At 36.8% G+C, this 72,089-nt stretch overlaps 2 protein-coding genes across 6 annotated transcripts; one reads left to right on the forward strand and one right to left on the reverse strand.

Moving 5' to 3' along the window:
- The first annotated feature begins 15,870 nt into the window (after nucleotides 1–15,870).
- LOC131168021 (uncharacterized) lies at nucleotides 15,871–22,827 on the forward strand. 2 transcript variants are annotated; one of them, XM_058127169.1, is made up of 4 exons: nucleotides 15,871–16,548; nucleotides 21,335–21,934; nucleotides 22,030–22,318; nucleotides 22,460–22,827. In XM_058127169.1, the coding sequence occupies exons 1-4, from the start codon at nucleotides 15,946–15,948 to the stop codon at nucleotides 22,501–22,503; spliced, it is 1,536 nt and encodes a 511-aa protein (XP_057983152.1). In that variant the 5' UTR covers nucleotides 15,871–15,945; the 3' UTR covers nucleotides 22,504–22,827. The 2 variants fall into 2 exon arrangements, with proteins under 2 accessions (XP_057983152.1, XP_057983151.1); XM_058127168.1 differs by having other exon boundaries at nucleotides 22,030–22,827.
- LOC131168020 (uncharacterized) lies at nucleotides 20,848–46,091 on the reverse strand. Of its 4 annotated transcripts, none has more exons than XM_058127167.1 (14): nucleotides 42,976–46,091; nucleotides 42,053–42,181; nucleotides 41,752–41,943; nucleotides 41,600–41,652; nucleotides 40,795–41,471; nucleotides 40,489–40,695; nucleotides 36,347–36,543; nucleotides 36,010–36,225; nucleotides 35,548–35,823; nucleotides 35,271–35,418; nucleotides 35,042–35,175; nucleotides 31,555–31,641; nucleotides 31,362–31,470; nucleotides 20,848–21,179 (listed from the first exon to the last, which is right to left on the reverse strand). In XM_058127167.1, exons 1-13 carry the CDS (start codon nucleotides 45,601–45,603, stop codon nucleotides 31,384–31,386), a joined length of 5,031 nt encoding a protein of 1,676 aa, XP_057983150.1. In that variant the 5' UTR covers nucleotides 45,604–46,091; the 3' UTR covers nucleotides 20,848–21,179; nucleotides 31,362–31,383. The 4 variants fall into 4 exon arrangements, with proteins under 4 accessions (XP_057983150.1, XP_057983149.1, XP_057983148.1 ...); XM_058127166.1 differs by lacking the exon at nucleotides 20,848–21,179 and adding an exon at nucleotides 30,814–31,269; XM_058127165.1 differs by lacking the exon at nucleotides 20,848–21,179 and adding an exon at nucleotides 30,814–31,283.
- Between the last annotated feature and the right edge of the window lie 25,998 nt (nucleotides 46,092–72,089).

Consider the following 72,089-nt stretch of genomic DNA (forward strand, 5'->3'; position numbering starts at 1 on the left):
ATTGTGTGCCGACCCAAGAAGTGTTGCGAAGAGTAGGATGGGCAGACCAGGTTGGGTGGGCAATTGTGCGTAGTTATGTCATGTTTGACTTAGCCTGGTAGGCCAACTAGAGTTAAGTCCAGCCTACGAGCCACACAACCCGAATCATGGGGGGTTAATTCATGATATATAGTTATCCATCCAGGGGAAAATATCAGTGATATATAGATATAACAGATGATATATGTAACGACCTACTTATTCTACCATTTTTTTTCATGATAATAAAGACCGATATAATAAACCTAGAAGATCATAATCAACCTGAACCCGTGGGTACCAGAGATACATCAGAAATACAACACTGAAGCCTAAGCAGCAGGAATCATAAAATCATATGCATCTCACAGTACCATTCAACACAATACCAGAGTTTACTATATACATCATAAAATACACATAACCCAAAAATGTCCCAAAAGTGGCCAAGGGTCGCCGCCCACAAATCCGTTAGACCCTAGCAAAAGACTTACCCTTCAGACAGGGTAAAACGGTTGAACTCTAATGTTGCGGAGCTTTATCCGCTCTCCTACCTGGGGCTCCTGAAATGTTTATAAAATTTTGGGGTGAGACACCTCTCAGTAAGGGAAATAAACTAATACCAGTGAGTGGCTAACATGAGTTTTTCCGTGTTATATATGAAAACCATCCATAAACATATTTGGTGAAACTGTCTGTATTATATCTGGGAAAACATATATAATCATATCATGATAGAACATACTAGATTTCCATAAACATAATTCATCTCATATGATAATAGTACAAAAACAACCCTGGAAGGTTAGCTGGCTGGTGTCATGTCTTACCCCCACATGACTGGGTTGTGTGGCCCGAAGGTAGGACCCAACAATGGCTGGCCGACCACTTCCGAATCAAAAGCAAAAGTATGTAAGTACAATGGGTCTGCCACAACTGGTATGTACACCAGGGGCACCAACACTTTAATAAACCACATCAACTATCCATCCTCACGCTGCCTCGTACGACACCGATAACACTAACATCATAATGATCATGATCACGTAGCTATGGTACTGTGCTCGTGAAAGCCTAAACCAAGTCAACCAGGTTTTGATAACATATAACATATATTCAAACAATGATACTGTAACGACCTCAAAATATTAATATAACATGAAACATAATAAATAGAAAGGTCAACCCGAACCCGTGGGTAACGGGGACACCTGTCATTCACAGCGGAAACCTACGCAGCAGTAAATATAAATCACATTCTCAAAATCGTAATATACATAATACCAGAGTTTACTACATCACCAAAATACTGTATTTATATACAACCTCCAAAACATTAAAATAGACCTAGGATCATACAACTAAAATCTCCTGATCCTAGATCAATGCTTACCCTGCAACTAGGGAAGCTCAACTCACTCAACGGCGGCCTTGACCCGCCGGTCTCTCTGGGTTTCCTGAAAATCATTTAATGTTCGGGGGTGAGACACTTCTCAGTAAGGGAAAATAAACTAAATACAGCTGTGTGGCAAAATGTATATATAATGCAGTTATACATATACAATACATTTCATATATCTGTAAACATTCGTCATAACATACTGAATCATCATATACTTTCATATTTGCTAGTAAATCATATCGTACATAAAACGTATGTTATATCTGATAATACTGAAAACATACCCAGGATGAAAAGTTAGCTGATGTCATGTATCACCCCCCATGACGGGTTGTGCAACTCAAAGGCGGGACTCGACAATGGTTGGCCGACCACTGCTGAGTCAAAAATGTCTGTAAGTACGATGGGCCCGCCATACCCTGGTCCTGACTGCTAAGTGGACGTCCACACTCTACTGAAAGCCACATCGACTATCCATCTCCCACCCCCTTGTGGGGTGGTTAGCACCAACCTGATCATAGATATCTAATCTATAAGCTACGGTACCGTGCTCCTAAACTGAACTAAATTAACATCCGGATTCTGATAACATATAATACATGATAATATAGCATCTTTCATAATTTCATAAATACGACCTCGCGCTGAACATTTCATAAATACGGCCTCGTCCCGATCGTTTCATAAATACGGCCTCGCGCCAAAATCATACATAAATACGGCCTCGCGCCAAAATCATTTCATATATGTATATCATTCTGAAAATAATCAATTTATCATGTATTTTCAACATCTTAATATACTGTATTCTTTCATAATTTCTCAAAACATATTTCATTCATATCATTGTCATATTATGATATTTTTCCACGTAAAATAATATTCATGCCACACATTTACTGTATAAAACCATATATTATATTCTAAAATCATAGTTTTTGACATCTCATACATACATATGCATTTCAACATATTAGCAGTATTTTTCCCAAATGTACAATTTCCTTCGTAATATAAAGATATAATACGTGCTTTTCTGAAAGTAAATTTACTCATACATAATAATAATTTGTATGGAAAATAACTATTTTAGTTTAGTCTCTTACCTGACTACTGAGAAAAGCCCCTTAAACTTTGGTCTCACACCTGTAGGATTTCCTAATCAATACCCTGAAAATGAAAACTCTCAGTACTAAAATTCAGTATTTTCACATGTATATCATTTCCTATAACTACTGTAAGACCAAATTTGTCTTAAAAAGCTTTACCTCAACTCAAGGATGATTTTCAACGGAATTCCACTGATAATCCGCTCTGGCGGATTTGGAGAGAACCTCTTCAGGAGTGTCGTGGTGGCTTCAGATCCATGAACTGGCGAAAATTCGGCCTGAAATCAAAGGGAGAAAAGGAGGGAGGCGAAGGGAGGGAGAGAGAGAGAGTGAAATTTTCCTAATTTTTGACGTTTAAATCTGGGTTTTTGATATTTATAGGACTGGATTCGTCGACAGGCCACGTCATCTCGTCAACGAGTCCTTTAATAATTTCGTCGACGAAACCCACTCCTCGATGGCGAAATTTAGACTGCTCAAAACCTCTCTCGGTATCTCCTCGTCGACGAATCCTGTCTTCATCAACGAAGTCCTCTTATACCCTCATCGACGAATCCCCTGTATTCGTCGACGAGGCCCTGATAATTTCCCTCGGTTATTCCTTCCAAAATGCAATGTAGTCGACGAACGCGAAGTCGACTTCCTCCTTCTGTTACTGTTTCCATTTTCCACCCTCTTAATCATTATTTAAATACTATTATTCTTCAGGTCATCACAGATACATGGCTATTTCATACTAATAATTTCCAAATTAATATCATTATATCATTTTGCATATATAACGTGAAAATCATCGGCCCGTACACCAACATTTCATATTTTACCATTCACAGCCCGTACACCGTATTACATATTTAAATTAAATTCTCGGCCCATATGCCATCATATCATATATAAAGCTCGGACCGCACACCGGCATATCACATAAAACCCTCAGCCCGTACGCCGGTATATCATTTAAAAACACTCGGCCCATATGCCGATATATATCATTTAAAAACACTCTATATCATTTCCACATTTTCCAAAAACCATATCATGCTCATATTTTGTAAACATAGTATTCCCATAGTAACTTTTACTCATGGCACACAAGATAAGTATTATTCATATTTAAATCATAACATTTTTTACAGTAGTATTTCCCAAACACAATAATAATATACATTTATTCTCCTAAAAATAATTGCAGTAAAATTAAACATATACTTTCATGAAAACAATTGACTTAGTTTATCCCCTTACCTAATTCCAAAAAAGCCCCTAAGATAATTAGTCCTGCACCCGTAGGGTTTCCCGTTCAACACCCTGAAAATGATATCCCCTAGAACGAAACTTCAATATTTTCTTGACCTCTACAATTCCTATAACTGCAGGAAAGTCAAATACTGAATAAAAACCCTTACCCTAAACTTGGGAAGAAATCTAAACTAGCCCCACCATCGATCCACTTCGACAGATTTGTAGAGAACTTCCCGAAGAGTGTCGTGGTGGCTTTGGATCATTAATCCGGCCAAGAATAGACCCAGAAATTAAGAGATAAGGGTAGGGAACCGAAGAGGAGAGAGAAAGGAAAGTCTACATGTGAATTTTCAACGAAAAATGAAGTTTAGGCATATTTATACACTGACCTTCAATGACAAGCCACGTCACCTCGTTGACGAGGTCACAAAGGAAATTCATCAACGAACGTTTGTTTCTTTTCTACAAAATTTAGAACCGCGACTTATCCTTTCGGTATCTTCTCGTAGCCGAGACACATCCCCGTCGACGAGCCCCTCATGTGTTCTCGTCGACGAATCCCCTATGTTTGTCGACGAGACCCTGTTTAAATATTAAGATACAATTTCCTTTTTCCCCCTTCTATCATTATTTAATACTATAATTTATCTAGGTCACTACAATAGACATGTTATGGAAATTTATTATGATATAGTATGCTTATGTTTAAAAGCACAGATTTTCATCAATTATCAGTTACAGCTTAATATGTTACAGTTATATACTTGCAATATATGTTTATAACACGAAAATACTCATGTTGCCACACACTGATATTAGCCTATCTCCCTTACTGAGAAGTGTCTCACTCTAGCAATACAAACATTTCAGGAAACCCAGGCAGACGAGCGGAGCAAGCTTCAAGATAGAGGGGACTGATAGTGCTTTCCTAGCTGAAGGGTAAGTAGTTAGGTTGAGTACAGGGTGGATTTTTGGGGTATGACTCTGGGAGTTATGGTCCTTTTTAGGATGTATATGTGTATATATGGAAACATTAAAACTCTGGTATTGTATATAAGGTGAAGGATATTTTGGTTTCCGCTGCATAGTTGTCATGTATGTAGAAACAGGTGTCTCCCCGGTTCCCTTAGGGTCCCGGTTGATTTTGTATACGCTTTACGGTATCAAAGTTATTATTATTATTATTATTATTATTATTATTATTATTATTATTATTATGTGAAAAAAAATATAGCAGAATTTTGAGGTCGTTTCAATTAGTGACGATTTTTTTCCATCGCTAATACTCCACTATTAGTGATGGCTTGAATATTTCGTCATTAATAAGTATTAGTATCCGCAGATATGGTGACAAAGTTAGAACCGTCACTAATATTGACAAAATCATGACTAATACTATTAGTGACGATTTTTTGATTATTAGTGATGGTTTAAAATCGTCACTAATAACATTTTTTCTTGTAATGTTTTCACATTAGCAAAAAGGAGTACAACAGAAAAATTCAGCGTGCAAGTCGCAATAGGACCATGATGCAGCAAACATTTCACAATGAATAGGTCCAAGAGTCAGCATGCAATTCTCAAACAATATATCTATCAACATGTCCATCATGAAAATTATAGTCAATAAGATCCATTTCCAGCATGCATTACACAGTGGTTAGAATATCATAATCAGGAAAGCATAACATTAGTATTAAGCATTCATAACAATAAAATAAATAAGAGTACAAAGAGCAAATGAAAGATAAAGTATCAATATATTACAACACAAATTGTTCTAAGCAAGTGATGTCAGAAAAATAACTAATTTGCATCAATGTCATCACCACCAAACGAAGTCTCCTCCTCCTCAGCATCATCATTGTCCTCCTTGCCCGAACTCACCTCCATGAGAGCTTTTCCTTTGGAAAAGGAAGCACTGCCCGTATTGCTCTCAATGTGTGCAATATGGTAACATATGCTCATCAAACATACCCTTTTGAAGACCATCAGTCTAGTAAGATCCACAAATACGACTCCCTTCTTAGTACATAATAGCAAGTAACTCATTAGGGGTCAATTCGTCAATCACTCCCCCCCCCCCCCAAATTGAAAAATAAAAACTCATTCTCTATTGAATTAAAATAAATCCTATAGCATTTTTTTAATTTAAAGCGCTATTTTTTTAACACATCAATTTTTAAAATAAAGTTTCATTCTTATCAAATAATTTTAATTAAAATGAAATTAAAATTAGAAAAAACTTGGGGGAATGAACTGATCAAATAATCTTTCACATCAAATTGTTGCATCATTAAAGATTTGCAGACATGCAAGAAAGTATATTTTTCGCCCTACACCTTTACATTACCTGCATCATAAAATTTGAATCACTGATCGGAATGTCCTTCACAAATATCTATTAATTTAAGATTTGGTTCCACTAGTCACAGCTTCTATTGCTAACAATAGATGGATCTAGAGAGGCTCGGTGTGGAGTTGGTAGAAGGCAATCACCAGATGTTTATTACTAACTTGGTTTTGCAGCCAACTCTACAGGAATGATGCAGAACTAGTAGAGCTTATGGGGAAGGTATAGGATGGTCAGGAAATAGAGTTCAGCATCTCAGATGACGGAGCCTTGAGGTTCCATACCAGGCTATGCATTCCTGTCGACCCTGAACTTAAAAAGGTTATTCTGGAGGAAGCACATCGGTTCCTGTATACTGTAGATCCAGGTAGCACTAAAATGTACAGGGATTTTTGAGTGTCCTTCCGGTGGAGCAACATGAAGAGGGAGATAGCCCAGTGTGTGGATCAGTGTTTGACGTGCTAGTAAGTGAAAGCTGAGCATCAGAGACCGGTGGGATCATTGCAGCCACTCCACATTCCTGAGTGGATGTGGGAGCATATAGCGATGGATTTCGTCACAAGATTATCGTCGGCGTTGCATAAACAAGACGTTATCTAGGTAGTGGTGGATCGATTGACAAAGACTGGCCACTTTTCGCTGATCAGAGTTAGCTACTTCATGGATAGATTAGCTGAAGTATATATCTAGGAGATAGTTAGGCTCCACGACATCCCAGTATCCATAGTTTCAGATAAAAACCCACAGTTCACATCTCATTTTTGGACGAGTCTACAAGGGGCCATAGGTTCTTAGTTGTCATTCAGCACAACTTTTCATCCTCAAACAGATGGGCAGACAGAGAGAACAATACAGATTCTAGAGGATATGCTATGAGCATGTGTGCTGAACTTTGGAGGTCATTGGATGTAGTAGTTGCCACTGGTCAAGTTTGCGTATAACAACAGCTACCAAGCCAGCATTGGGATGACACTGTATGAAACGTTGTATGGTAGAAGGTGTCGATCCCCATTGTACTGGGATGAGATTGGGGAGAGACAGATATTAGGGCCAGAGTTGATACAGCAGACTTAGGATAAAGTGAGACTCATCAGAGACAAGATCAGAACAGCACAGAGCTGGCAGAAGAGTTATGCAGATACTCGTCGGCGAGAATTGGAGTTTGACGCAGGAGATCACATATTCCTAAAGGTGGCACCGATGAAGGGAGTTATGAGGTTTGGGAGGAAGGGTAAGCCTTACCCTAGGTATATTGGACCATTCGAGATTCTTGAAAGAGTGGGTCCAGTTGTCTATCAATTGGCATTACCATCGGTCCTCTCTAGGATCCATGACGTATTCCCCGTTTCTATGCTGAGGAAATACATCTCAGACTCCTCCCATGTGGTCAGCTATGAAGCACTAGAGTTGGGTGATACTTTAGCTTATGAGGAAGTGTCAGTGTAGATTTTTAACTAGAACGAACAGGAGCTACGCACGAAGAAGATTCCACTGGTAAAAGTTTTATGGCACAATCATGCTGTTGAGGAGGCTTCTGGGAATTAGGGGATTAGATGCACCAGAGATATCCACACTTATTCAATGGAATTTAGTATTGAACCATTCAGAATAAAGTGAATAATACTATGTATTTTGATTTGTATAGTGTAACGTAGGATAGATAGAGTTTTTAGTTTTGGAACGTGAATGATTTTGGGAGAATTTTGAATAGTTGTAATCTCCCAGAACCCTCTTTGTAACCACAGTGTTCTTCCGCCATAAGTGAAGGTAATTAATAAAATTGGAAGTATTTTCTCTAAGGATGGGAAGCAAATGAATAGCAAATTTCGATGACAAAATTTTTATAAGGAGAGGAGAATGTAATAACCCCAAAAATGGCTATACAAGATTAGTGAGGTGATTCTCCAAAAAATAATAATAATAATAATAATAATAATAATAATAATAATAATAATATAATTAATTAATTAAATTTATTAAAAAATAATAATTAAATTTCTTTTTATTTTTATTAATAAAATATATTATTATTATTATTATTATTATTATTATTATTATTATTATTATTATTATTATTATTATTATTATTATTATATCTTCACCTGAAGCTTCTTTGAAGCTCCTGGCGAATTGCAGGAGCCCCCCCTCTCCCTCTGAATTTTTTTCTCTCTCTTCTCATTCTCTCTCCCTCTCTCTTCATTTTCCTGATGGATGCTCGTCCGATCGAAAATCGGAAGATATAGCTGGACTCCATTTTTTATTGCCGTCATACCGAAGCGGATTGGTGGTAGGAGCGGCGTAGGTGTATCTCTTGGGATAAGCTAAATCTTCCATTTTACCTCAATTTCTTGTGAATTTTAAGTTCAATCGACGATTAGACACCACCACGAAAATCTAGAGATAATTCTCTACAAGTCTAGCAGAACTAAGGCATAACCCCAAATTTGGGATAATGGGGTTATTAAGGGACTTATTATTATTTAATTAGTATTGATTTAGAAATGCTAGAATGTTGAGCATTTGAGATTGATGTAGGATTTTTGAAATTTAGGGCTTAGGTGAGCGCCGCGGGTGTAATTTCGAGACCCCACAAGTATAGTTTAGAAAATCAAGTGAGGGTGTTAAATATTAGTTTTAATGTTGATTTAGGGTGTATGGAGCCTAGGGAATGTTAGATGGGTATTATTTTGGGGAAATGAATTAATTAATTTGGGGAAAATGCGAATTACAAGATTTGAGTTTCGGGCGCCAAGGGCGTAGGATTTGAGTTTTAACGAGACTCTCAATAAGTCAGGTAAGGGATATAAATTATAACAGTATTTTTAGAGCTACTATTTGAATTAATAGGTGAAAATGAGCATATGGTATTTTGTCTGGAAATTATTATGATATAAATATCAGATAAGTTGTGTGGCATTTGAGTAATATTAAATTGTGATATTTTGAAGTGTGAAATTAATATATTTTGACAAGATTACCGTCGGCGTTGCATGGACAGGACATTATCTGGGTAATGGTGGATCAATTAACAAAGACTAGCCACTTTTTGTCGATTAGAGTTAGCTACTCCATGGACAGAATGGCTGAGGTATATATCCAGGAGATAATTAGGCCCCACGACATCCCAATGTCCATAGTTTTAGACAGAGGCCCACGGTTCACATCTCTTTTTGGAAGAGTCTACAAGGGGCCATAGGTTCTTAGTTGTCGTTCTGCACAGATTTTCATCCTCAGACAGATGGGCAGACAGAGAGAACAATACAGATTCTAAAGGATATGCTGCGAGCACGTGTGCTGGACTTTAAAGGTCATTGGATGCAGTAGTTGCCACTGGTCAAGTTTGCATATAACAACAGCGGCTAAGCCAACCTTGGGATGACACCGTATGAAACGTTGTATGGTAGAAGGTGCCGATCCCCATTGTACTAGGATGAGATTGGGTCATTGGATGCAGTAGTTGCCACTGGTCAAGTTTGCGTATAACAACAGCTGCTAAGCCAACCTTGGGATGACACCGTATGAAACGTTGTATGGCAGAAGGTGCCGATCCCCATTGTACTGGGATGAGATTGGGGAGAGACAGATATTAGGGCTAGAGCTGATACAGCAGACTCAGGATAAAGTGAAACTCATTAGAGACAGGATCAGAACAACACAGAACCGATAGAAAAGTTATGCAGATACTTGCCGACAAGAATTGGAGTTTGACGTAGGAGATCACGTATTCTTGAAGGTGGCACCGATGAAGGGATTTATGAGGTTTGGAGGAAGGGTAAGCTAAGCCCTAGGTATATTGGACCATTCGAGATTCTTGAAAGAGTGGGTCCAGTTGTCTATCGATTGGCATTACCATCGGTCCTGTCTAGGATCCATGACGTATTCCACGTTTCTATGATGAGGAAATACATCCCAGACCCCTCCCATGTGGTGAGCTATGAAGCACTGGAGTTGGGTGATACTTAAGCTTATAAGGAAGTGTCAGTGCAGATTTTTGACTAGAACGAACAGGAGTTACGCATGAAGAAAATTTCACTGGTAAAAGTTTTATGGCGCAATCATGCTGTTGAGAAGGCTTCCTGGGAATTAGAGGATCAGATGCACCAGAAATATCCACACTTATTCAATGGAATTTAGTATTGAACCAGTCAGAATAAAGTGAATAATACTATGTATTTTGATCTGTATAGTGTAACGTAAGATAAATAGAGTTTTTAGTTTTGGAACGTGAATGACTTTGGGAGAATTTTGAATAGTTGTAATCTCCCAGAACCCTCTTTGTAACCACGGTATTCCTCCGCCATAAGTGAGGATAATTAATAAAATTGGAAGTATTTTCTCTAAGGATGGGAAGCAGATGAATAGCAAATTTCGAGGACGAAATTTTTATAAGGAGAAGAGAATGTAATAACCTCAAAAATGGCTATAAAAGATTAGTGGGGTGATTCTCAAAAAAAAAATAAATAATAATAATAATAATAATAGTAATTTAATTAATTAATTAATTAAATTTATTAAAAAATAATAATTAAATTAATTTTTATTTTTATTAATAAAATATATTATTATTATTATTATTATTATTATTATTATTATTATTATTATTATATCTTCACGCGAATTGCAGGAGCCCCCCTCTCCCTCTGAATTTCTTTCTCTCTCTTCTCGTTCTCTCTCTCTCTCTCTCTCTCTTCATTTTCCTGACGAATGCTCACCCGATCAAAAATCGGAAGATAACGCTGGACTCCATTTTTCGCTGCCGTCATTTCTACCAGAGTGGATTGGTAGTAGGAGCGGCATAGGTGTATCTCCTGGGGTAAGCTAAATCTTTCCTTTTACCTCAATTTCTTGTGAATTTTAAGCTCAATCAACGATTGGACACCACCACGAGAATCTAGGAATAATTCTCTACAAGTCTAGCGAAACGGATTTCTCATAGGGTCATTGTAGGCATAACCCCAAATTTGGGATAAAGGGATTATTAAGGGACTTATTATTATTTAATTAGTATTGATTTAGAAATGCTAGAATGTTGAGCATCTGAGATTGAAATAGGATTTTTAAAATTTAGGGCTCGGGTGAGCGCCGCGGGTGTAATTTCGAGAACCCACAGGTATAGTTTACAAAATTAAGTGAGGGTGTTAAATATTAGTTTTAGTGTTGATTTGGGGTGTATGGAGCCTAGGAAAGATTAGATGGGTATTATTTTGGGGAAATGAGTTAATTAATTTAGGAAAAATGCGAATTGCAGGATTTGAGTTTCGGGCGCCAAGGGCGTAGGATCTGAGTTTTAACGAGACTCTCAATAAGTCAGGTAAGAGAAATAAATTATAACAGTATTTTTAGAGCTACTCTTTGAATTTATATGTGAAAATGAGCATATGATATTTTGTCTGAAAATTATTATGATATAAATATCAAATAAATTGTGTGGCATTTGAGTAATATTAAATTTTGATATTTTGGAGTGTGAAATTAATATATTATGAATATTAGATGAAAACTGTGTGGCATATGACGTATATTGAAAAATGTGAAATATAACAATAAGTACTTTCTGAGAAAATATTGAAATGAGAATTATTGATGTGATTAGTGGAAAATAATGAAATATGGTATTTATATGTGAGTAGAAATGATTTGCATGAAAAATGAGATTTTGCAAATTACTGATATGGGTATTTTAAGAAATGTTGAAATACGTGAAATACGATATATACTATTATGAGATGATGAAATGTGCACAGAAAATAATGAGAACGTTTATATTGAGATGAATTGAGATATACTGATATGAGATTAATGATGTATATTGATATAGAAATATTGAAACCTGAAAATGAGAAATTGAATTATGAAACGTATATATTGAAATATGATTGAAAATGCTAATACTGCATAATGATTGCGGGTATGTGGTAGTGAACCCTGATGGATGGTTGTGGAAACCCTAATGATGGGTTGTGATATTGAGCACGATACCGTTGCTGGTGGTGTAGTGCAACCACACGAACTCTTGGAGCGTATGGTGTGACAATCGACTGAGCTATTTAATAGAGTTGTTGTGCCCCCTGATTCCGGATCAGGGCTATAGGTCGACCAGTAGTACTACAGACGCGAGATATGTGATATGATATTTTGATCTAACGGGGTCCAGCCTTTGGGCCGCACAACCTTGACCATAGGGGGGAAGTATGGTGTGGAAAGAAAGATTCTCAGGGTAGCCATGAGTTACAAACGCGATGTTGGTACTAGATACCAAGGATACTCATGAGCCGGATAGTAAAATGGGAACGAAAAGTGAAAGAATGGTAAAATGGGTTAAAATGAGAAATGAAAGAAATAATGGAAATTGAGAGATAGAGAATGATAAAATTGAGAAATGGATCCATGTGAGTTAATAATATAAATAATTGAGGCGAAGTGAAACTCTCCGTCTGAGGGCTTACTAAGTAAGGTGAGTGCTCTGATAGGTATCAGATGTGGTTATACATGGCTGCATAACGTGTTAAGGCAGAGGGAAGCTACCTGTATGGGCGAGTAATCTTCCCTATTCTCAGGAACTTCGCAGGTAAATATGTGTTGGAAATGATTGAATTTGAGGAATGATTTTTAATCTTATAAAAGCTTGTGTTGTATATCTATATGATTATAAGAATACGTTTATCAATGTATTTTTCTCAGATGAAATGTTGATTTGAAAAGTAAAGTGTGTTATAACTGAACTCATATGGCCACACACTGTAAATAATTTATTCCTTCTTACTGATATATGTCTCACCCAAATTATCTAAATTTTTCAAGGAACAGAGATAGGCCAGGCGATAGAGCTCTGAGACCTTAGGGAGTTAAGATCCTGACACACAGGGTAAGTTTTTGGACTAAAGGAGGTGTAATTCCCCTAGAGTTGAATTTTTTTTGAGTATGAGATGGTAATGTGTGTATATATATATATGTTGATACTCTGGGTATTGTATTCTGGTCGTTAAGTATGTACTATCTTCCGCTGTTAGGTTATATAAATAAAATGACTTTTTTACCCGGTATCCAATGCGGGTCGGGTCGTATGAATGGTAATAGGGTTGTTGACGTGGCCAATTTGTGAATGTTGTTAATGATGAGTGAATATTTATTTATTATTATTTTTAAAAAATTGTATGAAAATCGGGGCGTCACAATACAGACATGGTATTATATGGTATCAAACCCTGATGGACTAAGTATGTTATGAGTATAGTACCGTAGCTAGCTAGCCAGATCAAACAGTGTAAACCCTCTATGCCGACCCGAGAAGTGTTGCAGAGAGTAGGATGGGCGGACCAGGTTGGTAATAGCCAACAGTGCAACCACACTATTTAGAAAGTGTTGGGTTGGAGGCCGATTAGCCCCGAAGTGTTGCAGAGAGTAGGATACCCACTATGTGCCAACCCGAGAAGTGTTGCGGAGAGTAGGATGGGCGGACCAGGTTGGGTGGGCAATCGTGCATAGTTATATCATGTTTGACTAAGTCTGGTAGGCCAACCAGAGTTAAGTCCAGCCTACAAGCCACACAACTCGAATCATGGGGAGTTAATTTATGATATACAGTTATCCATCCAGGGGAAAATCTCAGTGATATAAAGATATAACAGATGATATACATGATATGAAAATTTATTATGATATAGTATGCTTACGTTTAAAAGCAAAGATTTTCATGAGTTATCAGTTACAACTTAATATGTTACAGTTATATATTTGCAGTATATGTTTATAACACGAAATTACTCATGTTGCCACACATTGATATTGGTCTATCTCCCTTACTAATATTAGTTTATCTCCTTTACTGAGAGGTGTCTCACCCCAACAATACAAATATTTCAGGAAACTCAGGCAGACGAGCAGAGCGAGCTCCAAGATAAAGGGGATTGATAGTGCTACCCTGATTGAAGGGTAAGTAGTTGGGTTGAGTACAGGGTGGATTTTTGGGGTATGACTATGGGAATTATGGCCCTTTTTAGGATGTATATGTGTATATATGGAAATAGTAAAACTCTGGTATTGTATATAAGGTGAAGGATATTTTGGTTTCTGTTGCATAGTTGTCATGTATGTAGAACAGGTGTATCCCAGATTCCCTTAGGGTCCGGGTTGATTTTGTATATGCTTTACGGTATCAGAGTTATTATTATTATTATTATTATTATTATTATTATTATTATTATTATTATTATGTGGAAAAATATATAGTAGAATTTTGGGGTCGTGGCACTTAGTGACGGTTTTTTTCCGTCACTAATACTCCACTATTAGTGACGACTTGAATATTTCGTCATTAATAAGTATTAGTATCCGCAAATATGGTGACAAAGCTGGAAGCGTCACTAATACTAACAAAACCGTGACTAATACTATTAGTGACGATTTTTTTGTTATTAGTAATGGTTTAAAACCGTCTCTAATAACATTTTTCCTTGTAATGTTTTGACATCAGTAAAAAGGAGTACAATAGAAAAATTCAGCATGCAAGTCACAATAGGACCATGAAGCAGCAAACATTCCACAATGAATAGGTCCAAAAGTCAACATGCAAATTTCAAACAAAATATCTATCGACAGGTCCATCATGAAAATTATAATCAATAAGATCCATTTTCAGCATGCATTACACAGTGGTTAGAATGTCGTAATCAGGAAAGCATAACATTAGTATTAAGCATTCATAATAATAAAATAAATAAGAGTACAAAGAGCAAATGAAAGATAAAGTATCAATATATTACAACACAAATTGTTCTAAGCAAGTGATGTCAGAGAAATATCTAATCCGCGTCAATGTCGTCACCACCAAACGAAGTCTCCTCCTCTTCAGCGTCATCATCGTCCTCCTTGCCCGAACTTGCCTCCATAGGAGCTTTTCCTTTGGAAGAGGAAGCACTGCCCATATTGCTCTCAATGCGTCCAATATGGTAACATATGCTCATCGAACATACCCTTCTGAAGACCATCGGTCTAGTAAGATCCACAAAAATAACTCCCTTCTTAACACATAATAGCATGTAACTCATTAGGGGTCAAACCGACAATCACCCCCCCCCCCCAATTGAAAAATAAAAACTCATTCTCTATTGAATTAAAATAAATCCAATAGTATTTTTTCAATTAAAAGCGCTATTTTTTAAACGTATCAATTTTGAAAATAAAGTTTCATTCGAACTATTGTCAAATAATTTTAATTAAAATGAAATTAAAATCAAATAATCTTTCACATCAAATTGTTGCGTCATTAAAGATTTACAGACATGCAAGAGAGAGTATTTTTCACCCTACTCCTTTACATTACCTGCATCATAAAATTTGAATCACTGGTCGTCACAGCTTGGCAAACATATACCTTGAATTTAATATAGTAATTTAAAAAAATGGAATGCAAATATCATTCAAGCCTAACTGAAAAACCTAAAAAACCGTCACTTAAGTATCTAGATATGTTTGTAATGTCGTCGAAAGGGGAGCATTTTCCTTGAAGATTTTGATTTGGTCTTCTTAAATTGTGGCTATTGTTTTTCAAAATACATATATTTGAAGGACTCTCCGAAGAATTGGCAACCATACCGTGTCCGCTTGAGCGCCCGCGTAACCAGACACAGATCTAAGATTTCAACTCGACTTATCAACACATCAATCCATTTCGCCATAATTAATTCGTCAACCACGAAAAATAAACGCGGTTATAAACAAACCACCCCTCGCTACTCGTTCCCACTCTGATTTCCATTCCATCCCAACTGACATTTCATCGAACACTTAGCGCATTTCACTGTTTCTCAGCCCATAACGCCATGGAGTTCTTCAACAAAGCTAAAGCCGTCAGGCTGAAAAGCCACCTCGGCAAGTACCTGGTCGCCGGTGACGATGAAGAAGCGGTGCGGCAGAGCCGCGACGGGTCCTCCAGCAGGGCTCGGTGGGCGGTGGAGTTCGTGGAGGGGAGGAGCCACGTGGTGCGCCTCAAGAGCTGCCACGGGCAGTACCTCACCGCCGCGGACGAGCCCTTCCTCCTGGGCATGACGGGAAAGAAGGTGGTCCAGACGCAGGTGACGGTGGCGACGGCGAGAGCGATGGAGTGGGAGCCCATAAAAGAAGGGTTCCAGGTGAAGATGAGGGCGCGGAGAGGGAAGTTTTTGCGGGCGAACGGGGGGACGCCGCCGTGGAGGAATTCGGTGACGCACGACGTGCCCCACAGGAGTGCGACGCAGGATTGGGTGCTGTGGGAGGTGGAGGTGGTGGACATTAAGGAGTTTGATTTGGAGTTGTCGGCGTCGAATCATATGTCGCCGGCTTGGAGCTTTTCTTCTGTGTTTTCTGAGGATTTGGAGGCTTTGGACACTGCGTCGTCGCCGACACTCTCCTCCATTAGTAGCTCTCGACATGCTTCGGGCAGACAGGTAAATCTATTATCTCCCATAATTTAAAACATTAGGGTCGAATGCATGTCTCATAAGATTGATTGATGGTTTAAAATTCTTTAATATGAAAATTTTAACAGGTATTTTAAAAAATGATCATTACACCTGTAATTAATATATAAAGAATAAATACTTTTCAATCCAAAAATCCTACTAAAAAATATATATTTTGATAAATTTATACCTTAAAATTTTTAATAATTATAAATTTTGAAAATATTTAACAATTAATCATTAATTAACCAAAAGTAATATAGTGTCAAAGTATTAACTATTAAATTACTTTTTTATAAAACAATAATAATATACTTTTATTTAATAGATTATACTTTGACAATATATTGCTTTCAATTATTTTGGTTAATTAATTTGTAATTGTAAAATATTTTCAAAGTTTATAATTATTGAAAATTTTAAGATATAAATTCAGGAAAATACATTTAGTAGAATTTTTGGATTAAAAAAAATATAATTATTTTTTGTATAATGATCATTTTTTAAAATAATTGTCAAAATTCTCATGTTAAATTAAATGTCGATTAAAATGTTAATTAATATAAATATTTACAACTTTAATAGGCATTTTAAAAATAATTTATATATTTATTAAAATTTATATATTTTTTAATTAATAATAATTATTTTTATACTATTTGATTTTTTTACTTTTATCTTTATTAATAATTTATTATTTTAAATATAATAATAATATGTCATTATATTATATTACAAAGGTATTATTGTCTAAAAAGGGTAATTTGATTCAAAAAGTAAGATTTCCATAAGAATAAGATTTGTATAAAATCTACCATAGAGAAAAACAGGAATAAAATGTCCACACATAAAAATTCTTTTATTTTCAAAAATATAAATACTCTCACAAATAATATTTTTATATTCAAATAATAATTTTTGAAATGACTTAAAACTCATTAATATTTTACTTTTGATTGTCTTGGTGCCGTTTGCGTTTTGCTTATTTTGGGCGTCCTTACGTTTTGCTCTAGGCTAAGGGTGGCAAAACAGGTCGGAACTCGGTAGATACCCGTGATCCATCCATTTAAATCGGGTTAGGCATTAGCATAAATTGTCCCATTTATTAAACAGGTCACCCATTTATAAACAGGTCAACTTGAACCCGACTCGTTTAATAAATGGATTAGTTAATTTGGGTTAGGTGCCCGTCTAGTGACCAGTTTAATTTGATAATATATGTGTGTGTGTGTGTCTATATATATATATATATATATATATAGTATATTAAAAATATATATTAATTAAAGAGACATATTATTTTCTACGTTTTATATTTTTTTGTTAAGATATTAATAAATAAAATAAAAGAGTGATGTTTTAAAAAAAAAAAATTATGTCACTTTATATAAAATATTTTTAAAAAATAAATAAATTATATTTTTTAAAAAATTCTTAATGGGTACTCATTTATGACTCATTTATTAAACAAACGGTTTTAGGTTTATACATTAGTTATCCATTAATAAACGGGTCAATTCGAATTTAAACCCATTTAATATCTACCTGTTTACAATCTGTCAAAACCTAACCCATTTTGCTACCCTCTTCTCTGGCCATTTTGGGTCTAATAATTGCAGCTGGATTTTTACTCCCTTCACAAGCTACCATGTGGCACTTTATATTCACTTGATCAACAAGTTTTGGGTTGAGCAAATTAGTTCGATGGGCGAAGACTTTTTCTTATTTGATTAATCAAATTTTCCATAGTTTTAAGTTGAATTTGGTCAAGCTTGGCTTGCGCAAGCAAGTTTAAATCAAGATTTTTTTTTTTTATCTTATAGGTTAGAGTGCATGTATTTTTTTTTAATTTAAATTGATCAAACACAAAATATGGTCACTTTTCTAGTCATTAATTACAATTCACTTACCAACGTTTAGTTTCTTATAATAGATTTGAATAAACTAGTACTGATTACATGCTTAATTAATATGAATAAGGTATATCTGCTATATAAGTCACAATAGAGAAATTATGTAAGTGGAACTTCTTTAGTTATTTGTACTAAGGGTGTGCAAACGGTCGGTTCGGCTAAATTCAATTAATTAATTGAATTAACCAAATTTTTCAGATAATACTAATTCCTAACCGAATCAACTGAATTAGTTGTAACTGAACCGAACCGTACCCAACCGAACCAACTTTTTGAGTAATTCGGTTAACCAAATTTGACCGAATAAATTTAAAATTAATTATAAAAATAAAATATGATTGCAAATTTTGTTTCTAGTTTATCAATTCCAGTTTAATTAATAAAAGGGTTTTTTGATAAAAGGAACATTTTAAGATTAAACATTAAAGGTTTAACATATATCATATATCAATATTATTAATTTATATTTAATTATTAATTAATTAGCAATTCGAATAATTTGGTTAACCGAATTACAGATTCCTCATACCCAAACCAAAAATTAAATACCCGAAATTATCCGAATCTAGAATCAAACCGAACCGAACCTATATATTAACCGAACCGGATCAACCGAACTCGATCGGTTAATTCGGGTTAAATGCGAATTCTACTCACCCCTAATTTGTACACCCGGTCTACAACTATGGAATATGGAATAGATGGGTCCTCTCCCTACCACTAAGTGTTCATTTACTCACCATATAATTTCACCATCCTCTCCCTATCACTAGGTGTTCATGTACTCACCATATAATTTCACTTGAAGTTATTTTATGACTTGGCTTGTAAGGGATGCAAAGTACCAATTTGATATAATTTCTACTTTCTATTTTCTATTTTTATTTTAATATAATGAAACAAATAAATTATGATAATTATTTGTATAAATTGCTAATTTTCTATTTTTATTATTAATATCGATGAGTATTTTTAAAAAAATAAATAAATAATTTTATGCTTTTTTAATTATTATGACAGCCTATCATCAAGATATTTTTATATCTAGAGTTATTTTTTTTTGGATTTAGACCCTTCATTTTATATATAAAATTATGCTAAAACTTAAAAATAAAATGACCTAGTTAATTTAATAATGTAATTAAATAAAGACATTTAAAATTTTCTAAAATTTTTTAACAATATATTAAATGTCTGTTAAAAAATATTTTGCTATTTTTCAATTGTTATGAACAACAAGATTATTCCTATAGTAGTAAAAAGTGAGTTTCGTATTATAATAAGTAACATAGTTATAATATTTCTATTTTTTAAAAATTTTTAATTGATATTCTTTTTTGCATTGGTACTGTTTTAATTATCTCTGCTATTAGAGAGGGGATTCCCCCTTTTGTTAATAGGATTTTTAAGATTCTCGTAATGCCCCTGTAACTATAGCTACCCATAACTATTCCAAAAATATTCTAATAACGATACATAAGTATTTCCAAAATAACCATAACTATCCCAAAATAATATTTTTTTTTTTTAAATATTTAATAGTCTTATATTAATTTCATATATTGATATATAAATTTATTTATTTATTTATTTATTATTCTTTTAAATGCTATTTATTTATTAATTTATTTTGTTCTATAGTATTTATAGATAATATACAATTATCACTCAAAATTTGCGGAACATGTGTATTGTGTGTCCTTGCTAGTAGTATTTTTCAATTATTATTCGATTCGAGGAGAAAAATGGGTATTTGTTCAAAATATGTTTTAATGTTAGAAATATTAACAGAACAGTCGATGTCATTCATTTTCTAGTTATATTTTTGTTATGTAATTTTTGACAATGAATGCAGACCCAAACCCTAAAATTTAAGACCCCATTTGAAACTCAAAAAATATTGGGGAAAGAAAATGAGACTATCAAGAAATCCATATTTTCATGTTTGATAATCGAAAAAAATAAGAAAGAAAATAAAAAATATACCAAATTTATGAACAAAAATTTAATTTTACATGTCATTAATATTTAATTTTTTAAATTTTTTAATCATATAAAAACAAACTTATATTTTAAATTGAATTTAAGCTCCATTTGGAACTCAAAAAATATTGAAAAAGTAAAAGAAAATATAAGGAATTAATATTTCTATATTTGGCTATCGAGAAAAGTAAGAAAAAATTTAAAAATATATATATCAAATTCATAAATAAAATTTTGATTTTAAAATAAATTTTTATTTTTGATTGTATTTAATAGAGAAGAAAGAGATAAGCGAAAATAAATTTCTTCCTAATTTTCTTTTTTCTTTTGAAATCCATAGTCCAAACGGACCAGGTCTCGACATACTCCAAAGTAAAAGCCTTAAAAGAAGCAAACCTGGAAATCCGTTTCCATGCACTTAAAAACAGGGGAACACAGGTTTTGCCGGCGCATAAGCCATCCTATATTTAGCATTTAAACCTTTTATTTGTTAAACTGTACAAACAATGTGTGAGGATTTCAGTTTACGCCCAACCATCATTTAATCTGTCTTCATCTCGTAACCGCCCATCAAGATCCAAACCTCCCTATATGAAGACACCACACCAGCATCTTCTTTCCATGCAATTCCTCTTCCCCCGGAGATAATACATTATCTTTGATTCTGGTTTTTCCCTCCTCCTCCGTAAATTTCACAATTTAATTGAAGCTGAGGAAGGCCTGCAAATTTTGATTGAGGTGAGAATCAAAACGAACACAAAAAATTAACAGAATTAGGCTCTTATCTTGTGGTCATTCTTGTTTTATTTTCAATTTGGTTTTTTGGGATTCCATTCATTTTTGTTCCGGTTGTCTGTGGATGAAATTAATTTCAGAGTGAAACAATGGAGCTCTTCAACAATGCAAGATGCATAAGGCTTAGAGGCCGCCACGACAAGTACCTCCTCGCCGACGAAGACCAGGAGGGCCTCTGCCACGACCGCAACGCTTCGTCCCGAAGGTCTAAATGGACCGTTGAGTTCGTCGAAGGCGGCAGCTTCATCCGCCTCAGATCCTGTTATGGGAAATACCTCACGGCCACTGATATCCCATTTCTTCTAGGTGTGACTGGAAAGAAGGTTCTCCAAACCACTCCCAGAAGGCTAGATTCCTCTGTTGAATGGGAGCCCATCAGAGAAGGCTTCCAGGTTCGCCTCAAGACCCGCTACGGCAATTTCCTGCGCGCAAACGGGGGCGTCCCGCCGTGGCGTAATTCGATAACTCATGACATTCCCCACAGGACTGTAACACAAGATTGGATTTTGTGGGATGTTGAAGTCGTAGACTTAGTGCAACTCAGATCAAAAGAGCCCGTACCCGTATCGCAACCCACCAGTCGAACCAATTCCTCGCTTACGGAATCGAGTTCGCCGGCCGTGATATCTTTGAAGTCCCCTAGATTGTCCTTCAAGTCCCCTAAACTGACCAAACAGGAGGTTTGACCCATTTCCATTTCATCTCTATGAGTTTTGTTTCGTGCATGCTAATGTTGAATTTAATTAAGTGGGAATTTTGGTTTGATCGCGTGCAGTCTAGCGATTCATTTGTCGGTTCTCCAGTGAAGGATCGAGGGCGGGATATTTATTACAGTGTTGCTGATGATTATGGGGACGTAGATGAAGGGATTGAAGAGGCCAATTTGAGTTACAAGGGAAATGAAGTAGAAGAATTGAAACAGAAGTTGGAGGAAGAGACAGGGCTGGATGATGTCATCGTGTGTTCTCGAAATCCACTGAATGGGAAGCTTTTTCCCCTTCGGCTGGCTCTGCCTCCCAACAACACAACCATGCATGTTGTTGTGGTTCCATCATCATCACAAGGTTGGTTTTACAGTTTATCCCTTCTTCTAATGCCTGCAAAATGGTACAGGCTTAAAGACACAAGCCAAAACTCAATTTTTGCCTTCAGCACTTGTCCCCCTTTTGCTTGGCCTAATGAAGTTTATGTGCATGTTTTATCAGCTGCAAGATACCTTGAGACACCAGAGAGTCCCACTCCAACATAACCAGGCAGTACGTACAGCAACCAAATGTGGGCAATGAAAATTTGCGGAAGCAGTGTTGATCAATTGGCTTCAAAACTGCTATTGCATGCTTGCTTGATCGAAAATTCGAAACCAGAGTTAGGCTAGAACGATTTTGTTGCATTGTTTGAGCTAGGATGCGAAAGGAGTACCATATCATGCAAATAGTTATGCTACTGCAGATAGTGGGAGAGCAGCTTGTATGCTGGGTGGCTTGTCATGTGAATATAATTGCAAGTGTGGTCATGGAGGATGAAGGTCTACTGAATTCTTTCATGGTTAAAATAAATCATCTGTTTTGCCTTCTATATTCGAATCATGAATTTTATTACTGTGAAAATCATAGAACTAAAAGAAATCCAGTGTCCTGCTGAATACTACGCTCAGATGCTTAACACCTTCATGTGACTCGCTAAATAGCATGCCCTATTAAAAAGGACTGTCCAGAGAGTACAGTGGCCTTTATTTGATGGATGCTAGGCAGAGTTGCTCATGATTAATATATGTGATGCTAAAGGGCATGCTGAGTTTGTTTGCTGAACTTATCAGCTGATTTTGCCAATTACACGCAGAAACCATATATGACAAGCCAATAACACCAGAAATTTCGCCGCCATTCTTTCAACGAGATGGTACTTAAAAAAAACGAAAAGCAATACCATTCCATTACTTTTTCCTCAGACAGTCGTAGCTAAGAAATCCAAAAACGAATTGCGTCACATTGGCCAAACGACGAATGACTTCACCTGTCAACGCCCTCTTCAAATTAGAAATCAAGCAAGCATAGGCTAAGTAGAAGAAAATTTTCCAGGTACCTTCAGCTAGGTGTGGATAAAAGACTCAACAAACTCCTACATTCTCTACCTTAAACTAACTTGGATATTGTAGGATCATAATCAAAGCATCTTTGAGTAGATTTTGTGTCGTTGGTCAATTCGGAGACATAGGTCATCTTGTGAGATGACCATCTTAACCTATCAAAATTTTGTATTTCCAATTGATATTGTTTAAATGTCAATTTTATTTTAAAAAAACAAAGTCCAAGAAGGGAACAAAATCAAGTCAACTCAAATTCAAATTGAAATTCAAATTCAAAGGCGTTTGTTGGTCCATCCTTGTGGTGAAACCCCCAAATTATTAGATGAAAACATAAAATAAAATAAAAGGACATTTGAAAGTTGGGCCTTGCATGCGTCACGAGCCGAGCTTCTTCAGGGCATTATGCTTCCCTATGATCGCTTGTCTCGTGCGTTTGAGATGAGTTTCCATCATGTAAATACTAGTGTAGAATTATTTTTCAAAAATAATTTTTCCCTAGGCTAAAAAGGAGAGCATGACTTTTCGATCATATTGATGTTTCCTAGTGCCAGTGTGAGAATAACATAGAAAGCTCTTTAGGGGAAGGTGGGTGTTCATCAATTTGTAAAACTTACTAGCTATTGTTAACGTGTTTAGCCTATTTTCCTCCCTCGCTAAACACACATTGTTAACGGATGTGTTGATAATGAATTACGCTGTCTCAATGTTTACTGCTTAAGTGTAATTACTTTCATAAGTTGCTTATTACTTCTACTTATATTTACTTGAATAACAATGTAAGTGTTCCATTGGTGAATTGTAGTAAACGTTAGGCTAACTAGTTAAACAAGAGGGCTTTAGCTAGCACCGAACGGTCCACTCACAAAGGTGTTAAATATTTGGCCCGTGACACTTAGTATCAGAGCTCGGTTAGTTACTACGTGAAGTCAATTGCCTTTGTTGTAGGATTGGTAAAGCTTTGATAAATGACCATGTCGACCAATGCCAAGAAAATTAATATTCTGGAAGCAAAGGCTGAGATGACAACCAACAATGTGACAGTAGAGATGGCCCAACCAATGGAATGTGTTGATGAATTGGAAGGACCACAAAAGCATCAACAAAGTTCAATGGTCGAAATGTCAAAGGACTTTCACCACACTGTGGAGATCTTGTAAGTTCAGATAGTTGATCTGACTGCAAAGATGAATGTTATGGTTCTTGCTATGGGAAACTCTAATACTCCAAGGTTTTACAAGACCAAGGTAATGGAATCTAGGACGTATGGGGGTGCGCATGATGCAAGGAGCTAGAGAATTTCTTGTTTGATATGGAGCAGTACTTCCGTGTTTTGAGGACGTACTCAGAATAAGTGAAAGTGGATATACGACTATGTACTTGGTTGGTGACGCCAAATTGTGGTGGTATACTAAGTACAGTGAAATTGAGGATGGATGTTGTCTAGTTGATTTTTAGGGGGACTTGAAGAGAGAGCTCAAGGCTCAATTATTTCCTGAGAATGTTGAGTACAAAACTAGGAGGAAGCTGAGAGCCCTTAAGTATACTGGATCAATCGTGGAATACGCGAAATAATTTTCTTCTTTGATGTTGGATAACAAGGACATGTTAGAAAATGACAAGTTGTTCTATTTTCTTGATTGGTTGAAACTATTGGCTAGGACAAAACTTCATAAGCGAAGAGTTTAATACTTGTATACTGCACAAGCTGCCACGAAACGCTTGACTAACTACTCTAGTGATAATACCGCCTCATCCAAAGAGAGTGGTGTAAGGGGGAAATAGTGGAAATTCATTCAAGAAAGACAAACCCAAAAGTTAGGGAGTCAAAAGTAAGGAATCAACTTCAAAAGAAGCTTCATCATTTCTAGAATTCAACACACCCAATAAAAAGGGTAAAATTTCATGCTACTGATGTCAAGGCCCTCACAAAGTTGTTGAGTGTCCTCATAAGTCATCACTTAATGCCTTGCAAGCTTCTGTTGTGGAGCAGGCATTGGAAAGTTATAAGGAAGAGGAAAATACCTCAATGATGGGTGCAATGCGGCTGGTGAACGCATTAAAAAAGCAAGTGAAAGCATCGAAAGTTACACAAGCGAAAGGATTGATGTTTTTGGACTTGAGGATAAATGGGAAGGGTACCCATGCTATGGTGAATATCGTGGATACTCATAATTTTGTTTCACATACAGAAGCAAAGAGAGTCAACTTATCCTTGGAGAAGGATTTAGGATGCATGGAAGCAATGAATTATGCAGCCCAACCTACTTTAGGAGTAGCCAAGCAAGTGACTATAAAGCTTGGGCAATGGGTAGGTCATGCAAATTTCACTACGATGGCATTGGATAACTTCCAAGTAATTCTAGGAATGGAATCCCTGAGGGATACTAAGCCAGTGTCAATGCCTTTTGCTGGTTCCCTATGTCTTATGGGAGACCACCCTACATGGTGCAAGTCATTACAAAGAAAGGAGACGATAAGAAGTTCCTTTCAGCCATGTAACTTAAAAGGGGATTGACAAAGGATGAGCAGACATATCTAGCCACAGTGGTGGTAGAATAAGAAGTAGGCTAAGATCTAGTGCTTACGACTATCCAAGCCGTATTGGATGAGTACAAGGAGGTGATGTCAGATAAGCTTCCTCACAACTTGTCTCTACGACAGGGTGTGGAGCATAAGATTGAGTTTTTTCCAGGAGTAAAACCACCTACTAAGGGGTCATATCAGATGGCACCTCCATAGCTAGCAAAGTTGAGAAAACAACTTGATTTGTTGGAAGTGAGATATATTTGCCCTTCCAAAGCATTGTTCGAAGCACTGGTGTTGTTTCAGAGGAAACACGATAGGAGCATAAGGATGTGTGTAGGCTACCGCGCACTCAACAAGGTGACAATGTGCAACATGTATCCTATTCCATTGATTGTCGATATGTTTGATCAGGTGAGTCATGCCAAGTACTTCACTAAAATCGATTTGAGGTCGGGCTCCTATCAGGATGAGAATTGCTTATAGGGATGACCCGAAGACAACTTGTGTGACACGGTATGGGGCATATGAATTCTTGGTGATGTCATTCGGGTTGATGAATGCGCCTACGACATTCTGTACTTTGAGTACCAGGTAATTCGTGAGTACCTTGAAAAGTTTTTCGTGGTGTACCTGGATGATATTATTGTCTACAATTCAACTTAGGAGGAACATAAAAATCATGTACAGAAGGTGTTCTGCGGGCTGAAGGAGCTACGTTTATTTCTTGATCTTACCAACTATTACAGGAAGTTCATATAGGGGTATTCAAGGAGAACTACTCCTTTAACAGAACTACTGAAGAAGGGTCAGAAGTGGAACTGGACAGAGAAGTGTCAGGGATCCTTTGTTGACTTGAAGGATGTCATGATAAGAGATCTGGTACTTGTTCTTCCGAACATTATGAAACCCTTTAAGGTACAAACAAATGCATTTGACTGCGCCCTTGGAGAAGTCTTATTATAGGATGGGCATCCTGTTGTGTACGAAAGTTGTAAGCTTTGTGAATCGGAAGGAAAGTACACAACTCAGGAGAAGGAGATGCTAGCAATGATACATTGTCTCCGCGTGTGGCAAAATTACTTGGGTCAAGGTTTGTGGTGAAAACGAATAACTTAACTGTTAGCCACTTCTTCACACAGCCAAAGTTGACACCCAAGTAGGGCTAGTGATAAGAATTCTTAGCATAATTTGAGTTCTCATTTGAGCACAAGGCGCCGCCTAAACCAAGTTGCTGATGCACTAAGTAGGAAGACCGAGTTAGCGGCCTTACAGATGGCAGCACAATTGATAATGAGTATTGTTACCACGATGATGTGGGAGTGCATCAAGGAGAATGTAGCCAAAGATCCAATTGCGTATAACCTCATGAAGTTTGTAACACCCCAACCTGGGTCTACTAGGGAGAACTGCATCTCTCCTCCCCCACCTGGACCAGACAACATAGGAGCGACCTTATCGGACTAACGACTAGCCCCACAGACCAACATGTGTCATTTTCAGTGTGTTTTGTTTTCACTCACACACTTACTGAGAAAACTTCTCAGAAGATCACACATCCCAAGATTACTCCAAGCCAAGCACGCTAACCATGGAGTCTTTATGGGAAGGCTCCTGAAAAGAAAGGTGAAACTTGTTGATATGAATAGTAACATCAAATCCTTTTCAAGGCTTTCTTCCACGGGGTATCACATTCTCCTCCACTTACAGAACGCATCGTCCTCATTGCGAACCCACATTTCCAAACCCAAGCGATGTGAATCTCTTCACACTTCCAGTTGGATAATTGCTCTGATACCATTTGTAATGCCCCAAATTGGGTCTATTAGGGAGCACTACATCTTTCCTCCTCCACCTGGACCAAACAACATGGCGGCGGGCCTTATCGGACTAATGATTGACCCCACAAACCAACACGTGTCCTTTTCAGTGTGTTTTGTTTTCACTCACACACTTCCTAAGAAAACTTCCCAAAAAGTCACACATCCCCAGATTACTACAAGCTAAGCACGCTTAACCGTGGAGTAATTATGGAAAGGCTCCCGAAAAGAAATGTACACCTTGTTGATATGGGTAGTAACATCAAATCATTTTCAAGTCTTTCTTCCACGGGGTATCACAAAGTTGATAGAAGAAGGGAAAGCACATCAATTCTTGACTGTTGATGACCCATGGTAGCCGACTCTTTGTACCACAAGCTGGAGATCTAAGACACTATTGATAATGTTATGATACCATGTTGACCGAACATCCATAATAGCAATGCACTTTAGCATTGCTAAAGCAGAGGTATTATTGGCCGCACATGGTTGATTATACTTGGAGTTGTCTCACCTGCCAACAAGATAAGGTGGAGCGGAAGAAGATTGCAGGGCTGCTTAAGCCCCTACTAATACCATCCAGACCGTGGGAAAGTGTCTCACTAGACTTCATCACCAACCTGCTTAGAAGGGAAGATGCAAGGTCTATACTTGTGGTTATAGATAAATTTTCAAAGTACGATACTTTTATACCCACACGAAAGTACTATTCGGTAGAGGAGACGACACAAGATATTGTTAGTAACCGAGACTCAAGATTCACTGGCAACTTTTGGATAGAACTTTTCAGAATCCTTGGTTCACAACTTGACATCTCTTCGAGCTATCATCCATAGATAGATGGACATATGAAGAGATTCAACAAGCTACTAGAAGAGTACTTGCACCATTTCGTCAACGCCAACCAGAAGAATTTGGTGCAACTACTTGATGTGACTCAATTTTATTTCAATGTCCAAAAGAGCTCAAAATCAACAAAAGTTTTTTTTTTTTTTTAGCTTGTTACATGCTAGTAGCCACTATCACCTCACATAGTGGATGAGTCGTAAAGAGGAAAGAGTCCCAAAGCGTACATCTTCACCAAAGAATGAAAACAAAATGCAGAGATTGCCCGAGCCTACCTAAAGAAAGCTTATAAGCAAGTGAAAAAGTGAGCAGATCAGGGGAGAATACTGCAACACTTCAACGTAGGTGACTTTGTGCTTTTTAAGCTCAATTTTGAATAAATCAGGTCACTACAAGGACGAGTTAGGAGACTATTTCGTAAATATGAAGGATCAATCCCCATCTTGGCCAAAGTTAGGAAAGCCTCTTATAGAATTGACTCTCCGGCTTGGATGAACTGCATCAAATATTTCACGTCAATTGCCTCAAGCCATTCAATTTCGTCATTAAAGATACAAGCAGAAGTCAGTTAACCAAAGTAGAATTGAAAACTGTGCGACCCGACAAATGAGAAGTTAAAGACATCCTTGTAGACAAAGTGTTCATATCCTCAAGGACAAAGCAGCAGAAGTTCCTAGCGAAGTGGAAAGGCCTTGATGACAAAGAAATCAGCTAAATTTCTACGGAAGATATGCAATCGTTCATGGACAAAGTTGAAGTGTACCTAGCGTCAAAGTCTACAAGGACGTTGATGGCATAAGTGAAGGAGCGTCATGAGCCGAGCTTGTTCAGTGCATTATACTTACCTATGACTGCTTGTCTCATGCATTTGGGATGAATTTCCATCATGTAAATACTAGTGTAGGATTATTTTTCATAGCTAATTTTTCCCTAAACTAAAAAGGGGAGTATGACTCCTCGATCATATTGATGTTTCCTAGTGCCGAAGTAAGAATAACATAGAAAGATCTTTAGGAGAAGGTGAGTGTTCATCAACTTATAAAACTCATTAACTATTGTTAACGTGTTTAGTCTACTTGCATCCCTCACTAGACATACATTATTAGCAAAGGTGTTAATAATTAATTATGTTTTTTCAATGTTTACTGCTTAAATGTCATTACTTTCATATGTTGCTTATTGTTTCTGCTTATATTTGCTTGAATGATAATGAAAGTATTCCATTGATGAATTATGGTAAATGTTAGATTGGCTAGTTAAACAAGAAGGCTTTAGGTAGCGTCACACAGTCCACTCACAAGATGTGAAATATTCAGCTCGTGACATAAGGGGCCTAAGCGTTTTATTTGTTATATGTACAAGCTGATGTCTAATACATATAATATATTATATGGACAATATTCCAAATGCAAAATTTGTCTGAGGCGACGTGGGGGGGGGGGGTTAGAGGAGGGTGCTCTCCCTCTCAGCGATGGTCCCGCAAAGCAAAATAATTTTTGTTGAGGAATACTTATGTAATTATGTATTTTGTGACGGTTACCCAAAATCTCATATAAATTGTATTATTCTTTGTTGAATACGAAGATAGTGAGATTATAGAGATTAAGACATTCTGCTTGTAATTATTTCAAAATAGTGAAATTGATGACCTGATTTAACTTTAAAAATGTAAGTCAATTGTCGAACCTTATAAATATGCATCATGCATTGATTGTTAAAAATATTTTGTCCAACTCATTTAATTTGTGGGAGTACTGGATGAGTTAAGTTCCTATATGATTTTGTCAAGAAAGTAAACTTCACTTGTGTCAAAAGAAAAAAATTGTAAAGGGAATCCAAAGCATATATATATTTTTTTCTATAATACATAAAATATGACATTAAAGAATACGTTGAAATTAATTCTCAACTATTCCTCCTAATTCTTTTTCCATTAAATTTAGGTTTCATTTGAAATTCAGAAAATATTAAAGGAAAAAAAAAACTTATTTTCATATTTAGCTATCAAGAAAAAAAAAAAACAACAAATATATCAAATCTATAAACAAAAATTTAATTTTACACATCACTAATATTTTATTTTTTAAAAAAATTTTATCATATTAAAATAAACTTTCATTTTTTATAGTACTTAATAGACGAGGAAAATATAAGTGAAAATGAGTTATCTCTTCCTTTTTCTTTCCTTTCCTTTTCGCATAAAAATCTTTGATCCAAACGGACCCTTACTGTGCAGGTCATATGAAAAAATACTCCAGACCTCAAACAAAACAAGAAACCAACATTACCTGAAACCGTCTCTTTTGATTTTTTATTTTTTTTTTCCTCAACTGTCATCATCATTTCACCTATCTTTGTATTGAAACCAATTGAGCCACATGTTTACATGTACTGCACTCGCACAGTCGCATAACAAACCTGTATTAACCAGGGTATTAGTCAGTCCTTGAGCGGGATTGTGCTTCTGTTTCTTGCTCCCAGAGCCACGGTATTATTCATGTCACACTCCATTGAAGCATGCAACTGTGCTTCACCACTCCTTTATGATTTCGCCCTCCAATGAAAGTAACCTTATTGCAAAAAGCCTCAAAAGGGAAGTACCAAAAAAAAACACAAACAAAATAAGCTGCAAGGTGTGATCCCCCACCCCTAGTGCCTATGACTTCATTCATATTCTTTGATCCATTCCTTTCATTATGGAACCAAACCCTCTTCCATTACAACGTGGCCCCACGATCTCCTTGTACAAAATTACTGCTTCCACAGTCAAAAATTGGCTTTGGCAACAAAAGAGAGAGAGATAGAGATAGAGAGAGAACCAGTGTTACTCACAGGGATGCTGTTCATGGAAAATTTACTGTACAGCTTCAAAGAAGAGAACATGAGGCTGTAGATGCCCTCTTTCGCACATCTTGAGAACATCGTCCCAACAACCAACAACCTATACGATTGAAATTTGGGTTTAGACAGATGGGATAATGGAGAAGAATACCAGAATAAAGTTGTATAACCAAATGATATGCACCTTCACAGTTTTGTCGTCATACATAAACCATCTTTCATGCTCATGACTGTAAGCAAAGCAGTGATAATGCTGCCCATAGTAGCAAACCTGGAAAATTCCCAAGGACATAATAGTAAAAAGGTAATCATTTGACGTCAAACCACTGAGTGATTCTTTTTGAAAATTTTACAGAAAGGGTTTTGTATGAAATAAAAATTTAATTTCACTCCACTAACATGGTGTTCAACCAGCTGCAGGGGAAGCAAACAACAAGACAAGTTTGAAGTTGGATTATATCACCAATGTGTCATGATATGAAAGCCAAAAAAACAAATAATAATAATAAAATATATATACATATATATCCTAATTAAACTAGTAAAAATGCACATGCATTGCGCATAATTTTTTGTTGAAAGGTTAGGATTAATTGAAATTATCTCATATTGAACTTTTTTTCATGCATGGCCTATTTATAAGACAGGTTAATTTTGTCCAAGAATATGTTCCATACTAGAAAATATTTTACATGGAAACTTTGACTTATATTGCTATATAGCATACGGCATAGAGTGCAGATCATTTTCTGTGCTATATTCCATGTTATATTGCTGTTGCAACTGTAGAAGATGATAACAAAGCTGCCACTGGATTAATTTTTTATAATTTCAAAGCATAGCCAAGAAGGTTTTGTTTGTAAATGGAAATTGTCATTATCAAAAGTAAGATATTATGTGTCAAAATCTAAGCTACATCCATTCACATTTGAGCCAAATCACCAACTAATACAAAAATAAAATTACATATGAACACTATGAACTCATTATCCAAAAATTGCATTGTTTCTTAGTGATTTCTCTATCATAATGGATTAGTCATGTGCACATGCTTTGCATGTGCTTTAATTTTTTTTTCATTTTAATCAAAAGACATTTGATAATTTATTATAAGCAAAATTATATTAACTTTATTTGAACTTCTGTCAACACATGGGAACTTGTCATTACAAATGGAATAAGTAGGATAAGAGAAATTTATCATGAATATATTAAATTCCTAAATAACCATATATTGAGTTTTGCTTTATAATAAAAATGGGCAATTTGGTATTGCACTTGAGCATGCATCCACAAGGGGGGTTTTCTTTATTAAGTAGTACAGATACTAATGTTATTACGAGAATTTAATTTTATTCTCTTCAAAATTATTTATCAATACTATTGCATCCAAACAGCAGCCTCACTCGTACTCATAAATGGCATGAGAAAATCATACACAACATATGCATCGAGTTTAGGTTGCTGGCAAAAAGCACAGAAACAAATTTATATATTGTCCAAACACATCTAGATTTAACTTAATGTAGTAGCAATAATTATGGAAGTTCAGTAAATCTTGCTAAATATTCTTTAAAATCTCTGAATTTCAAAAAAGAAATTTAAACTGCAAGCAGATCTTCACAATCTTTGGGAGCAGCAACAACAACAACAACAATAATAATAATTTTCAATCCAGACAAATTGGCATGCCAATTAGGCAATAACTAAGTAAGCTCCAGAAATATACAAAATACAGTTTCTACATGGATAAACAAAATTACAAAAGCAAAAAATGTTGTTCAAAATTTCAATAGCCCTCTTAATGAGCAATACTATTGCCCACCAATTGACAAGAGTAGATTGGATCAAGCAGGTGGGACCCACTCCGCTTCACCCACTCTCCTCTCACTGCATGGAATATGGGCCCCTGATGTCACAGGCTCAATAACACTCAGCACCACCCCCCCCCCCCCCCCAGGCAGCCCAACAACATATTAGTAAACATAATAATAATTATCACCAGGCATGCCAAGATATCATAGAAACTCCATCCAGAAAGTCAAGTTATGAGCTTCTGACAACTCCTGTCATCGTTTAACAAACATTTTGACGGCCAGCTTTATGTGGCATTCCTGTGTGAGAACACAGGAATATTCAAACAGGTTCTGGCTCTACTTGAATAGTCAAAAGTAACAATTATAACTGTACACTACCATTTTGAAATCACAAACTCGAAATAAATAGACAATCAGAACTGTGCTCATTTTTATCTTTTTCAGCATGTAATGCATCAACTTCAGTAATCTCAATGAAAGAGAGGCCAATGAGCACACCATCCATTTTTCTTCGTTGGATCATCATGCTCGCAGGAGGGTTATTCTTTGGGTAGATTCTAAATCCTCTCTCTCTCACCTTTTGAGCACCCCTCCCCTAACCTTTTTCCTTGGAACCAAGTTAATTGGAGGGCTACGGTGCCTGGGAAGATTTGGGCTTTTGTACGGAACGAGGCACTGGAAAGGATTAATACGCATGATTTGTTTCAGGGGAGAAGGCCCCATAAAGCTCTCAATCGTGATATGTGCTCCGTGTGTTATGAAAGCAACGAAACAAATACCGTTTTTGTGCTTTGCAGGGAGGCATTGGAGCTTTGGAATGCCCTTCTTTCATTTTCAGAAGAAGAGTGGATGGCTCAGGAAAAGGTGGGAGACTTTTTATTGGTTAACCTCAAGGGTTTTGAAAAAAATAGAAATGGTAGAGCTCTCTGGTGTACGGCTGTCTTCGCCGTCCTTTGGATCCTGTGGATTGAGAGGAATGCTAGAAATTTTTAAAGGTTGCTCAACCTGCTCACAGCTATCACGGGATAGAGCGACTTTCCTCACCTCCTTTTGGGTGCACTGTCTTGAATCTTTTAGGGGATTACCACTGTGTGACATCATGAGAGATTGGAGGTCAGCACTCTTGTAATTGATATTCGTATTTTTTTTCTTTCTTTTCTTTTGATGCAGTATAGATTTCCTGTAATTTCTGTTATCCTGGGAGGATTCATTGTCCTCAATCATGCATTCTGATTCTTGATTTTAATAATATTGTCTTCTTTTATCCCAAAAAGAAAAGTCTATCTAAAGGTTGACAAATTCAGGCCATCCCAAACCCCACTGTCCATGATTGGGAAAAGGAATTCACAGCTAACCACCTGCTATAGTTTTGTAGCCTGGGATGATCTCTGTGGAGCTCACCCCAGATCCCTAATATGACTCATGGTTCTTAAACAAGTTGCAATATTTATCCACACATCAATACCATAGACAAGTTCATACACAGCTTAAAAGTTAGTATATATTTCAACACTCAAAAACATGAGTTGGAATATTTATCCAAAGCAACAATAGCAATGCCCAAAACAATGTACATAACAAAAAGTTGATGAAGTAACAATACTCTACAGCTTTGCTGTAGAATAAGCTTTTGCATATTTTTTACTTTTGCACAGCTTTTTACCTTCTCCCATTTTCAAATTCAGAATATAGCATTTTTTTTCTTTATTTTTTAGGGAGGGAAATAAGAAAAGCTTCATATCAAGCATGACAAACAGAAATAGGTAAAAAGAAGCTGTTAATTGCATCAATTGCATAAATATAAAATTAATGCTTGAAACCATACTAGCATAGTTTAGGTGTGTCCATTCTTACCACTGAAACAAGGCAATGTCTGTTCCCAGGATCTAAACCCTGATATATGACACTAATATCTATTTCAGTAGTCAGAGTCGACAATGTTGCAGAAATGTCATCAGCACACTCACAAGTGGTCTGCCAACCAAGAACTGCAATGTCCAAACCAGATTAAAGTAAAAATTTCTGCAATGCTGATCTTATAGCAGAATGGAAGATTCTCAACTCTTAACCACCATCCACTTACCAGCAGTAAACAAATGAGGAGGGGTTGAAAGAATATGGTGGATAGAGTTGGGTTTTCCACAGCCTCCTGCCTCTGGGTCACATGCCAATTGGTGATTCATCTCCACAAACTTCAAAAGCTGATCAAAAGAGCTATTTTTATGCATCGTCTGAGAAGGAGAAAATAAGTTAGCAAGCACATTTTAAGCATGAATATATATATAAACCTGAGATACTTTATGCATAGAAACTCAAATATATAAGAAAACTAATTAAAAAATTCTTCAAGCAGAACATGCCTTCATTGTTCTGAGTGCATTCGCATTTACGTTGTGAAAGAAGGAAGTGTACTTCATACGTCTGGACTCAACACCACAGTCATAGCAGTTCATTCTTTCAATAATGTCCATTCCAAAAAGAGAATGTGCCAAACAAGTGTTGCTATAACAATCCCAAGAGTCCGTGCAATTGCTTCCTTCTGATTCAGTATCAGAAACACCCGAACCAGAAGTAAATGAACGATGAAGGCATTCAAAAATTACTGCCAACACTTCAGAAGCATCATTCATTTGTGCCTGAAAAATAGTGATATTAATATGTGCACCACATATAAAGAAAATAACTGCCAGCAATCACTGCCATTTAATCAGTAGTTGACAGGTAGAAAACAAAAATGCAACCCATTGGGAACATCAACAAAGCATCCTTTGGGCTCTTTGCCAGCTAATGAACCCGGGGAAAAAAAAGGCTCCTGAACTTACCTCCTGGAAGAAATTACTGTCATGGTACAAATTACTCAAAGCAACTCTCAGCGAGGTTGGAGCAACAGCATCTCTTCGCATCTCTGCAGATGCCATCCTAAGTGTCGAAAAAACCTCGTATAATGCACAGACAACACAGGGATCTCCAATGTGCACATGTACAGAGATTGATGTATTTAGGAACTTATCTTGAAATTTTCTTAAATGCCAGAGAGACTGCATTTTCACAGAAACACAAAAATATTTCTGAGCTAGTTGGAAAAATGGAAAAAGGGAAAAGTTAAACTCATTTCAAAACATAATAGAAAGGAAAGATTATTTCACAAGGAATGCCAACCTGGATAATAACATTCAAAAAGCAATTGTATTCACCAACATCATTTTTCAGACCTGCCCCAAATGCATCTAATGCATCCAGGTTGTTGACCATGACATCAGCTGGTAAATCCCCAAATTCTTCTTGTTGCTGGGATGGCTTTTCCAGAATTTTTTGCCTTGCCTTCAAGGGAAGATTCATCTGTGCTTGGAACATGTCTGAAAACAAGAGGTAGGAGAAAAGTCAGGATAATGCCCTCTTGCATCAATCTAAACAATTAAAAAGGCAAACCTTAATACTATTTTTGCCCTCTCAGCGTCAGCAAGTAGCAGCTCCTAGGGAGGTTTTTTTTTTTATCCGTTAAAAATAATAATAATAACTCAAAAAATGTAACAAAAATGCATTGCATATCAAAAATAAGCATGGTTCAAATTGGTTCCAGATTCCCTGTCCTGCTGTCTCTCCTTTATTCTCCCTTCTTTCCTCCTCCTCACTGTTTCTCTTTCTGATTCTGAATTATAATTCCTGTCCTACATCAATTTGGTATTGAATCAATTACTCTCTTGACCCAAAAAGAAAAAGAACCTGCCCAAAGAACCTGCCACGCCTCAGCGACGGTGATACACAATTCCTGTCACTGTCGGCCTCTTAACACAGCATCAAGTTTCTCACCACCACATCTAGTCTCGTTGCTGCCGGCGTCCCATCCATCAAGCTTCAAGTCTTTAGATTTGCTAAGGGAAGGAATTTCCGTTTCTCATGGCACACTTTAAAAGGATCATTCCTGATCCGATACAAGCTGAATCATGGATCAAATTCTTGGAAGTTCTTTGGCAGCAATGGAGAGATCTATTGCAGCCTTTGAGATATTTTATCAAATTCTCTCAAAAACCCACAATTAATCGAATTCCTCTTTCATCTTTCATCTACTTTGACTCAAATTCCTCTTCTTTTTCTTTCTTTTATTTCTACAAAAAAGGTTTCTTTTCTTTTTTGCTTCTATTTCCAAAGGTTTCTTTTCTCTTTCTTTTCTTTCATTTTCTTTACTATGTTCTTTCCTTTTTGGTTTTATTTTCTCACCAATGAAACAAATCCCCTCTCTGAACTTCCTTTCTTTCTTTTCTTTTCCCTTCTTTTCTCCCAAAGATCCAAACAAATTCAAAGATTCTTGTTTCTTCGGCCCTAAAATCATGAAGAAGCAATAAAGATTTTATGGGTTGAGAAATCTTGTTTCTTCAAAATTCTTGGATTTTGAATCTTCAATTTAGATTGAAGAATTCTTGCAATCTCTCATTACTTACATATTCTTAGTTTGATTTTCATTAGCAGCATCAAAATTTTCTGTGGCAAAGGATGCATAACGTAGTATTTTCCAAGCGGTTGTCATTTCCTTTTAAGTTTCAGTCACCAGTAAGATCTTCTCCTCTCTTGTTCTTTCTTTTCTTATTACTATTATTAAAAAAATTTCTAATAATTGGTTAGTAGTGAAGATTTTGTGTTTATGATTTGTAGGCTTGATATATGCATTTTTGTGTTTTCATTTGCCAGTTTTGGAATATACAAAATTTTTCAAAAAGTGCTATTTCATGATTTTTTTTAATTGTAGTCTAACTTGATTCATACTCAAAATTGTATGCTTTAATTTTATTTTATTTTTGTATTAAAAATGGTGTGTGATTTATACTAATTGTAGGCTGTGATTTAGAAATTTGTCTATATGAAAAAATAAAAAATAAAAAATACCCGCAAACATGTACTTCGCCTGTGTAACACAAATTCTTTGTACACACAGCCGGTCTCAAGTCCAAATAAAGGAGCAAGGTTGTGTTAGGTAGCTGACAACCAGCGTAAAACTTTATCAGATCTTATTATCATAAATTCTTACCAAATTCACCCACATCAAGAAAATATACCAAGTTAGTATAAAAGGGAAAGGATAACCAAGTTAGCACAAGAAACTAAGTTTAGATTACCAACTTAGAATATAAGGACTCTTATAGGAAAAAGTATAGTAATAGTGGAAATAATGTTTAGGAGGAAAATTAACTTAATCTGCCTTCAAGAGACGAAATGGGTAGGAGAGAACCCTAGAGAAATTTAAAAATCAGGATTCAAACTTTAGTACATTGGTAAATAGAAACATAAAAACGGGGTGGGTATTATTGTAGACAAAGAACTAAAAGATAATATAGTATATGTTAAAAGAATAGGGGATAGGATCATTAAAATCAAGATAGCTTTAAGCTTGGAGATAATGAACGTCATTAGTGCTTATGCTCCCCAAATAGGACTTGCAGAAAATCTTTCAAAATAATTTTGAGAAGATATGGATAGTATTTTACAAGGGATACGAATGTCTAAAAAGACATTCATAGGAACTTATTTGAATGGTCACATTGAAAATGATAATATAGGATATAAGAGGATACATGGAGGCCACGAATATGAAGATAAAAATGAGGCCGGTGATACAATCTTAGATTTTGCCATCTTACGATTTAGTTATATTGAATACTTGTTTTATAAAAAGAGAAAAACACTTAATAACCTTCAAGAGTGGGTATAATAAAAGCCAAATAGATTTCTTCTTAACTAAAAATGGGGATTGTCTATCTTGTAAGGATTGTGAAGTTATTCCAGGTGAAAATTTGGCTACACAACATAGAGTCTTAATATTAGATATACATATTAAAAAATGGAAGAGAAGGAGTAGCATAAAATAACTCAAGAGAACTAGATGGTGGAACTTGAAGGGAGATGATATAGTAAAATTTAAAGATAAAATGGTCAAATAATGTGATTGCACAATAGGGGAAAAAGTTGATGCAAATACTATTTGGAATAGAATGGCAAATTCTATGGTAAAGATAGCAAAAGAGGTTTTAGGTGAGTCCAAAGGAAGATACTCAAGTAGTAAAGAAAGTTGGTGGTGGGATCAAGAAGTTTAAAAAGTCGTTAAGACAAAGAAATTGGTATAAAATATGACAAAATTGTAGAAATATAGAAAAACTTGAAAAATATAAAAGAAGAAAGAAAAAATGCAAAAAATATTTTCGTAAAGCTAAACATAGAGCTTATGACACTTTATATGCTAAACTAGGTACAAAAGAAGGATAAAAAGACATTTATAAACTTGCTAGAGCCAGAGAAAGAAAATGCAAAGATTTTGGTGATGTAAAATGTATAAAGGACGAGAATCATAATTTCTTAATTAGAGAAGAGGACATAAAAGAAAGATGGCAGAATAAGTTGTTTAATGAAAACCAAAATGAAAGATTGAACTTGGAAGTGACAAATGAGGAGAAGACTAAAAATAGAAGATTTATTCACAAAATTAAAGTCCTTGAATTTAAGATAGCTTTAAAAAAGAAGAAAAGTGAGAAATTTATAATAGCTTTAAAAAAGAAGAAAAGTGAGAAATTTATAGGACCAGATAAAATACCAATTGAAGTTTGGAAATGTTTAGGGGATAAAGGAATTAATTGGTTAACTAATCTATTCAACACAATTACAAAAACCAAGAAAATGCCAAAAGAATGGAGGAAAAGAACAGTAGTACCTCTGTACAAAAATAAAGGCGAAATTCAAAACTATAATAACTACTATGGAATTAAGATTATGAGTTATACGATGAAACTGTGGGAAAAGGTAATTGAACATAGAATAAGATTAGAAACGAAGATTTCACTAAATCAATATAATTTTATGCTTGAGAGATCAACAACAGAAGCTATTTATCTTTTAAGAAGTTTTATAGAAAAGTTTAAGGAAAAGAAGAGGGACTTGCATATGGTTTTTATTAACCTAGAGAAAGCTTATGATAAAGTACCTAGGGAAGTTCTTTGGTGGGTCTTAAAAAAGAAGGGAGTTTGTAGCAAATATAAAGAGGTAATTAAAGATATGTATGATAGAGTAGTGACTAGCGTTAGGACTGTAGGAGGGGTAAAAAATAGCATGCAGCAAAGTTATGAAGAGGCAAGAGCTCTTCTCAAATAAGCTTGCAATTGCTTCAGCCTCATTTAGCTATTCAAGAACATAGCTCAACAGTAGCTGAGAAATATGTGATTATGCAGCCAAAAATTTTGCAACCAATTAGAATCATGTGAAGTAGCTTAGAAAACAAAATGTCTTTAAGAACCCCATACCAGTAAAACAAAACTTACTATTAGCCCCATGAAAACCACTCTGATCCAAAGCACAGCCTTCTGTTTGAGAAGTCCCAACTTCATGCTTTTCTTCCCCTCCTGACATGGCTCCTCCAGAACTTGCACCAAGTGAGTTAAAAGAGCTGCTATGCCATTGATCTTGCCTTCCCACCCATTTATCAGAAACTAAACCACCATCTTCAGGGATTACCTGATTGGGTAAACCTGCACAAGATAATCATTTGACACACAATACATCTTTTTATTTACTTGTATTTAAATAGTGTCAATCAAAATATGAGAGTTGGCAAAAAGGTTGCTAACCTTCCTTGACCTTGCCACGGGAATGGCTTTTCTTTCTTTTACTCCTTTGGGTACGAGATGCAGATGAGCATTTACTGGGCACTGCCGTCCCCTTTGAAATGTTAACAGAAACACATGATAAATCTTCTGAAATTCTGGTTCCATTTACCAACAAATCTTTAACAGGTTTTTCTTGGTTATAGCTTCTAATTTCTGAAATCGATAGCACGTCAGGCAACCCAGTAATTTTTCTGGTATCATCCAATTCACAGTTCCCATTATCTGAGGGAAGTGAAACTTGATCACGTAATCCACCAACATCTGTTACATTCCAACTATCTGAACAGCCATTACCTGCAGCAGCAGCCAATGTTCCTGACTCATAGTGTCTTAACTGCTCACATTCGGTTGGATTATCACCAACATCGCAAGGCTTTGAGCAAACAGCCGGCATTCTCTCTGCCAGAGTCTCATGAATTGCTCCAACTTCCTTCTTATTTTGCTCAGCAAGGAGCTTCTGTTTAGCCTCATTCTCAATCCATCTTTGGTACTCCAAAGTTTCTTCCAATTTTCTTTCCTCTGCTTCAAGCTCAATTTTACGCCTAAGTTCCTCTTCCTGTCGTTCAAATTCATCAGCACTTACAGAAACACCAATCTCAGAATTTGGATAATCACCATCATATGCGACAGGAAAGTGACTGGAGTAACAAACAGGTAAAACCACATTAAGCTTGAAGAAGCATCAAAATGATGAGCACAAAATGTCGGGATTTACTAGAATCATCTCAGACTCTAAAGGTGCTAGTGACAGCAAAAATAGACTTACACTTTTTCTACATCCTCCTGATGATGCAGAAGTTGCTCACTACCACCAGTAGCCTACAATAGTATGAAACTTCAGCATACAATGCAAAAAGCATATCTAAGACAACTCTCCGTATGATAAAGAAACAGAACCAGACCCGACATAATCAAGACCTTTAAATCCTTAGCTTTTCTGCTGTCTTTGTTCTTTTTCTTATCTTTCCATTTCGCCTGCATCTGTTTTGCTTGATTGCCTCCACTGTTGGTATTTTTCGCAGCATCAAGTGCAAGTTCGGCTAAGAATGCATCCCTGGCAGCATCAGATTTCTCCAAGGCATCTTTGTCAACCAGATCCACCAAATGTGCCTGCAAACGAGAGGCAGTCCAGGGAAAAAAAAAAAAAAGGAAGATTACTGAGGTCTAGAAGGACGTCAGCAACATTACAGTAAAAAGCCTATTGAATCCAAATACAAACCTGCATGAATGATTTTAAAAGGGGCATCATAATTGACCGATAGTCAAGGGCAGACAGCAGCCAAATTTTAAGCTCCAACTGATGCATGGCCACAAAACTCCGCAAAATCCTTGCATCGATTTTGCTAAGCTGCAGAACTCAACAAAGCGAGATCAAAAGGGGGAAATATTTCATAGTTCTTCATATACAGAAAAAGAAACACAAATATGCAAATATTTAGGAAACATTCAGCTAAAGGATTATTTCAGAATTCAGGAGTCAAATTTTGTGTGTGTGGGGGGGAAAAAGAGAGAAAGAAAGAAAGAGAGAAATCATAGGCCTTCTCTAGTGTCCAAAACCCCAATTTTGGGTAACTATAAATTAAAAAAAATTAAAGAAATTAACATCAACCAATCATATATCACACTCTGTTTTTGAAAGAAAAAATATTCTTTTGATGGAAGGAGCCCAAATATTTCCACAAATTACTCATTATTATTTAAAGGAATCATGTATTTATTATAAATTTTCTTTTAGAAAAAAGGCTCATAAATTTTCACCAATTATTTTTTATTTTAAATTTTTCAATACTGCCATAGCATAGGATACTGCTACAAAAAAATAAATTAGAACTAACAGGGAAAAATTTTGAGAATAAATTTGAGGATGGGAGAAGAATAGGAAAAACATGCACTTAACTATATATGCTTCAGAGCTTTACAAAATAATGCACAATTTTATGAATGATATAGAACTAATCAAAATATTCAAAGATAACATGTGAATAATTGAATGTTAGAAGAACAATTATGTTGAAAAACTAAAATAATAAAGTATAGATTTAATCATGAACAATCTGATTAGCTACTATTTTTGAGAAGGGATAAGTAGGAACAAAGCAGTATTGAGTTTAATTGAGGGGGGTAGCTATAACCAACACTCACCTCTATGGACAGCTGCTCTTTCTGACGCTGAATTGCTACTTCCACGCAAGTGTCTGATCTGCGCAATCTCTGCTCATCATCTTCACCGGATTCTAAATCACATAAATGTGAGGTCACACCAGTTAATGTTTCTTCAAATCCAAACTGATCAACATTCAGAACCTGTGCTTCTTTAAGAACATTTCCTATGACTTCCAATTCAACACTCTTGTTGCTGCATGCAACATCACCATTCCTCCCAACAAACTCTTCTTGGCACTTCCTCAGGACAAAATCATAACTTCTGGGAACAAAATTTGGAACTTGCTCCCTCTTCTTATGTTCTTCAAGACAATAACTCTCAACAGCCTGAAATGCTTCTTCATAGCACAAATGCTCAAGTTTTCTTTCACATGTGCTTTGTAAGAGGTAAAATTCCTTCTCAAGGATCTGGAAAACTTCCATCGCTTGACGTTTTTTCTTATCTATTAACTGCATCCATGATGCAAGCTGCTCTCCTATAGAAGGGCCCGCAAATAACCAAGACACTAGGGCATCACCATCTGGCAATGTATCACTGCCATAGCCATCAAGAGCAGAAGTTGTGGCAGAACCATCATCTGCAACAGCATCATCATGCGTGATGGGAAGAAGCTCCCCTCCCAACATGCGGTCATCCAAGAGGAGATGGGAAAAGTCATTTGTAAAAAGAATCCTCTCTTTAATTTCAAACCCCTGATTGCCAGTGAGTGCCTCATCTGCAGCCTTCTCAGAATGCCTACTCAAACCGCAAGCATAAGACAATTCTTGCAAGTATTTAAGAATTTTTTTAAGCTGGAAGACTCCCAAGAAACATATGCAGAGAGGTCTTTGATCCAGGCCATGGATCAGAAGCTGTGATGCTGGAATGAGACACTGCAGTTCGTCCATGGCATATTGTATGACCTTGTTAAGATGACTTGTGGCAAGGTATCTGTGTCTCAAAAGCAATTGGAACATTCGGTGGATTCTCTCAAGGATCTTTGTGCGCTCAGAATCATCAGATAAAGGCCACTTCTGATCATTAGTAACTGCTGTGGGAAAATCACATTCAATTTCTCTAAAGTTAGGAACATTTTTGTGGTTTCCACCGACCACATCATTTTGATTGCAAGTATACCCTTCCTTGGATTCCTCATCAAATTGTTGCACCTTAACTTCCTGGCCGGAACCATCACCTGCATGGTCAGAGCAACAATCATTAATCGCAGTGTCTCTATCAGCAAGACTAGACAGCTGACACTTAGATGACAGATTTTCAATCATTTTCACAGCAGCTGCTATATCAACCGGTTTCCACATGCCATCCGCAAGCATGTTAGCCCACTCGCCCTCCACTTCTTGAGGCAAAACTGACTGCAATTTTGGTGAGAGGTGCCCCAGGTGCTCCCCCATAATATGCCGCATGAGCAAATTTGGATCTGCTAACTTCTCACCACAGCAACAGCACGCCCAAAATTTCCATGTATTATTCTCCTTGGCAAAGTTCAATGCTTCTAACAAAACTTCAGATGCCACGCCATCCTTGGATGAACTGAAGTGCGCTTCTAAATCACAAATTGCCACCTTCAGCAATCCCCGCTTCTTCTCAACACTCATTGATTTCCAATATGTCCGAACTTGATCCATTCTATCAACCGAAGAGAGAAATTTCTTCATATTTGCATATCTCCTCCTTTCTCCGAGCCTATGAGATCCAGCAGGCGATTCAAACACCAAAACATCATCTTTTGGCGATTGAGGTGAATCTGGTTTCTGCTGCAGCAGCCTCGCAGCAGCCACCCTCACCTCAATTTCCATTCTTCTTTCTTCAAGCGTCTTGGTTGCCTTCTTAATCTCATTGGATCTCCTACTCTGGACACCCTTAACCTCCACAGGGTCCTCAGTGAAGCGCCTCATTGGTATAAACCTAAATTTTTCCTCATTGCCATTGTTCCCGAGATTCTTCATCCAAGTCGATATAGAAGCAATGTTCGCTTTCTGTATAAGAGCCCGAATATCTTGTTGAACGTTAGCAATTCGCGCCTCCGGATTCGAAACTTTCAACTGACTCTCCTCTTGTAGACTCTGCTTCGCGGGGTCAATTGGTTTTTCAATCGATAACGCCCTCTCGCACTCTTGCACAACTTCGTCATATCCCTTGTTATCATTCGACGCCTCAAATAGCAAATTCGCGTAAAAATATGCAAACTCAATCGAGTTCGGCGAGAGCGCCGTCGCTCTCCGAGCGGACTCTATCGCATTTTTCAAGTGCCTTTGTTTAGCATTAGGATCATCAATCAAAGAAGCTACCCTAGCACATACGGTACCATGAACGCGGTGAGCAAAAGCGGAGCCTTCGTGGCGGCTACACGCATCCTTCATAAGCCTCAGAGCTTTGGTGTGGTTTCCGCGGCGGAGAGCGGTGAGCGCGCGCTCGCATTCTTGGCAAACAAGTGCCGGGATCAAACCATCCGATCCGATGGCCATCGTCGATTCCCCTTTCGTCTTTCCATCAGCTGGTGCAACTCTGGCGGCCCCGTCGTCGTCGGGAGCTGAAGGAGCAGCCGGGGACGGCGGAGAGGGCGGCGGCTTGGACCGCGGAGCGGATGCTCGCTTCTTATGCCCCATTTGGTGACTCGAAGTAGATCCGCCGATTCGATTGCATAACAAGAAAGATTGAGATTGGCATATATTGCAATAAACTTGAAGGTTGTTCGAGGGCAGAGGGTGTTTTCTGTACGAATTCGTTCGATCTCACCAACCACAGATGACAGAACGGTGGACAGATTTCGAGAATTCAGAAAGATTTGAGTTCTTGCGGGGGAAGATATCCGATTCCGATTGTCGATCGTCACTTTCCTCCATGAAATGTTGCTCTTTTTCATTCATTCGCCATCTCCCAATGCGTTTGGAAGTTCAGTCCTGAGATTTGGTGGAGAAGGGAGAAGGGGGAAGAGCTATGAGTTTAGTGTGGTAAACGAATTGTCCTTAAGGGACTAATTAATTGTTAATCATTTTCATTTTCGTTTTCCTTTGTGGGAAAAATTAGGACCATAATTATTTCTCCAATCTCTAATCTCTAACTTTCATTAACCTTTAATATTATAAAGTGAATTCTTCCACCTTTTTTTTCAAAAATACTAAATTAGAATATCATTATAATTACCTATAACTATTACAAAATACTCTTATAATTATGTTAAATATATTTTTATAACTACTCATAATTATTTTAAAATCTTCTTATAGCTACGCATAATTATTTTAAAACACCCTTATATTCTTTAACTCTAGACTATTGTTCTATAATTTTTCAAGAAAAATTTAAAAAATAGATAATGGTGGAACTTGCATTTTTTTTATATATAATGTAAAAACTAAATAGAAACAATGTTTAAATAATAAATTTATGAATAATTTAAAATATAAACAATGTTTAAAAAGAGTTTGTACCATTTTTTATGGAGAAAAAGTTTAAGAAAATTTACACTTTTAATCCCTAATGTTTGGGACTGAAATTTGATATTGTGTCCATTTAATTTTCATCACTTAAATTTAGACACGTAAATTGATAATTGATTTTGTAGCACTATGTACATTGTACCATCACCATGAAGCCATCAAATTACAAGACAGTAGCACATTTCAAAACACATAAGTTTTTAGTGCAACCAACCGATTGAGGTTGGGATCGGCTCAAATTGAGCCAAATGACATTGAAAACAACTTGGATTGAGCTGGTACTACTAGAGCTTGGCTCAAACGGAGTTGGGTGCTAGAAATATAGGCTCGTATTGAGCCGTTTGGAAATGAAGGCAGCTTGGAATGGGCTGATTAAGGTTGCAATCTTTGTACCTTTAAATTTGTGTCGACTTAAATAAAATATAACTTAAAATTATATAAAATTATCTAAATTTGTACATTTAACGTGTGAACAAAATAGCTAAACATATTTTTAAGTCATATTCTCAGTTGGTGTTGTACTTCAATGAGTTTGAATACGTTCATTATATATATCTGCGGATTATTTGCATGTAGATTAAGGTGACATATGGTTTACGAAATGATATGGTTTAGGAACGTATTGTAATAAAAAGTTGATTGAAAATTATGAAAAAATCAACCAATCAAGTGATTGGTTACTTGGCGGACTGGTTCGAGTTATTACTTTCGAATGAGAAAAACTTACTTCGAGTAGAGCAGATCATTGATGACTTTCGTGTTGGTGCGATAGGACAGACCTGGACCTGGCAGGAAGTAGTTAACATAATTAGTATAGATCATTGTGTTAACTGTATGTGTTGTAGGGATTCTAACTGAATCCTATTCTGTTTTCAGCATGGAGCCCAAGGATAATAACTTGGAAAGTGGCTCCGAGGAGACAGCAAGTGATGAGTCTCCTTCTGTGTCTCGTAGCATGGCGAGACAGGTGATCCGGAAAATTGGGCGGAGTGTCAGGAGACGCAAGAACTCTCCTACTGATGCAGGGTATACCATCGAGAGGTTCACACGCATGCACCCTCCGACATTTACCGGAGGACTGGATCCGATTGTGCCGGAAGATTGGATTGAGAAGATCGAGAGGATTTTGGGAGTCCTCCACTGCACTGAGAAGCATAAGGTCTTGTACGCTACCTTCCAACTGGCTGGGGAGGTAGGGCGATGGTGGATAGTGGTGAGTTTGCTTGAGAGGTAGAGAGTTGGTTCATCTGATATGACGTGGGGCCACTTCAAGGAGGTATTCTTGGAGAGATACTTTTCGGTCTCCACTCGAGATGCGAAGGCTGATAAGTTTTCAAGTCTGACGCAGGGGACTTTGTTGGTGCACAGATATGCTTCTAGATACATCGAGTTATCTCGATTTGCACCATACATAGTTTCGAATGAGCACGAGAAGGCTCGGAGGTTCAAGAAGGGTTTGAGGAAAGACATCCGCCGTCTTGTGCTGATGTTGCAGATCCATGAGTTTTCTATTCTGGTGGATAAAGCCACCATAGTTGAGACCGACCTTCGAGGAGATGAGGTAGTTCGGGTACAAGGAAAGAGGCCAGTATCTTTTGGTCCTCAGAGTGGTCCTCGGTGAGGACCGTGGAAGAAAAAGAAGAGCTACAGTTTCGGGTGTCGGCAGAACACCGAGCGGCTGAGTTCTCAGGGGGATCCATCCTCCGCACCGTGTGAGAAGTGCCATAAATGGCATGAAGGCGAATGTCAGCCATTCAGGGGTGTTCGCTTCAACTGTGGCCAGTCGGGCCACATGGCAAAGTATTTTCTAGAACAAAGAAAAATTATGCCTACACAGAGTCAGAACCGTGGGAGTTATCAGGTGTCTCGGGGAAATTTTCAGGCAACCACGGCTCCGGCGAGAGTATATTCGCTTACTCCAGTGGATGCGGAACACGCTGGGAACGTGGTGACAGGTACCATGTTATTGCTTTCGAATAAAGCTGTTGTTTTATTTGATTCGGGGGCAACCCATTCGTTCATATCTACTAGTTTTGTGAAATTGTGCGACGTAGAAACTTGTGTGATGAATGAGATGATGTCTGTAATTACGCCAACTGGGAATGTATCGGTTTGTAGTAAGATGTTAGAAAACTACCCAATTGTGATTCAGGAGAGACTGTTACCAACAAACCTTGTGGTATACGACATGTTAGGTTTCGACGTCATACTTGGAATGGATTGGTTGTTCTCCAGCTATGCAGTAATTGACTGTCGGAAGAGGGTAGTAGTGTTCAGACCTCCAAGGAAGCAGGAATTTGAGTTCGCCGGATCGTGTGTGCATTCTACGCCACAGATTCTATCAGCTTTACAGGCGAGGAGGTTACTCTTGGATGGTTGTCAGGGGTACCTAGCTTGTGTGAAGGAACCTCCGCGGGATGAGTTGAGACTCGAGGACATTCGGGTGGTCAACGAGTTTTCGGATGTTTTTCCAGAAAACTTACCCGGTTTACCTTTGGATCGTGAGGTGGAGTTTGCGATTGAGTTGCTGCCTGGCAAGGCACCAATCCCTAAAACTCCATACCAGATGGCTTCAGCAGAACTTCAGGAGTTAAAGGAGTAGTTGCAGGAATTACCAGACAGGGGATTCATTCAACCTAGTGTTTTGCCCTGGGGAGCTCCAATATTATTTGTGAAGAAGAAGGACGGGTCGATGCGTATGTGCATTGATTACAGTGAGATCAACAAAGTGACGGTGAAGAACCATTACCCTTTGCCTCATATAGATGATCTATTTGACAAGTTGCAAGGAACACAGGTCTTTTCAAAGATAGACTTGCGGTCAGGATATCATCAGGTGAGGGTTAGAGCAGGGAATGTAGCGAAGACTGCTTTTCGAACCAGATACGGCCACTATGAATTCTTGGTTATGCCATTCGGGTTGACCAATGTGCCAGCAGTGTTCATGGATATAATAAACAGGGTTTTCCATGAGTACCTAGATCGATTCGTAGTGTTATTCATTGATGACATTCTGGTATATTCGAAGAGTTCGGAAGAGCATGAGTACCATTTGAGGTTAGTGCTACAGAGGTTGCGAGAGAAGAAGCTATACACTAAGCTGAAGAAGTGTGAGTTTTGGCTAAATCAGGTCGCGTTCTTAGGCCATGTGGTGTCTGAGGGTGGTATCTCTGTTGATCCTAGCAAGATCGAAGCTGTGGTCAACTGGGCTAGACCGAAGAATGTGCAGGAGGTTCGGAGTTTTCTCGGACTGGCGGGTTACTATCGTCGGTTCATGGAGGGATTTTCTAAATTTTCTGGACCTCTGACACGGTTGACTAAGAAGGGGGTGAGGTATGACTGAACTAGTGATTGCGAGCAGTGTTTTCTCGAGTTGAAACACCGGCTAGTTACTGCTCCGGTGTTGACCATTCCTTCGGGGGATGGGGACTTTGTGATTTATAGTGACGCGTCCCTGAAAGGTTTGGGATGTGTGCTTATGCAACAGGGTAAGGTGGTAGCTTATACTTCTCAGCAACTTAAGGAGTATGAGAAAAATTATCCTACGCATGACTTAGAGTTAGCTGCTGTTGTTTATGCCTTAAAGATGTGGCGACACTACCTGTATAGTGTACAGTGTGAGATCTTCACTGATCATAAGAGCCTCAGGTATTTCTTCACGCAGAAAGAGTTGAATATGAGGCAGAGGCGGTGGCTAGAATTGATTAAGGACTACGATTGTACGATCAGCTATCACCTAGGAAAGGCTAATGTGGTAGCAGATGCGTTGAGTCGAAAGTCAGAACATGCAGCAGTATCTACAGTTGTAGCTCAGCATCATATCAGACGAGATTTGGAAAGCCTTAGCGTAGAGTTGATGTCTGGTGATCATCAGGCTTTCGTTGCCAGCTTAGTAATCCAACCGACTTTGTTTAAGCATATTAAAGCTGCGTAGGCTAGTGATGCAGAGTTAGTAGAGATTGAGGGGAAAGTACGGAAGGGTTTGGCTGTGAATTTTAACATCTCTAACAGAGGTGTGTTGAAGTTTGGGACCAAGTTGTGTGTTCCAAATGACGAGGAGATCAAAAGGACGATTCTGGAGGAAGCGCATCATTCTCTGTATACGGTACATCCGAGTAGTACGAAGATGTATCGGGATTTGCGCGAGTCCTTCTGGTGGAGTGGTATGAAGAGGGATATTGCCCAGTTTGTGGAGTAATGTCTGACGTGTCAGCAGGTGAAAGCTGAACATCAGAGGCCGACAGGGCTATTGCAGCCTTTGCCTATTCCGGTATGGAAATGGGAACATATTTCCATGGACTTTGTTACCGAATTACCGACAATGCTTCACGGGCAGAATGCTATTTGGGTAGTTGTGGACAGGTTGACAAAATCTGTTCACTTCATACCGATGAAAGTTAACTACTCTTTGAGTAGGCTAGCAGAGTTGTATGTGCATGAGATTGTGAGAATGCACGAAGTTCCGGTGTCCATTGTTTCAAATTGGGATGCGAGGTTTACTTCTCGATTTTGGAAGAGCTTGCAGGAGGCATTAGGAACGAAGCTTACTTTCAATACAGCGTTCCACCCCCAAACTGATGGACAGTCGGAGAGGACAATACAGATCTTGGAGGATATGTTACGGGCTTGTGTATTGGACTTCGGTGGTAGTTGGATTCAGTTTCTGCCACTAGTGGAGTTCGCCTATAACAACAGCTTCCAGGCTAGTATAGGGATGGCACCGTTCGAGGCTTTGTATGGTCGAAGGTGTCGGTCTCCTTTGTATTGGGATGAGGTAGGTGAACGTCAGGTTTTAGGACCTGAACTTGTGCAGCAGGCGTCTGAGAAGGTGGGTTTGATCCGGGAGAGGATTAGATCAACTCAGAGTCGGTAGAAGAGTTACGTGGATGTTCGCCGCCGTGAGTTAGAGTTCGAAGTGGGAGGTAAGGTATTTCTGCAAATCGCTCCGATGAAGGAAGTGATGAGATTCGGCAGGAAGGGCAAGTTAAGCCCGAGGTATATCGAACCATTCGAGGTACTTGAGCGAATAGGTCTACTAGCCTACAGAGTAGCATTACCTCCAACACTTTCGAGGGTCCACGATGTGTTTCACGTATCTATGCTGAGAAGGTACGTGTTGGATCCGTCTCATGTTATCAGTTACGATAAGTTGGAAATTAGGGATACTTTAGCGTATGAGGAGATACCTATTCAGGTTCTGGACCGTAAAGTTCAGAAGCTCCGTACCAAAGAGATACCGTTAATAAAGGTATTGTGGCGAAACCATAAGGTAGAGAAGGCTTCTTGGGAACTAGAAACGGAGATACGCCGGAAGTATCCACAGTTGTTTGAGTAGTATTTTGATAGCAGGGTAGTAGGAGTACGTATGTATGTAATCCTCTGTTATTGTACTGTATTCAGTGGTTAGTCTCAGGTAGAGTCCTGTAGTATTGTGAGCTCCGGAGACCGTGTATGTATGTGACCACAGTATTTTCTCCGCCATAAGTGAGGTAATGTATGTATGTATCGTAACGGGGCTGCGTATAAATGGCCTCCGTATTCGTAGAGTATGTATGTATCGTAACAGCGGGGTATCATGGTCGTCGTATTCTCTAGAGTGTGTATGTACGTATTATAACGGAGCTGCGTATAAATGGCCGCCGTGTCCTCCAAAGAATGTATGTATGGATGGTGACCGCTTGGTATTAGTATGTATGTATTGTGACAGCTTGGTACGTATTTGTCTATCATGACAGTTTGGTTTCGCTTTAGACTGAGTATGTATGTAGTAGTATGAATGTGTTGTAATGAGAGATTTCAAATTTCGAGAACGAAATTTTTGTAAGAATGGGAGATTGTAAGAACCCGAAAAATATAAAGGGATTTTTGCAAATTTCGTCGACGAAGGCAGTAGACTTTTCGTCAACGAAATTCAGAGGTTCATCGACGAAGAGAAGCCGAGAGGTTTGGAAAATTCAAAATATCATACTTCGTCAACGAGGCTGCCGACATCCACGACGAAATTCTTGATTTTTCGTCGATGAAGGTACTTTTTGTCGACGAAAATCGGGCGGGTCAAAAGCTTAAAAAAGGGATATTTGGGTTTTCTTCTTCACTAAGCTTCTCCCTCTAAACTCTCTTTACTGCCTCTCTCTAGATTTCCTCGCCGGTCGTTGATCGAATCGGAAATCTGAGGGTACCACGAGGATCGTGGAGGGATTCTCTACAACTTCTGTGGATCGGAATCTCGATTCGAGCAATTTCGGGTTTCAGGCCAAAATCGAGGTAAGGCTCAGTTTTCATTTCTGATTCGGTATATGTGTAGTAGTATGGATCGTACGCATGTTTAGTATTGTGGTTTGTAGATTTTGGAGTCTCGGTTCGTAGTTTTGAGGGCCATAGAGTTCGTGGTTTGGTTTCGGGTTGAGGTAAGGGGATTCTATTTATATCAGTTCATTTTAGAAATCAGGATCGGTAGGCCTGTAGGCTACGATCGTATGTATGTTTTGACAACTTATTTGGGGAAATCTATTGGGTGAAAATACAGGATTTTCGGGTTATAGTTTTCGGGAAAAATTGGTGATTTCGGGTATCATCTCTTATTTGATTGGAAAATCGTTTACGTTACTTAAACTGTATTATTGAGGTGACCGTAATCCATATTTGCATAAACTGTATACTTGAAATTGTAAACGATATGATTTGCCATAAATCAAATGAGTGTGGTATGTGTGTATGTTTGTATGTTGTTCCAGATATTTGTGAGAAACAGCTATATAGTGGCTTATTACCGTACGTTGAAATGTATAGGGACGTGAGTTCCAAAGTGATTCCAGGTTTTGTGAAAAATGGCCAGGGGCGGCTAACTACCGTATGCCATAACAGCTAGGGGCAGCTAACTACCATACGCCGTAACAGCTAGGGGCGGCTAACTACTGTACGCTGTGCCCTGTAACGGCAAATTACCGTGGGCAAGAGTGGCCGGCTCTATATCCGGGGTGCGAAATATCACCAGTATGATTCGGTTGGTCACCGAATGTAGCAACGGATCACAGTGGGCCTAGGTTGACACAGCTTAGTTTGCACTTGGTAACATAATCAGGGTTAGACCAAGTGACCTTGTGTAGTTGCATGTGTAGCAATGGATTCACTATTGGGCCTGAGTCGGAAACCTTCGTAGTTTAATGTGTTGGAACGTAACCGGTGTGAGACTAGGTGACTTATGCAGTTGTGAGTTGTGTGACGACACTAACCATATGTATGTATGTATGTATGTATTTGAGTATCGTATGAACTGGAATGGTTTTGTGGAAATACTGGAACTGTATGGAATTGTATGGGAATGTATGGAACTTGTTTTGAAACTGTACGTATGTATTTCAAACTGTATCGTATGTATGAGTTATGAAGTATGAAAATGACACTGGTATGCCACACACTGATATAACCTGTTTTCGCCCTTACTGAGAGGTGTCTCACCCCGAATATATACAAATGCTTTTCAGGTCCTTTGGGTAGCCGAAACTAGCATCCTAGCATCCGGAAGCGGGGGGTGTGTTTAGCTACTGTCAGTACCTAATAGGTACGAATTTTGTAACCGGGTTGTCCTGATGGATTTTGTAGACACCCATGGTATGTATAGTATTTGTAGGTATGTTTAACCCTGTATGGTATAGATTCTGGTATGGTACAGTTTGATGTAAAAAAAGACCGTATTCCGTTACGTATTTTTATGAGTATGGACATGTGTATGTATGTATATAAGGTATCTGTTCACCCGACGGGGTCGGACCCTCTTTGTATGTGGTATCATTTAATGTTTTAATTGATACAGAGACGGGTTAGGTTACTTAAATTCACCCCTAGGTCCCATTTCAGGGTTCGGGGCGTGACAGCTTGGTATTAGAGCTAACCAGGTTATTAGGTCTTGTAGACTTGGTTAGGCGTATTGATGTGTACATACCAGAGTATAGGATGTGGATATGGGTAGAGTTGGTTGTGGGTTGTTCGGTTGCTAGACCGGGAATTGTCGACGGTATTTTGTGTTTTTCCTGGGATGACGATTCCAGTAAAAGCAGGGCAGATCATTGATTACTTTCATGTTGGTGTGATAGGACAGACCTGGACTTGGCAGGAAGTAGTTAACATAATTAGTATAGATCATTGTGTTAACTGTACGTGTTGTAGGGATTCTAACCGAATCCTATTCTGTTTTCAGCATGGAGCCCAAGGATAATAACTTGGAAAGTGGCTCCGAGGAGACGGCAAGTGATGAGTCTCCTTCTGTGTCTCGTAGTATGGCGAGATAGGTGATCCGAAAAATTGGGCGGAGTGTCAGGAAACGCAAGAGCTCTCATACTAACGCGGGGTGTACCATCGAGAGGTTCACACGCATGCACCCTCCGACATTTATAGGAGGACAGGATCCGATTGTGGCGAAAGATTGGATTAAGAAGATTGAGAGGATTTTGGGAGTCCTCCACTGCACTGAGAAGCAGAAGGTCTTGTACGCTACCTTCCAGCTGGCTGGGGAGGCAGGGCGATGGTGAACAGCGGTGAGTTTGCTTGAGAGGCAGAGAGCTGGTTCATCTAATATGATGTGGGGCCGCTTCAAGGAGGTATTCTTCGAGAGATACTTTCCCGTCTCCACTCGAGATACAAAGGCTGATGAGTTTTCAGGCCTGACGTAGGGGACTTTGTCGGTGCAGAGATATGCTTCCAGATACATCGAGTTATCTCGATTTGCACCATACATAGTTCCGAATGAGCACGAGAAGGCTCGGAGGTTCGAGAAGGGTTTGAGGAAAGACATCCGCCGTCTTGTGGGGATGTTACAGATCCGTGAGTTTTCTGTTCTGGTGGATAAAGCCACCATAGTTGAGACCGACCTTCGAGGAGATGAGGTAGTTCGTGTACAAGGGAAGAGGCCAGTATCTTCTTGTCCTCAGAGTGGTCCTTGGCAAGGACCGTGGACGAAAAAGAAGAGCTACAGTTTCGGGTGTCGGCAGAACACCGAGCGGCTGAGTTCTCAGGGGGATCCATCCTCCGCACGTGTGAGAAGTGCCATAAATGGCACGAAGGCGAGTTGTAACACCCCGACCCCGAGGGGCCTGGGATATTAACTTTTTACTACTAATTTACAGCGGAAGCAAAATAAACTCAATTTGTATTAAACCAGAGCGCTAATTATCCATATTACAATCATTTATTTCAAAAGAAGGAAAATTACACAAACATAAATATCTGAAACCATACTAATATTTCTAATCAATCTTTATTTTTCTAATCCCCACCCGCATGCTTGCTAAGCCTGATTCCCGACATGTCCTTCAGAGTTATCTGAAATAAAATATGATTGGGATGAGACGACGCTCAGTAAGTAAATAAGATTATTATTAGTGTGTGGCCAAAATGAGTTTTTAAAGAATTTTGTAAAACAATAATGAATACTATAACTTCAAGATTGCTTTTAGAATAAACATAAATTTAACAATTTCTACATAAAACTTTTGTCATCAATTTCAACAGTAAATTTTTAAATCATATACTATAACTGCTAAATTAAACTTTTAACTTTAAAACTGTAAAAATATTTAATGATAAACATACATATACTTTTCCTTATACGTTTTCCTTAGATCGTCATATAAGCACCAAAATGATCCTTTTCACGTAAACTTACACTTTTCCTTCAAATTATCAGTAACTTTGTACACGTAATTAAATATGTATAAACATATATTGTACAAACCACCCTTAGGCCTGTTTGCTGTAAGTCATGTTTACCCCCACGACTGGGTTGTGCGGTCCGAAGACTGGACTTAGCTGGCTGGCCGACCAAACTAAATCAACGTACGTAAACTTTAAGTGAGATTTTCCTTATTAAGTCCTGGTCCGGAACCAGGTGTGCACTCAGGAGAAATCCACTAACATAAATAACCACTCTGTAAACAGTGTGGGTGCACTCTGATCCGTATAAACTTTAAGCTGCGGTACCGAGCATCTGTAACTTTGAACTTTCGTTTGCCATAAGGGGTTTTAAAATCATCTTATTATAATTTATGCAATTTAATATAATATCGTGAAAATCTCATTTTACTTATATTTTCATAAAAATGCAACGTAAAAATAAACTCATGTCACACAATTTTTGTGTTAAAAATATATATAATTTTACTTTTGAATAGAAAGAAATGCTGAAAATTTACCCGAGGGGATTAGAACATTTCTTAACCCAAAAATAGGTGCAAGTATATTAAAGATAGAATTGATATAATTAAATATGCGTAAAAATAAACTCATGGAAATTTTATGGAACTAAATAACATAATTAAAATTTACGTACATAATAAACTCGGGTATGAATTTAAAATAAAAAGAAACTAACATAATCAAAATTTACTTACCTTCTTCTTTTACCGTGTGCTACGAATACAATAATTATCTTTAAGAAATGAGATCGGAAAAAGTGGGTGATTGAGAATTTATTCAAAAATTCTCTCTCCACCACAAATTCTTTCACTCACTAATTCTTCTCTTCCTTGGAAAATTGTTGTGAAAAATGAAGGTTGAGAGCTTCCTATTTATAGGAAAATTTTGGGGAAGAAATGAAATTTGTAAAAGTGTGGGAAGATGGGTGAAATTATAATTATTAAAAATTAAAGAATGGGCAAGGTATGGGTTGTGTATGGGATAGGGATGGAGGCCATGTGGGAGTGCTTGCCACCAATCCCACTAAATAAATTTTTTTTTTAATTAATTACTTACCTAATTAATTAATCAATTACTTAATTAATTATTTTATTATTTTATTATTTTTTTCCTAATCATTATTATCATTATTATTATCATTGTTATTAATTTTAAACTACTTTTAGTATTTATTTATTTTATTATTTATTTTTGAACAAGAATTAAATTTAAATTTTGAAAACTCATGTGGGCCCCACATGGTCTTGTGGGCCCCACACAACTTCGAGACCCGAATGGATCATACGTCACTCGAATAACTCTCATATGATTTTATGCATCCTACATAGCTTTGAGACTCGTGTAAACCTCCATACGACTTCGGGACTCATGTGGGCCCCACACAGTCTTGTGGGCCCCGCATAGGATACCTATATTATTATTATTTTATCATATATTTCTACAAATTATATCAGTCAAAACATTATTTTGTGTATTTATTTACGTATATAAACAGTGTCTTGTGGCTCCGGGACTCATGTGGACCCCACATAGTCTCTTGGGCCCCACATATGATACCTATATTATTATCATCTTATTATGTATTTCTACAAATTATGTCTGTCAAAACACTATTTTATGTATATATACTTATTTACGTGTACAAACAGTGTCTATCCTGTTTATCCTATGAAATTCCATTTTGACTAGGTCGACCTCCAGGGAGCGACTGAGCCGCAATGGTCTCTGAGCACTCGCTAAGACAAGGTCTTTCTTAGGCATCAAACATGGAATCAAGGACCCTACAGAAAAACACTTCTATATTGATATTAACTTAATGACCATTTTTATTTTATTATAATTATGCTTTAATCGTATATATATTTTTGGGTCATCACACGACTATCAGCCATTCAGGGGTGTTTGCTTCAACTGTGATCAGTCGGGCCACATGGCGAAGTATTGTCTGGAAGAGAGAAAAATTATGCCTGCACAAAGTCCATGGATATATGATCTCATTTCCACTATATGATAAATAGCGGCTGCAACTAACCCACCGGCTTCTGATGCTCAATTTTACTTGCTGACACGTCAAGCACTAGGCTACATACTCGACAATCTCTCTCTTCATACCACTCCACCAATAAAACTCTCACAGATCTCTGTACATTTTTGTACTGCGGGGATGAACTATATACAATGATCTATGGACTTCCTCCAAAATAGTATTCATTATTTCAGCATCAGCAGGAACACATAATCCAGAACGGAACCGTAAAGCTCCGTCATCTAAGATGTAGAATTCCTTACCCTGACCAGTCTACACTCTATCTATCACCTCTGCTAATTCTGGGTCTTCCTTCTGAGCGGCTTTAATTCTCTCTTGTAGAGTAGGCTACACTATTAAACTGGCGATACATGCAGGAGGATTACTTCCTACCAACTCTATGTCGAGTCTCTCCAGATCCATCATGATCAGACGCTGGATCTCCATAGCCGTCAATATTGATTCCCCATACTTCCTGCTTAGTGCATAAACTACCACGTTTGCTTTCCCTGGGTGGTAACTGATAGTACAATCAAAATCTTTAATTAACTCTAACCACCTTCTCTGTCTCATATTCAGTTCCTTCTGGGTGAAGAAATATTTTAAGCTCTTATGGTCGGAAAAAATCTCACACTGCTCGTCGTACAGGTAATGCCTCCAAATTTTCAATGCGTGTACCACTATAGCCAATTCAAGATCGTGGATAGGGTAGTTCTTTTCGTATTCTTTCAACTATATGGATGCATACGCCACTACCATGTCATGCTGCATCAATACACAGCCAAGTCCCTTCAAGGATGCATCACTGTATATAATATAACCCTCACCCCTTAACGGGATGATCAGTACTAGTCTGCTTCAATTCCTGAAAAATCTGCTTACAGCTGTCGTCCAATTCAAATATGGCATTCTTCCTAGTCAGTCATGTTAGAGACCCTGATAAAGTTGAGAACCCCTCGACAAAATAACAGTAATATCCAGCTAACCCCAAGAAACTCCTGATCTTCGGGACGTTCCTCGGTCTAGCCCAATTCACTACTGCATCAATCTTATTGGGATCTGCAGAAATTCCATCTCTTGAGATAACATGCCCTAAAAACACAACTTTCTCAAGCCAAAAGTCACATTTACTGAATTTGGCATATAACTTCTTCTTCTTGAGTATCTACAAGACCTGCCTCAAATGTATCTCGTGCTTCTCATAGCTCCTCGAATAGACCAGCACATCATCAATAAAAATAACAACAAACTGGTCTAAAAATGGATGGAAGATCCTATTCATCAAATCCATAAATATCGAAGGAGCATTCGTCAGACCAAATGGCATAACAAGGAACTCATAATGCCCATACCTGGTCTTGAAAGCAGTCTTTGATACGTCTTCCGCTCTCACCTTTACTTGATGGTAGCCTAACCTGAGGTCGATCTTAGAATACACCCGTGTACCCTGGAGTTGGTCAAACAAATCATCTATATGGGGTAGAGGATACTTATTCTTGATGGTCACTTTATTAATCTCCCTGTAATCTATGCTCATCCTCATATACCCGCCCTTCTTCTTCACAAATAATACTGGAACTCCCCACGGAGATACACTAGGTCTTATGAAAACCTTATCAAGCAAATTCTGCAACTGATCTTTTAATTGTGCCAACTCTATCGGCGCCATTCGATATGGTGCTTTAGAGATCGACATTGTACCTAGAAGTAGATCAATGGGAAAATCTACCTCACGATCAGGTGGCAAATCCAACAATTCATCTAGAAACACATTTATAAATTCTTTCACTACTGGCGTGTTAATAAGCTTCAATTCATTCTCCGACATTTCTTTCATGAAGGCTACAAATCCCTGATAACCACTCAGTAGCAGTTTCCTCGCCTGAAAAGCTGAGACCATCTGAGGTAGAGATTGCACTCATGACCCTGTAAATATGAATTCTAGACTTCCTAGCGATCTGAATATCACTTCTCTCACATTGTGATTTATACTGACAAAGTTAGCTTGTAACACCCCAACCCCAAATGGTTTGGGATATTAACTTTTTACTATTGATTTACAGCGGAAGCAAATAAACTCAATTATTATTAAACCAGAGCGCTAATTATCCATATTACAATCATTTATTTCAAAAAAGAAAAATTTCACAACATAAATATCTAGCATCATACTAATATTTCTAATCAATCTTTATTTTTCTATCCCCACCTGCGTGCTTGCTAAGTCTGATTTTCGATATGCTCTTCAGAGTCATCTGAAATAAAAATATAATTGGAGTGAGACGACGCTCAATAAGTAAATAAGATTATTATTAGTGTGTGGCCAAAATGAGTTTTTTAAAAATTTCATAGAACAATATTTAATACTATAACTTCAAAATTTCTTTTAGAATAAATATAAATTTAAAAATTTCAGCATAAAACTTTTGTCATCAATTACAACAGTAAAATTTTATAATTATATACTATAACTATTAAATTAAACTTTTAACTTTAAAACCGTAAAAAAATATTAATGACAAGCATACATATACTTTTCCTTATACTTTTTCCTTAGATCATCATTTAAGTACCATAATGATCATTTTCATGTAAACTTACATTTTTCCTTCAAATCATCAGTAATTTTGTGCACATAATTAAATATGTATAAACATATATTGTACAAACTACCCTTAGGCCTATTTGCCGTAAGTCATGTTTACCCCCATGACTGGGTTGTGCGGTCCGAAAACTGGACTTAACTGGGTGGCCGATCAAACTAAATCAACGTATGTAAACTTTAAGTGAGATTTTCTTTATTAAGTCCTGATCCGGAACCAGGTGTACACTCAGGAGAAATCCACTAACATAAATAACCACTCTGTAAACAGTGTGGGTGCACTCTGATCCGTATAAACTTTAAGTTGCGGTACCGAGCATCTATAACTTTGAACTTGCTTTGCCATAAGAGGTTTTAAAACCATCTTATTATAATTTATGCAATTTAAAATAATCTTGTGAAAATGTCATATTTTCATGAATAATGCAATGAAGAAATAAACTCATGCCGCATAATTTTTGTGTTAAAAATATATATTATTTTTTTTTTTTTAATAGAAATAAATGCTGAAAATTTACTCGAGGGAATTAGAACATTTCTTAACCCAAAAATAAATGCAAGTATATTAAAGATAGAACTAGTATAATTAAATATACGTAAAAATAAACTCATGAAAATTTTATGGAACTAAGTAACATAATTGAAATTTACTTACAAAATAAACTCGGGTATAAATTTTAAATAAAAAAAAAAACTAACATAATCAAAATTTACTTACCTTCTTTCTTACGAACACTGTAACTATCTCTAAGAAATGAGATCGGAAAGAGTAGGTGGTTGAGAACTTATTCAAAAATTTTCTCTCCACCACAATTTCTTTCACTCACTAATCCTTCTCTTCCTTGGAAAATTGTTGTGAAAAATGAAGGTTGAGAGCTCCCTATTTATAGGAAAATTTTGGGGAAGAAATGAAATTTGTAAAAGTGTGGGGAGATGGGTAAAATTATAATTTCTAAAAATTAAAGAATGGGCAAGGGATAGGCAAGGTATGGGTTGAGTATGGGATGGGGATGGAGGCCATGTGGGAGTGCTTGCCACCATTCCCATTAAATAAATTTTTAATTAATCACTTACCTAATTAATTAATCAATTAGTTAATTAATTATTTTATTATTTTTCTTAATCAATATTATCATTATTATTATCATTGTTATTACTTTTTAAACTATTTTTAGTATTTATTTATTTTATTATTTATTTTTGAACAAGAATTAAATTTAAATTTTAAAAACTTATGTGGGCTACACAAGGTCTTGTGGGCCCCATACAACTTCAAGACTTAAATGGATCCTACATAATTTCAATAATTCTCATACGATTTTATGAGCCCTACACAGTTTCGAGACTCGCTCCACACAGCTTCGGGACTCATGTGGGCCCCACATAGTCTTGTGGGCCCCGCATAGGATACTTATATTATTATTATTTTATCATATTTTTTTACAAATTATGGCAGTCAAAACATTATTTTATGTACTTATTTACATATATAAACAGTGTCTACTCTGTTTTATCCTATGAAATTCCATTTTGACCAGACCGACCTCTAGGGAGCGACTGAGCCGCTATGGTCTCTGAGCACTCGCTTAGATAAGGTCTTTCTTAGGCATCAAACATGAAATCAAGGATCCTAACAAAGAAACACTTTCGTTTTTAATACTAACTATTATTATTATTCATTTTTTTTCTTGGGTTATTACATAGCTACTAGCCAATCCATGCCGAAAATGATATCAAACTTATGCATGTCCAGCACTACCAAATCAACAGATAGAATCCTCCCCTAAATATCAACTGGACAACCCCAAAGCATCCTACTACATCTCACCACTGACCCAGTCGGTGTAGCCACTACTAATTCAACATTTAGTGATTGTGTTTTAGCCCCACATAAACTAACACACCCCGCAGATACAAACGAGTGTGTGGCCCCTGAGTCAAAAAGTGCAATAACTTTAAATGAAAACATAATAATCGTACCTGTCACCACGTTGCCAACTGTCTCAGCATCACCCGACATCAGAGTAAAAACCCTAACTGGAGCCATATTCCTCTACTGGCCTCCACGTGGCACCTGGTAACCTCCTTGAGTAGGTCTAGGAGTAGGAGCAGCACCAATCTAAGCCTAACAATCCCTCATTACATGCCCTAGCTCCCCACATCGGTAGCAAACACCTCACCCCGCATGACGCTCTCCCGGGTGTCTCTTCCCACAAGTCGGGCAAGCTAGAAGTGGCTGCATACCTTGGAAACCATGAGTCCCTGTCTCCTGCTTCCGGTCTTTGTAATAGCCACCTCTCTTCCATGAACCACGATCGACTCCTTGCTGGGATCCAGAAGGTGCGGATCTCTTCTTCTGCCTCTACTCCTTAGCCTCTAACCGCTCTCCAATCTCTGCTATAGTGGCTCTATCCACTAGCTTGGCAAAGTCTTGCAACTTCAGTATCGATACCTGCCTATATATTTCTCTCCTCAAACCTTTTTCAAATTATCGTACCTTTTTTGCCTCATCTGGAATAATGTACGGGGCGAAGCGAGATAGTTCGATGAACCTCATCGCGTACATATCATTCTGAATAAAAAATCAATTATCATGTATTTTCAAAATCATAATGTACTATATTATTTCATAATTCCTAAAAACCTGCTTTACTCGTAAAATTGTTATATCATAATACTTTTCATGAAAAATAATATTCATGCCATACAAAACTGAGTAAATTCGTACATTTCATTTTAAAATCACATTTTCTGTATAACAGCAGTATTTTCCCAAATATGCATTTTCTCAACAATATTCAAATATAATACATGCTTCCTTGAAAAATAATTTGCTGATAAATAATAATAATACGCGTGGAAAATAATTGCTTTAGTTTATTCCTTTACCTGACACTGGAAAGAAACTGTAACGCCCCGAACCCTTAATCCCGAGTCCGGCGCGTTATACCTAATAATCCATAATTAACATAACATACGCAGCGGAAAACATAATTATAATTTCCATATAACATAATACCAGAGTTTACTAATTCTAACCACCAACCATAATAAATTATCAATCACTTGCATTTCCATAAATTTACATAACTCTCAAAACAATTCAGTATTTTCACAATCATTCCTTACTCAATTGTCTTAAAATATAAAGACATAAAACATAAATTTTGTACATCTTAAAATTAACATAGAAATATATCCTTTACTTTTTTATATTCCCTAATAATGCTATAAAAACCTCGAGCTCTCAAAGTTCGATCTCGAGGAAATCCTGAAAAAAAAAATACATTCATATTCGGGTGAGACACATCTCAATAAGGGAAGAAACAATATATTAAAGCAGTGTGTGGCCAACATGAGTTTACATATAACATAATATTTAATATTTAAAAATCATTAACACTATCTTTGAAATCATTCTCTGATCCTATTCAAACACATGCAAATGTTTAACACATGAGATTTCCCGAGGATAGGGGTGATTACCCGCCCATACAAGTAGTACCCCTCTGCTCTGATACATTTAGCAACCCGAAGGTCACAATTTAAGCATACCAGGGCACTCACCTTACTCAGTAAGCTCTCAAGTGTTAGATTGATTTCGTACTCACGCATTCAACAATAATTTATCGGCAAAGGCCCTAAGAATAGGAAAATCTACCCGCCCATACAAGTAGGTTCCCTTTACCCTAGTACGTTATGCAGTTACTGCCACATCTGAAGCTACTAGTGCACTCGCCTTACTCAGCAAGCCCTCAGGCGAAAGGTACGCCTCGCCCAATCGTAATATGTTCTACGTACATACATACTTCTAATATCAAAATACATCATTCTTTTTTGTCATTATACAATCATGCACATTCATTCCTGTTCATAACTTAACTTTGCATTTCGTTTCACTTTAAGTGACTCTTTCCCATTTACATCATTTACCTTTGTCATTTCATTTCATTGCCATTTCATCGTCATTTCATTGCATAACATTTCATTTCATTGTTTCGTACTACAGCTGGTCTTTAGCCATCATTGGTTAGTCTACGTAGAAACGTGCTAGATCTGCTAACACGGCTCCTTTTAGCTGTCATCAGTTAGTCTACGCAGAAGTGTGCTAGATCTGCTAACATGGCTGTCTTTCAGCTGTCTTACATTTACATGGTTGCATTTAACATACACAAGCAACATTATCCATATCATATTTTATTTTCATTGTTTTACTTACTTAGCCTGCATCTCATACATTTAACATATATTTGCACAGAATCTCATGCCGCACAATTTAGTAATAAAATTCATACACTCCCTATAAAATAAGCCAACCAACATTTATTGTTTATATACTTAAAATGCCTTTGATTTCTTACTTAATTATCTTTAAAATATTTCTCACTTTCATCAGTTCATTTTCACATATACATATATAATAAATAGCCCTAAACTAAAAAATATATATAATTTAAATAGTTGACATTTTACCCATACCAAAACATATACACGTACATATAACACAATTTATTTTTCCATTAAATTCATAAAAATTCTGATTTAATATATATTTTTCCCTTACCTGGTTTCTTGAACTACACCAACAGGGACTCTGAAAAATACCTGCGGCGCTCACTCGGACCTTGAAATTAAATTCCTAGTTCCAATAAATTATTCCTAAATAAAATATTAATTTAATACTTCCTAGGACCATAATTCCTAAATAAATAACAATACCCTTAAATTTAGCCAAATTCTCAAATCCCACTCTCGCTTTGGAGTAGGGCCTAAAAAATCCTAATTGAAAAATTACCTACGCCAAAATGACGATATCGACGACTAGGACATCGTGATGGTGTCCGTTCATTGATTTAATCACATATTAATGGTGAAATTGAGAAAATGGAAAAAAATCACCTTTCCCCAGGAGCAGTGCCTAAGCCATTTCCATGAAAAATTTGCTCCAGTAAAAATGTCGGCAGCAAAACCAGGATTCCAACGGCACCTTCCGTTTTCCGATCCGTCACAAACTCGCCGAGTAATTGAGAGAAGGAGAGAGACGCAGATGGAGTGGCTGAGCGTGGGAAAATAAAATTGCAGAGGGGGGGGGGGGGGCGTGCTGCGTTGTTCCAGCTCCTTCTTCTTTCTTCTTCTTCTTTCTTCTCTTCTTATCTCTTTTAACTTTTAACTTTACTTTATATATATATATATATATATATATATATTATAATAACTTATATATATCATTCTAATTAGTTTTTTTTTTCCAATGTAAAAATATTTAATTTAATAACTAATTATTTAATTTATCTTAATTTAATTTAATTTCTTTTATTATTATTATTATTATTATTTTCCCACGCCATTCCTTTTATTTATTTATTTGTTATCTTATTTATTTATTTATTTTAAATTATTTTAATCCTTTTAAATTTTCGGGTCTTTACAGAAATCACCTAAAAATTCCACTCATTTTGCACCCGCAAGGTCCCCCACTCAACACCCTGAATTCAACAACTCTCATAACTAAATTTCAGTATTTTCATGTGAATATCATTTCCTATAACTATGAAAAGACCGAATTGGGCATAAAAAGTTTTACCTCAACTCAGGGATGAATTTCAACTCGCTTCCACCAACGATCCGCTCTGGAAGATTTGGAGAGAACTTCCCCAAGAGCGTCGTGGTGGCCTCAGATCGTCAATCCAGCGAACAACGGAGTTGAAATCGAAGAGAGATGAGATAGAAACCGTAGGGAGGAGAGAGAGTTAAATTTTTCAGATTTTTCTGCATTTAAACCCGAGTTTTAGGCTATTTATAGAGCCGAATTTGTCGACGAGACATACCCTCGTCGACAAGCCCAATTTTAGCGTCGTCAATAAACGCGAAGTCTGCAGTGCCCTTTTTCTATTCCCATTTTCTCTCACTTAATTATTATTTAAATACCATTATACTTCAGGTCATTACAGGGAGATTGATGCAGTCAAAATTAGTATGCCCATATTTGACGAATAGGTCCATGGAGGTAGCCGTAAGGTCGGCCTTGGGTAACGCTAGGTGTCTCGCATAACTTCTGCTAAACTATAAATAATCCTTAGTGCAGTTACAAAACCTACAATTGATGGCTTATATAATTGTCCATATGTTACTTGCAACCCATGAGTTGCTTGTAACTCTCTAGACATAATGATACCTCATGAATGGCAAGTTGGGGAAAAGCTTTCCCAAATTACTATAAAAAGGGGAGCCCACGGGGAGGTAAGGATCTCATAATCACTCATTCACATTTACTGTTACAATTTGAGGCTCCCCTTTTCTAACTTAGGCATCGAAGTGATCCCCTAGAGTATACCTCGGGTTGTCCAAGTCATTCTTATTTATTTCTTCTCAGGTGGTTATATTCAAAAGATGAAGCAGTTGAAGTAGTGCAACTTTTGGCTGCAACAATTATAAAGGTTCCAAGATGTCTTTTTTCAAAAATGCTAAATTAATTCATATAACTATTTATGATTATTTTAAAATATCATTATACTTACCTATAATTATTACGAAATACTCTTATAATTATTTGAAATATATTTCTATAACTATTCATAATTATGTCAAAATATCCTTATAACTAGGGATGTACAAAAATTACCGAAAACCGAAAACCAAACCGAAATAGAATCAAAACCATAAACGGTTCGATTTTTTGGTTTTCGATTTCGGTTGTGGTTTTCAAAAATCAAAAGGTTCAGTTTCGGTTTCAGTTTTATGTTGAAACTGAACCGAAAAAAACCAAAAAACTGATTTATATAAGATATATATATTATAGCATGCAATATAGCCATATAGCCACTATAGAAAAAAAAATCCTCAATAAATTTTTAAGAATCTTATGAAAAATAAAGGTTATTTTTGTTAAAAGTGTCCAACATATTTTATTTTGTTAAAATTATGAGTCCCTTAAAAAATTAAAATGTTCAATAAATTTTTAACAACTTTATGAAAAATAAACGTTTTTTTTTTTTTTGTAAAAAAAATCGGTTTAAAACCAAAAAACTGTAACCGAATCGCCAAATTTTCGGTTTTCAATTAAAACATAATTTCGGTTCGGATTCGGTTTCGGTTCGGAAATCCCAAAACCGAAAATTTTGGTTTGGTTTTTGATTTTGGCCAAAACTGAACCGTGTACACCCCTACTTATAACTATGCATAATTATTTCAAAACACCCTTATATTCTTTAACTCTAGACTATTGTTCTATAATTTTTCAAGAAAAATTTGAAAAATAGATAATGGTAGAACTTGCATTTTCTATATAATGTAAAAACTAGATAGAAACAATGTTTAAATAATACATTTTAGTAATTTATGAATAATTTAAAATATTTTTTCTATAAACAATGTTTTAAAAGAGTTTGTACCATTTTTTATGGAGGAAAAGTTTAAGAAAATTTACACTTTTAATCCCTAATGTTTGGGACTAACATTTGATATTGTGTGCATTTAATTTTCGGCACTTAAATTTAGCCTCATGAATTAATAATTGATATTATAACACTGTGTACATTGTACAATCATCATGAAGCCATCAAATTACAAGATAGTCAGCACATTCTCGAGGCATATGTTTTTTGTGCAACCAAGTGTCATAGTACTAGAATATGTGTGGCTAATGTGTTCGATCTAAATTGTTAATAATAGAAAAAAAAAAAGTAATTTTCATGGGGAAAACTTGGTATAAGAAGAGTATTGTAACTCTTGTGACATAAATCAAATGCATGATTTTTTTTTTATGTCTAATAAGTTAAATTATCATTTTTTAAATGAAGAAAAAAATAACTATAAAGTAAACTAGACATTTGTCTAACTTATAAAGTGAATTGCCAACTCCCACTAGTGTAGCGTTGCAAATTTTTAACAATTCATTAATCGTCACTAATGAAAGAGGTGGAAGGGATGGCAAAGGTGGAATGACACATGAGATTATGAAATGTCTAAAAGTATTAATTTTTTTAAATCAAAAAATTTAAAATATTTAAATAAAGTACATTCCCTAATAAACTTTTCATGGTTTTAATTTAATAATTTTAAATTTTAAATTTGCTAAAATGACCATTAAATCCTCGTATGACTTTTTTTAGGCAAAAGGCACTTACCTCTTCTGATAATTGACCCAAAAAAAAAAAAAAAAAAGAGTTTCCCTAAAGTTTCAAAAATACCATATACCTCCCTTGAGGTTTCAAACATGCCACACACTTCCCCTAAGATTTGCCAAAAAGACACAAATTTCCCCTAAAAAAAACTTATCTTTTGCCAAAATACAAGGGAAGATTTATGTCTTTTAGACAAACCTCAGAGGAGGTCTTTGGAATTTTTAAAATTTCAGAGAGGTCTTTGGAATTTTTGGAACCTCATGGGAGGTCATTATTTTTTTGTCAAACCTCAGGGGAGGTTAGTGTCTTTTGCCCTATTTTTTTAATTCAAATATAAAAAGAACATCATTTGAAACAATGGAAATCAATAATGTTTGCTAAAGTAAGGAAATTTTTTATTTTAAATTTTTTGTCTATTGACAAATTTGAAGTTTAATAAAAAACAATGATAATTAAATAGTTTTCAGAAATTAATTTGCAAACTCGTGACGCTCCACTGATGAAAAGTACTAGTTCAACTTGTTGAACATTGAAAAAAAAAAAAACACTATCAAATTATAAATTTATTAACAAAGATGAGAAATGCTCCTATATTTTGTTAGGACCGAAGGAGCTCATGGGTGTGCTTAATACATATGAATGAGTACCAACTTGACCCAAAAGCTTAAGCCTATTAGGTTTTAGGCCCGACCATGTATATAAGCACCCATCATCCACTCAAATTTTCCAATGTGGGACAAACTCACAAGTGAAATTCTCAACAATCTCCCCCTCACTTGTGATTCAACTACTTCCCTTTAAACGGAAATCATCTCCCTTATGGGAGTAAGCTCAATTCTCCAACAGTTGCTCAAGTGGGCCTTACCACTAGCGTCTTACGTGCGTCAAATTGCATTCCACGTGCCTCCGAACCAGTCCTACCTCTCACGTCTTGACCCTATTCGGATCCATCCTCAGCCTAGATGATCCTTATTGTCCTCGGTCACACATTTAGTCCTCCAACTGTTAGCACATCAGGAGAATTAGTTTCACGTCTCAACTTTTTACGATGTCGCTCACCAAGAGTTACGAACTGTTGGCTCTGATACCACTTGTTAAGGATTTAAGTACAATAATCACACACATAAGCAAAATGAGCACATAAAATAAGAACACCAGATTTACGTGGTTCGGTCTAATCTAACCTACGCCCACAGAGCACACCGAATATACTATAACCTAGGAGAAAAATAAGATGAGGAAACACACACTCAACTCTTCTCGCATTTTTCTCTCTCTCACCTTCAGCACTCTCACACTCCTCGCTCACTTACTTCACTATATTCACATTCATATACAATTGCTTCATTATATAGCTATATTGAATGGATAGGAAAGGAATGGAGTAATTAGGATATTTAATGGATTATTTTAGCACGCGGGCATCATCATTCCAGCGCATGAAAGTTGGCTCCTCCACGGCTCATTTTCATCTACAACTCATCATCTTCAAGGTCATTTAATTTTTCGCTTCGATTTTATCAATTTCCATTTTCTCTGTTTCCATTTCAGCTTAACATATTTAGTTCTCGGTTCACTAAAAAAACGATGGATTAGTTAAAATTATTAGTAGTTCAATAATTACAATTACCTTTCCTAAGCTTGGTTTTCTCACTCTTCAAAGGTTGCTCACTCACCTCTAATGTAGTGATTCAATAATAATAATAATAATAATAATTTAAAATTAAATTAATTAAAAAAATATTATTATTAATTAAATAATATAATATAATATATTAATATATTAATGTAATATAATATTATATATATATATATATATATACATCTCAAATCTTCCTGAGAAATCAGGAAGATTGAAATAGAGAGTTGCACCTTGCTCTCTCTCTCTCTCTCTCTCTCTCTCTCTCTCTCTCTCTCTCTCATCACACTCTCTCAACTTTCTCTCTCTCTTAAATTTCTTTTCCAATTTTCAGCCGACTAAAGAACAAAAAATACCCCTGGGTTCCATTCTCGGCCACCAACCTTTTAATTGGAGTGGATTTGTGATCAAGGTGTCGTAGGCACTACTCCTAGGATAAGGTAAACTCACTCTCTCTTTTTAATTTCTCCCCAATATTCAGCTAAATTGACGATCGGACGCCATCATAGGGTCCCGACTTCGATTCTCGTCAATTTAACCGAAGCATATTTTTGATTTGGGGATCCTAGGCACCACTCAAAGGCTAAGGTGAGGAGTACAAATTATGTGAGTTATTTTAGAAATTCACCTGGTTAAATCACGATATATAATTACTGGAATATTGTATATGGATTTCTAAGTAATTTTATGGGTATGAAAATTACGATTTATCTATTAAATTTTAGTATTTGATTATATTAGATTTTTGGAGATATTCCTAAGATTAAATTAAACTATAGGATTGGATTATATCATATTTTTGGAAATATTCTCAGGATTAAATTAAACTGCTGCAATTTGATTAAATATAATTTTTGGGGAATATTTTGGAATTAGGTTAAATTGTAGGGATTTGATCATATTGGTGTTTTTAAATATGTTAGAAATTAAATTTAAATATGGAAAGTGGATCATACCCATGTTTTCTTTAGAATTTAATTGGTTAATGGGAGTGCGTGAGCCTAGGGATGTTAGGATAGTAATTATTCCGAGATTGAGCTGATTAAACTAGGGTATGTGAATACAGGGATTTGTGCGAATGCCATAGGCACTTCTTTAGGATCCCTACGGGCATTTTTCTAGGAATCAAGTAAGGGGAATAAATTAGGTCAGCTTGTAATGACCCCAAAAATGTATATACGATTAAAACAAAATAATAATAAAATGATAAAAATGGTATTTGTTATGAAGGTGTTTTATGTTAGGATCCTTAATTCTATGTTTGATACCTAAGAAAGACCTTATCTTAGCATGTGTCTAGAGACCAATGCGGCTTAGTCGCTCCCTAGAGGTTGGTCTAGTCAAAATAAAATTTCATAGGATAAATAGGGTAGACACTGTTTATACACGTAATGTAATAACCTAATAAATTCTTCCAGGCATCGTCGACAGACACAGGGGTTTTGTCGATGAGGGTTCTTTAGGATCTCGTCGATGAAGGCTTGTCTCGTCAACGAGAAGATACTGAGAGAAGATTTTTGGGAGTCTGAAATTCGTCGACGAGGTTGTAGGTTCGTCGACGAAACTTTCTAC

This window comes from Malania oleifera, chromosome 11 (genome assembly GCF_029873635.1).
Source record: "Malania oleifera isolate guangnan ecotype guangnan chromosome 11, ASM2987363v1, whole genome shotgun sequence".
Classification (NCBI taxonomy): Eukaryota; Viridiplantae; Streptophyta; class Magnoliopsida; order Santalales; family Ximeniaceae; genus Malania; species Malania oleifera.

What these genes read in the sequence shown, in the direction of transcription:
- LOC131168020 (XM_058127167.1), bottom strand. Translation starts at nt 45,603, where the DNA reads ATGGGGCATAAGAAGCGAGCATCCGCTCCGCGGTCCAAGCCGCCGCCC. An exon ending in GAAAAGCTAAGGATTTAAAG is followed by an intron (nt 41,653 to 41,751) that starts GTCTTGATTATG and finishes ATACTATTGTAG; the next exon opens with GCTACTGGTGGTAGTGAGCA. An exon ending in ATGCACTCAGAACAATGAAG is followed by an intron (nt 35,419 to 35,547) that starts GCATGTTCTGCT and finishes TCTCCTTCTCAG; the next exon opens with ACGATGCATAAAAATAGCTC.
- LOC131168021 (XM_058127168.1), top strand. Translation starts at nt 15,946, where the DNA reads ATGGAGTTCTTCAACAAAGCTAAAGCCGTCAGGCTGAAAAGCCACCTC. An exon ending in GACATGCTTCGGGCAGACAG is followed by an intron (nt 16,549 to 21,334) that starts GTAAATCTATTA and finishes AATTAATTTCAG; the next exon opens with AGTGAAACAATGGAGCTCTT. An exon ending in CTAAACTGACCAAACAGGAG is followed by an intron (nt 21,935 to 22,029) that starts GTTTGACCCATT and finishes GATCGCGTGCAG; the next exon opens with TCTAGCGATTCATTTGTCGG.